General features: G+C 40.3%; 4 protein-coding genes across 6 annotated transcripts in view; 3 read left to right on the top strand and 1 right to left on the bottom strand.

The window, feature by feature from the left end:
• Positions 1 to 8799: 8799 nt before the first annotated feature.
• Positions 8800 to 15432, top strand: LOC117033325 (gastrokine-3-like). Its single transcript, XM_033125414.1, has 6 exons — positions 8800 to 8837; positions 10652 to 10705; positions 10881 to 11015; positions 12602 to 12709; positions 13697 to 13838; positions 15140 to 15432. The coding sequence occupies exons 1-6, from the start codon at positions 8805 to 8807 to the stop codon at positions 15232 to 15234; spliced, it is 567 nt and encodes a 188-aa protein (XP_032981305.1). The 5' UTR covers positions 8800 to 8804; the 3' UTR covers positions 15235 to 15432.
• Positions 15433 to 20848: 5416 nt separating this feature from the next.
• On the bottom strand, positions 20849 to 27556 carry GKN2 (gastrokine 2). The gene is made up of 6 exons (XM_033125597.1): positions 27502 to 27556; positions 25434 to 25487; positions 24859 to 24996; positions 22912 to 23022; positions 22106 to 22262; positions 20849 to 20983 (listed from the first exon to the last, which is right to left on the bottom strand). Exons 1-6 carry the CDS (start codon positions 27511 to 27513, stop codon positions 20901 to 20903), a joined length of 555 nt encoding a protein of 184 aa, XP_032981488.1. The 5' UTR covers positions 27514 to 27556; the 3' UTR covers positions 20849 to 20900.
• A 14261-nt stretch (positions 27557 to 41817) lies between these two features.
• On the top strand, positions 41818 to 47047 carry GKN1 (gastrokine 1). The gene is made up of 6 exons (XM_033125604.1): positions 41818 to 41855; positions 43837 to 43890; positions 43980 to 44117; positions 45055 to 45165; positions 46089 to 46236; positions 46953 to 47047. The coding sequence occupies exons 1-6, from the start codon at positions 41844 to 41846 to the stop codon at positions 47045 to 47047; spliced, it is 558 nt and encodes a 185-aa protein (XP_032981495.1). The 5' UTR covers positions 41818 to 41843.
• A 22672-nt stretch (positions 47048 to 69719) lies between these two features.
• ANTXR1 (ANTXR cell adhesion molecule 1) overlaps positions 69720 to 71881 on the top strand; it is a 217256-nt gene continuing 215094 nt past the window's right edge. The window contains exon 1 of one of the 3 annotated variants that reach the window (XM_033124998.1): positions 69720 to 70287. In XM_033124998.1, the coding sequence (XP_032980889.1) occupies positions 70136 to 70287 (152 nt within the window). In that variant the 5' untranslated portion in view covers positions 69720 to 70135. Of the gene's footprint in view, positions 70288 to 70568; positions 70588 to 71881 lie in introns of those variants that run through there. The other 2 variants (XM_033125000.1, XM_033124999.1) reach the window with 2 other exon arrangements.

The raw sequence follows: 71881 nt of genomic DNA, 5'->3' as shown, positions 1-71881 counted from the left end.
TAGATAACAAACATGTTTAGGTACTAAGTTTCTACCTCCTCCATAACTGGGAGTTTCTTGTCATCAAACACCAGCTCGGTCTAGCTCACCCCATACCTGGAGTACGGCCCTAACATCCAGTAGAAACTCAATGTATTGTTGGGAAAATGAGCAATTAGATAAATGAATGAATGGGTCCCATGTCGTGTTTCCTACTAGGCTCTTGGCTCTAAGAGGTTAGGGACCATGTCTCACTTGCTCACTTATGTCTCTTCCATATAATCGTAGTACCTGGTGCATTATAAGTATTCAAATATATTTGTTAAAATTAAATGAATTGAATCATTTTGAAAAGCAAGAAAAGAAAACTCAGTAAACAGAAGCAGATTATGTCATAAAAGATACAGGACAGGCTGTGTAGGACCTACAGATTCCAGCCGGAAGAGAGAGGAGACAAATTAAGGCCTGGTGGTAATCAATAGAATCTAGTCAAATGCCAGGTGCAAGTTTAGTGTAATCAGACATTACAATTTCCTATCTGTCTAAGACAGAGGAATGAACAGGAATCTGGCAGCACCAGAACAGGTAGGAACAGGTAGGGGCCATTCTTGGTGCAGGGAAAGATGCATCAATGCCAGAGGCAAGATAAATGAAGCCTGGCCCAAAGCCTAGGCTCAGGGTTTGGAACTGGGAATTGATGAACAAAAAAGCTAACCCTCTCTCCCACCGACTCCCCCAACCCTAAAACCACCCTAAGCCAAGTAGGTGGAATATCAATTAGGCTATCCTGCAGGAGAGGGAAAGCCAGCTCCACCCCAAGTGAGCCTGCACCTACTGAGAGGTGGGGGAGATCGAGGGTGGGGTGCCATAAGCAAGTGCTCATTCATTTTGCCTGGAAAGGTCTAACCCTGGAGAGATTTGGCAATGTTGTCTCATGAACCCTCTAGAATCTTGGCTTCTGGCTCCCACCCAACTCTTATATCTGCCCTTCTTAATAACACTTCCTTATGTCTGCTTCAAGACTGCTTACAGTCAGAACATATTATAAGTTCATACTAAGGTAAACATCTCACTTCCCACAGTTGACAGAAAGCTCTATGGGGGGAAAGACTCTTCTTATTCATCTTTGAGACCTTGCAGCACCCAGGACCTGTCCCATAGAAAGATGCTCAAGGAATGTTTGTTCAAGGAGTGAGTGAATAAATGAGTTCATGACATATAAAAGGACATACACTTTTACAGACAGTGTCAGCAAATTAACTCCTCATACATGCTCCACCCCAAAATAAAATTAATATGTTTCCAAAAGGGTTCTCTCACCATTCCTTGATTGATGAAAAGTAAGTAGATCTCAATAGAATTGGTTCCCACTGCTTATTGACTTGGTTTTCTGCAGCCGTCCAAGATGTCAGCCAAACTCCCAAACCCTCATTGTTTGGAGGCCAAGAGGGCGGTCAGTGAGTAGGGAAGACAGACGACAAAGCTGAGACCAAAACCCTAACTTTGGGTTTGGTGCTTTTTCCAATATTCTGTATTGTCTTCTGAAACGTTTAAGATAAAAATGCAAAAGGTATATAATAACAAGAGAATATTCTAGAGACTAAAGGGATAGAGATTTCTTTGAATAAAGTTGATCTTATATTCCTCTAACAGTTCTTTTTCAAGTAAATGCACATGACAACAGTGTAAATGCAAGGTTACAGTTATGATATGTGTATCATGAGGTCCATACTTCGTGCCCTCCCTCTCTCTCTCTCTCTCTCTCTCTCTCTCTCTCTCTCTCTCCCTCTCTCTCTCTCTCTCCATTCTCTTGAGTGGAAAGATCAAACCATGTAGAAGCCAAAGAGGAAAAATGCCACATCTTCAGAGAAGTTGTCTTCCTTTCCTCCCCTAAGAGATTATCAGTGGAAGGATAGAGGTCCAGTAATAGAAAGAAGAGGAAAGAGATTTTAGCAGTTCATTTTCCATCCTCTCATGTGTTAGAGCTGCATCTTGGGACATAAGCTGGGTGGTCTGGAGCTGGTGGGGCCTTATCCCTGGGATGCTTGAATCAGGAAAACTAAGAAGGACCACCAAAGTGAGGCCCAGAGGAGAATCAGAGGTGCTGGCTCCAACTGGCTGCTCCAGCAAGAGCGGTCCTTCTGCATTCTTTGGTTTGTTTTCCTACCGAGCTTAGCTCAAGGCTCCAGGTTGAAGAGGCTTGCAATTATATCTTTCAGGAATGAGTGACTTTGGCCTAGGAATCTGCGGGAAGATAAGCTATTATTGGACTGTTAGAGGCCCTGCGTTAAAGAGAAGGTGAATTCCTCAAAGGGGTAATGCAAAGCCTGGAAGGAGGATATGAGCCTCGTGGAAAGGGCCTGGGGCCAGCAGCCAGTGCACACAGGTCCCAATTCTGTCACTAACTTGCTGTATGACCACAGGCTAGACATTCTCTTTACTTCTCTGGGTCTCAGTTTCCACATCTATAAGATGGGTCAAACACTACTATCTCCAGCTCTAAAATGGTTTTACCGCCTAAAATCAACCTTTCTTACTAGTCTCTTCTTCTGAAGTTTTCCCAAGTTAGCTAAAGTAGGACATCAGAAAATAAATTAAAGGAGAAAAGTTAAATAAAAATTCTCTGTGGGAAAAAGAGGATCTTTGAGGCAATGGTCCTTAAACTCTTCGAGATAAGGCTCCTTTGAAAATTTGATGAAGGGTATGGCTCTTCTCCCTGTGCTGGCGGGGGAAGGGGGGAAACAAATCTTATTATGTACCCACAAATAAAGTTTTACATGACATTTCAGGAGGCTTAGTTTAGAACCATTCACATATCATGGGCTTAGATTAAAAACCCTTGCTTTAAGAAAAGCTCTATTATAAAAGTTAACTTTGTGAAAGACGATGTCAGCTGCCTATCAAGACAGGGCACACAGGATCCTGGTTGCCAATTACCTGGAATGAACTTCCTGAAGAGGTGGGAGCAATCGAGCAATTGCAAGTTGGGTAGACATAGAAATAAGTAGCTCAGGGTAGATATAAGATGCAGCAAGATAAGGTTTGCTAGAAGGTTGTAAATGCTTGGTAACTGTAGGCTTTGGGTGCCTGCGTTGGAATAAACATTTGGGTCCGGGATTCAGGGAGGACAAAAGAAAAGATGGAGAGAACATCCAGGGGAACTGACTTAGAAAGGGAAGAGTTAACAAGAGCAGAGCGGGGTGAGCGGCCACATCGGGTTTTCAGGATGTATGGAGAAACAGAGGAAACAAAGGGGGTGAGAGGAGAAAACCCGAAGGGCAGAGAAAGAGCAGAGTGGGTGCAGGCCTTGAACACAGCCATAGGAAACAAATGAGTATAAACCTGATTGAATATAGGAATATGAAACAAGTGGCACCTGGATGAAGTCCAGACACCCTGCGTGTTGGACTCTGGAAAGAACAACTAATTAAAAAGAAAACCAAACCAAACAAAGCAAGAATATCAGAAGGAGAGTCGGTTTGTGACCAAACTTACATGTTTTATATTTTTCATTTTCTTAGAGATTGAGAAGAAATACAAGTAAGGAGAACCTGAGCAAAGCTCCATGAGTTAAAGAGAAAAGAATACCTCACTTGTGATGTCCACTGAGTCCTGCAAAGTTGGAAAGATTAGTTCAATATCATCAGTACCATTACAGGGATAAATACAGAAGTCTGCATTACAGGACAGAACTAGAAAATAAAATAAGGTTGAGGAAGTTTCTGGTTTACAGCCTGTGGTAGGTACGTTATAGAGAAAATCAAAGAGTGTTTAGCAAACAGCAAGCAGGACAAGGGATCCCGGCAAAGCAGTCTTGCTCTTGCCAGAGGTTCCAGGATATAAGATAAAAGGCAAACACCTTTGCAGACTCCTGGCTTTCATTTTCCTTTTTCTTCACCCCCCCAACCTCAAATCCAAGGACAAAAATATTAACGTCTCTCTGCTAACCTTATAATTGCACTATAATTGGAGTTTATAAAGAGGGCCATTTTTCCTTGCTATGCATGCTATTCAGTTCAGATTTCAATCATCTTCCCTCACTCACATTATTATTAAATACTTGATTCTATGATTTGCCATGAAATTCAACAATTATTTACTGTGCACTCGCCATGTGCTAGACATTGCTAAGTAAGTACCCCCAGGAGATACAGAGATGGATAATATACCATCAGTGCAATCCGTTCGTTCATTTACTTAGCATATATATATAATTTTTTTTTGAGTACCTACTCTGTGTCAGGTACTGTTCTAAGTATGAGCTGTTAGAGCCACAGAAGAGAATGATACAGTCTCTAACCTCACGAAGTTTACAGTCTAGGGACATAAATGTGCGATTTCATGGCCTCATCAGACAACTATACAAGTAAATATAATACAGTGAAGAATGTAAATAGGAAAGAAAGTTACAAGCAAGGAACTATGACATTTTGAAAGAAGAAGAGATCAGAGTTGGCTGGGAGTGAAGGAAGCCTGGGGAGTGGGGCTCTGTTCCAATTGGCCTGAAAAATGGTTATGAGGAATGAGGAGGGTAAGGACTCTGCAGGATTGGAGTTAGGAAAGCAAGGGCTACAAATGGGGAAGAGTGGAGAGCCGGATTTGGTTAGCATCTCGGCATAGGTAGAAAGAAGGGAAAGACAAGGCTGCAAAGATTAGTCAGGGCCCAATCGTGGAAGTCCTCGGAAGACTTGTGAGAAGGGAGGTAGCAGGACTGCAAGAGTTCGTGGAATGGATTGGAAAATAGGAAAGAGAAATTAGGGCAAAAGGGAGGGGCTTTCCAAACTTTGTTTTGGCCAAAGCCCATTCCTTAAGGAGATTCCATGGTTCGAATACATTGATTATTCCTTTGTGCACGGGGCTGTTGGCCTTTGCAGGACTAAATGCAGATTTAAATATGTGGCTAAATAGTTTATTTAACGTGCATATCAGTATTTTAACAAGCATTCAAACACTATTATGATAATCATTTCTTTTAATAATAGGCTCATTTACATGAGTAAGGCAATCTCAACATTTTGTCATTACTCATCAGAGACCCCAACAAATTGAGGAGTGTACCCCAGAGCCTAATCTTTCAGGAGAATTGGGGGTGGGAGGTTGGAAGACTATGCTCCAGACAGCCACACCCCCTCTCTCGCCAGGTGCTAATGAGTGGGGAACTCAGAAGGAACTGAGTTTGTCCACCTCATGGTTTTCTGATTTCTTAGGTCCTGATATTTATTTGCTGTCTCTTTCTGACTCCAACCTCCATTTTGTTTGTATTCCTATCTAAGCGCCCCTTCTTTTCCCGATAGGTCCACGATTAAAAACACATTTGGGATCATCTCTGGTTCTGCCTCTATGACATAGCTGTCTTTAGTTTTGGTCCCCAAACTCCTTAAACCTGGACTTAGGGATAGGAGGAGTGGTGATTGGCTACCTGGGACTCGAATGATTCATTTCTGGCCTGTTTGCCTGGGGAGAGACTCCAAGAAAATTAGCAGCTCCCCATAGTTATCTGAAAAGCAAACAGCTATAGACTGGGACATGAAAGGAGAACACTTGTTTCTCAGGAAGACTTGCTCTGTTAATCTACAGCTTGCAGTTAATGAGCCCCAAAAGGCAGTGCATTGTTGGGGAAAATGCATATAGTTGGAGCCTTTGAAGTTCATAGACCGGATTCAGATTTTAACTCTGCACTGATAAACATGGTTACTGCAGAGCTAGAATTTGGCCTTGGTTAGTGAGAGTTAGTCTATGGACTGCATGTCCTATCTCTAAAATGAATTAACAATCGTTGCTTCTCCTAACTCACGGTTGGTAATAAGAAGGAAGCAAAGTCATAACAATGAAGGTGATAAGGTATCTTATTAATATACACAATTATATTTCCTTTTGATATACTACAACTCAACAATCCTTTTGTTTTCTCTCCTGGTGATTTCTACATTTTCATTACAGAATTCACCCTGGATTTTAAGATCCCTTCTGGTTGTAAATTCAATTGCTCTGCAAAGCTTCTCACAAACTCACTGGGCTTCAAAACAGAATGTTTAGCTTTTACTTCTTTCCCATTTCTACCACCTACTTAGAGACAAAGCTTGACATTTCATTAGTCCCTGAAAGTTATTCTTTTATTTTAACTTTATTGAGGAATACTTGACAAATATAACTATATATTTTCAATGTAACTATATTCAAAGTGTACATTGTGATGATTTGATATACAAAGACATTGTAGAATGATTACCAAGATCAAGATAATTAACACATCCATCACTTCACATAGTAAACATAGTTAACTCTTTTATGTGTGTGGTGAAAATACTTACTATTTACTATCAGCAACTTCAAAATATACCATACCGTATTACTAACGATAGTCACCGTGCTGTTCCCTGGATCCTCCAAACTTATTCTTACCACTGAAAATGTATACCCTTTGACCTACATCACCTGGAAACCATGATTCTATTCTCTGTTTCTACAAAATTGGCTTTTTTTTTTTTTCGATTCACATATAAGTGATACCAAACAGTACTTACTTACCTTTCTCTGTCTGGTTTATTTCACTTAATATAATGCCCTCCAGATTCATGCATGTTGTTGCAAATGTCAGGATTTCTTTCTTTTTTATGGCTAAATAATATTCTGTGTGTGTGTGTGTGTGTGTGTGTGTGTCTGTGTGTGTAATTATATCTTCTTATTGATTCATCTGTCAAATGACACTTGCATCCATGTCTCGACTAGTGTGAATAATGCTGCAATAAATATAGGTGCGCAGATATCTCTTCAAAGTACTGTTTGCAATTCCTTTGGCTATATCCCCAAGAACAGGATTTGTGGATCACACGGTAGTTCAATTTTTAATTTTTCGTGGAACCACCATACAATTTTTCATAGTGGTTGCACCAATTTACATTTCTACCAACAGTGCATGAGGGTTTCCTTTTCTCCACATCCTCCCTAACATTTGATGTCTCTTGTCTTTTTTACAATAGTCATCCTAATAGGTGTGAGGTGATATTTCATTGCGGTTTTAATTTGCATTCCCCTGATGATTAATTATGTTGAGCATGTTTTATTGACCTACTGGCCATTTGTATGTATTATTTGGAAAAATGTCTATTCTGGCCCTTTGCCCATTTTGATTGGATTATTTGCTTTTATGCTATTGAATTGTAGGAGTTCTTTATAGTTCTTTATATATTTTGAATAACAACAGAAGCATCATTTGCAAATTTTTCTCTCTTTCTGTAGGTTGCCTTTACAATTTATTGTTTCCTGTGTTATGCAGAAGCTCTTTAGTGTGATGTAGTCCCACTTATTTATTTTAGCTTTTTTGCCTGTGCTTCTGATGTCTTATCCAAGAAATCACTGCCAAGATCAAGGTCAAGGATCTTTCCCCCTATGTTTTCTTCTAGCGCTTTTACAGTTTCAGGTCTTACGTTTAAGTTTTTGATCCAAATAGCCAAAGCAATTCTGAGAAAGAAGAACAAAGCTAGAGGCATCACACTTGCTGATTTCAAACCATATTACAAAGCTATAGTACACACTATATTAAAAAATAGTATGAAACCTACATAAAAACAGGCACAACGGACATGTGGAACAGAATAGAGATCCCAAGCATAACCCACATAGACATAGACGCAGTCAACTAATTTTTGATGGGGGCGCCAAGACCCCACAATGGGAAAAGAATAGTTTCTTCAATAAATGGTACTGAGAAAATTGGATAACCACATGCAAAAGAATGAAAGTCATTCTTTTAATATTTATTCAGTCAATAGCTTTGAACATGTGTTCTGTGCATGGTTTTTTCAAAGTACTGACAGTGATGGAGATATGAGTGTGATATAGTCTGAACCTGGGTTCAAAGCCCATCTACTTCAGTTTCCCATTGCCAGCTTATATTAAGCACTGTACAGACTGAGCTGTCTGTCTTCCCTCGTTGACTATTTCAGTGTCTTATCTCATCCATATATTTCATCTTCTCTGAGGAAAAAAAAAAAATATCAGTTTGGGTCTGGTCATTTGGAATTTGCCCCAGATGGCTTACTACCAGTCAACAGCTTGAGAAAAAAATAAGATAAAGTATGAAAAGGCTTGAATTAGTGCTTGTCTCATCATAGGAAGGTGTTCTTATTGTCTCGGGAGTTCCAAGGCTGGTTAAATGGTCTTTTATGGGGGAAAAATACCCTGAAATGAAAGCAGCCAGGAGAGAGACAAACCACATAGTGAAAGCAAAATATCAGAATATCAGGAAATCAAGCAGAGGTGGATGTTTGAAGAGGTAAAACGAGGACAGCTTGGTGAGTGGGCAGAGGGCATTGAAGGGCAAACCATATGATTTGGAGTTTGGATGAAGAGCTAACCAGATTGCTTTTTAATCTAATCTTGTAATTCCAATCCGTCTCTTTTGGCTTCATAAGATTTTTCTCAACCCTCCGCTGTTGATAAAGAACTTTTCTGGAATTGAGAAGTAGAAACAGTGAACTCATTGATTTTGTGTCAGAACCATTTTGCGAGATCTACTTTTTGTAATTCTTACCTCAGTCATTAAGGTCATGGGCATGCCGGCCCACAAAGACTTGTTCATTTTCCATGTTTGCCTTGGAACCAGTAGAGGTATCACAGTAAAGGGAAAATATTTAGAAGTCGTTAAAGAAAAGTGATAACTGTGATTGCATAAACTTGCCTTTTTTCCCCCTTGAATGGTATCTGGATTATGGTTAACTACCCCAGAGTACTTTATTATGGCAACAGTTGAAAGGTTCAGGACTATATAAACCAGACTTAGAAAATAAATGAGACATGGAAAATTCTATTATGCATGTAGTTGCATGGGGTCTGAGAGAGAGAATATGAAACACCTTGTAAGTATATTTTCTGATTTCAAATGTAGATGATTACGTTTTCAGAGCCAAACTTACCAGGGAGCAGTTCTTTTTTCTTCCCCCTATGGACACTTCAAATTAAGCCCAAAGAGAATTTCCAAATATTACTTTGATGCATAACCTCTCTGTGGGCAAGACTTTCTGTTTTGTAACATCTGAATGATGGGTTTCTTAAAAGGTCAAGAATCTTTAAGGGTTGAGGAGCTATTCATATTTTAGGGTTTTTCTCTTCCCAGATTCATCTTATTTACAAGTTGTCAGTGAAGTAAAGTTTCAGATATAGTTAATATATGGCACCAACTCTCAAAATAGTTTAATAAAATATTATTGTTAGCTGCAGCTCAGGTATCTCCTTGATTAATCTGCATTTTGATTATTGTTCATAGAGCAACTGTTTTCCTTTAAAGGTGAATCCCACTTTTATGGTGTCATTGAATGTGGAATGCTGCATAGGATATTGTGGGAACGGAGGAGAGGGAGGTTGCCTGTCGGTTTCTGCTTATGTTGTAAGTGCACTTGAGCTGAGTGAACTGGATAATAAGCTACGGGGTATAGGGACAGTTTCACTGTCACACATTCTTATCCTAACCTGTTCCTGCCCCACTAATTCTCTTCCACTTACTCTCTGATGCCTGAAATTCCCTCAACAGGAAAGGCAGGCTACACTGAGTAACATGTAAGTAAACTCTATTTCCAAATAAGGTGTAAATAAGTGGCACATGGTCCTTTATTCTCAGGCAAGATGGGAGACTCTAGAGAAAAATAAACCGCGAGGATATCAGGTTCCAGAGGATACAGAGAGGGGTCCCCAGTAGTAGGGAAGAGAGAAGAAGGTGCAGAAAAGGGAGACTGAGAACTTGAATTATCACTTGTTTTACAACTTGGCTTAAGACGATCCTGCCCTATGTGCAGATCAAGGGGTTGATCAGGTTGCCTAATATCTAACCTACTTTGCTCTACTGATTAACAGTAGAAGTAGAGCAAAACAAAAGAAGTTCTTAAGCAAACGATAAAGCTTTGTCTTCTATGTAGGCAGCAAACCCCATACCAACCACACTGAATAGTCTCCTGATACATATTGGGGTCCCAGGGATACAAGAGACTGTGAAAGTTCTACGAGGTCAGACAATTAAGTTCATGAACTCATCCCAGAAAAAGTGCTACATACCTCGCTGTTGAATATCACTATGGTCACTTTCGAAGTACTCCCCTTGGGAAGCTGTGCACCGATGCCAGTGCCTAGTTCACGCTTCAAAGCAATTTTGGAACTCTTTTTCTGGAATGGCAAGCAGAGCTGTCATTGTATTACCCTTGCTGTCCTGAATGTCATCAAAATGTTTTCCTTTCAATATTTCCTTTATCTTCAGGTAAAGAAAGAAGTCATTGGGGGCCAGATCAGGTGAGTAGGGAGGATGTTCCAATACAGTTATTTGTTTACTGGCTAAAAACTCCCTCACAGACAGTGCCATGTGAGCTGGTGCATTGTCGTGATGCAAGAGTCATGAATTGTTGGCAAAAAGTTCAGATCGTCTAACTTTTTCACACAGTCTTTTCAGCACTTCCAAATAGTAACTTTGGTTAACTGTTTGTCCAGTCGGTACAAATTCATAATGAATAATCCCTCTGATATCAAAAAAGGTTAGCAACATTGTTGCAAAAGTTCAGGAACTTAATTGTCAGACCTCGGAGATCATCTTGAGAAGGCTCCAACCCCAGGGGTCCATGCGGTCCAGGCTCTGGGCTCATCTGAGTCTAAGGGAGCCAGGTTACACTGATACTTGTTTCCATTTCAGATTGTGTCCTCTATCCTTGTGGTCTTCTTCCTGACTCCACCTCTGGCCCTGATGGTGAGTGAGAGTGGAGGACATCCAACCTGTCTAGTCTTCCTTTATCAGAAGCATTTCCTAGGTGATAATCCAGGGTGACTTTCCTCTTGTGGGTGCCCCTTGAAACCTGCAAGAGATGGGCAAAGCAGGAGCTCTGGACTTCTAACTCTTCTCCTCGTTGGGTGGTTTTCTCCAGAACATCAGTGACAGCCATTCTCTGGATGGATCTGTTGGGACCCAGAGCATCCATGTCAATGCCTTCCGAGGTACAGTCAGCATCCGAGACAACAATGTTTTGAGTGAATGGGATGGAGCCTTGGACTACAAGAATGTAAGATGTGGGACACACTCATTACAATACCAAAGAAAGCCTTGTCTGCTCCAAAATTTAACCTTCTGTTTTCCCAGAGAGAAGAGGACACTGTCTACATTTGCCTTCTCTAGGGTTAGGCTCTCGATGGGAATACCTTTCTCTAGGTAAGGGATCAGCTTTCCTGCAGTTGTGAGCCAGTGACTGTAGGAGGAAGTTCTGGGGTCTGTAGGGATCCCACATTAGTGTGCTTTTCGGTGAGGTGGACTTCACCTGGCTCCGGAAGGTCTCTGAAATAAGAGAGCCATTTAAAGAACCCCTGTTTCTTATAACTGTTATATGCTATAGGAGTGATTTGGTCTTGAGCTCAGATTTTAACCAGTATATTTCCAAAAAAGAATGATTTATTTTTACTTTTAGAAATCTTGCCTCCACTTTTCCATATCCTTAGATAGTAAGACCTAGCAGAAAGACGCAGAACTGGGGAGTGGCAACCCATGTCCTTTGCCTGACTCATTGATAGAAAAGCTATAGAGCGAGACATCACTCAACCTTTCTGTGCCTCAGTTTCCTCATCTGAAAAATAGCATCAATAGCTACCTTTCCTATGTGAAATGACTCTGAGAGGATTAAATGAAATAAAAGCCCAAACTACTCACTCTGGTCCAGACCCTCTGCCATCCAGCCCCTGTGGGTTGGAAGCCCCTCTGCCCACCTCCACACTGACCATCTCAGCACAGATACCTCAAACACAGGTTTTGTCTCTGCTGCCATTTGTTCCTCTCCTCCTTGCTTCCCCGAACACCTTCTCCCTCACTCTTCACCTAACCCACTCCTGACTTTCTCAAGGAGACATTGCCTGAATCATCCTAGAGGTCATGTAGTCTCGTAGTTTCCATCTCTGTTTTAAGCCACAGAAACTTTTCTTCAAACAAAATATTTCATAAATTCCACTACACAGAACAGAAGTCAGAACTGCTCTGGCTGGAGGAGGGAGACACAGGTGGTGTCCTCGGGCTAAGGCAGACGCTTCTGGAGAACCGCTACTCTGATCCAAAGCTGAAGGGGCCATATGATAGGCCCAGAGCCACGCAGAGGGGTGGTCAGTGGCAGACCCAGGCCTAGAATCAGGGTCTAGAGGGCATGACCCAAGGCTCCTAATCACCCTGTATATTCTGAGAGCTTTCTGTAACTTGCAAGATGCTTTTACAAGAAGTGAGTATCTCGTCTCATCAGGTCTTCCTCATGACAGCACTGTGGGGGAGGGTCTATTATTTATTCTTTACAGATGGGCAAGCTGTTAAGTGCCAGAGCAGGACCTTCATGTCAGCTTTGTTACTGGGACTGCCTCTAATCCCACTAGGCCATTGGTGGTGCACAGAGCGCCCTGGGGAATTGTCCCCATGCCTGCAGCAGTGGGCAGTGCCACAAGGCCCTTGGGAGTAGCATGGCTCTGTGTGCACCGCCAGTCCTGCTCCTAGCCCTTCACTCTGGCACCCAAGCCTGCCCTCCCCCGGGATGCTCTACATCACAGTCTAAAGAACAGCTATGTGCCCCCCTAACATTGTGACTGACTGAATGACATGGTTCCACTGTGTTTCTTTAAGGCCCTCTTGGTGGCTAAGCTGTTTAGCAAGATGGCTTGTATCTTGGCCAAAATGGACCAAGCTGCCTTCCCAACTTTGGATGACATTATCAAGGCCCTGGACCACCAGGTAAGTGAGACCAGCTCCCCGTGGTTCCCTCCTAGTCTGGTGTTTTCCAAGCTCTGCGTCCTAGTCTCCTAGGATGGTGCTCTTCACACCAGGAGAACTCAGTTCCTGCTTGTCCCTAATGCCTGTGAAGTCCCGCTGTCACGCAAAGGACCCCAAGGCCATTTAAGTCAAATAATAATTGGATCAATGAAAATTTTATGTAATGACACAATTTTTGTATATTCCAAAGGAGTGTGAGCTACACATGTTAGTGACTATAAATTGTTGAATATAAATATTGAGTGAACTAGTAGAGTATCCGCTTTTTCATGGCTTCTCTCCTCCCTGCTCACATACCAAACACATATGGACATATTATCTTTAGTTAAAAATAAGCCCAAGACTGCTGAAATGCAATTCCCCTCAGCCTCTTAAATGACAAGGGTAGTCAAATAAATGAAAAATCAGCAGGAAGTCCTTGGCAAGTCGTTGAAATTTGCTGTCATTTGCTTATGTAACCTGCCCAGGAGATTTGGACATTTATATCTGTGGCAGGAAGGTCACTGGTTCTGGGAAAAAATGCACTTCAGATCAAATTAAAAAAAAAAAACACAACTATTAATTTTTTTCAAGAGAAGTAGAAAGTATTGCAGTCATCTGAGTTATAACAACGAAAAAATATAAATGCAACAAATAATTCTAAAACTATTCTATATTATCATTAGATATGAGAAAAGTACTGGAGGCTGGAAGAGTTAAGACATTAAGAGAGGTTCAAGGAATAGACCATCTCAGACAGATGCTTAAACACATTTTTCTGGAGTAATGTCGTCACCTTGTGGCCAGATAGGATATTACATCTAGAGACGAACCACAAGGGCAAGTTTGGGTTCACAGCTATTTTTGTAAATTAAATAGCCCACGTGCACTGGAATAATTTCTCCTCTTCCTCCTTGCTGTACCACCTTTATAAGCTGTCTCACCGTTTTGAAATGCCACCTCTTCCAGGCCTTAGAGCGTTATCCGTCCACTCGCGGCCTGACCTACACTGTTTTACCCAGCCGAGTCAAGAACTTAGCCCAGTATGGAATGCCCATCCAGGACATGTGCCGAGAGGTCCCCACCTACTTTGCCCAGCAGCAAAAAGAAGGTGTGTGAATAGCTTAACTAGAAATCCAAGGCCAGGGGTGCGACAAAAGTATGATTTTTACGTCACTGGCAAATTCTAAGGACAGTTTTCGGGTCTATTCCATTTCTTTGTTACTGGGTATCAAAACAATGTGGCCTGGGATATATTTCCCCAGGTGGCAGAGAATTCCTGACACCAGGACTCATTGAGAATAGAAAGCAGAGTTAACTTAGCTTTACCAGAATGTTGAGGACAGTCATCTCCTTTGAAAGTTGCTGGACCCCCTCACCTGACCCCAAGCTTCGTCACCCTCTGCCCAAGCAGCCCAACAATGCCTGGTGTCCCACCATTAGAGGCCCATGGCTCTGCGGTTCTCAGTCCTCCTGTTTCTCACGCTGCCCAGAAGTTGGAAAGCAGGACCCTAGTAGTTGTACACCACACTCGGAAGGAACATGTCAGTGGCTGGCACCCCTGCTGGGGACATGGTGGGGCTCAGTGGTGACCTGTTTGGACAACTCCCAGATAAGATTCCAGAATCTGCCTGTTATTCCAGATATAGTCAGTAACCTCTTCTGATTAGGCTGTTGCCAGTCACTTACATCTTAGTATTAATACAAATTAACCTAATGGACAAGGCTTCTTCATAACAGGAGGATCCAGCAGGAAAACAGGGAGAACTTGAGGGGCTGGGAATTAAAGAGGATGATTAACCGTCTGTAAAAGAAATGGAAAGAGGGGTGGCCAGATGGCTCGATTGGTTAGAGCGTGAGCTCTGAGCAACAGGGTTGCCATTCGATTCCCAAATGGGCCAGTGAGCTGCGCCCTCACAACTAGTAGACTGAAGACAATGAGCTGCCGCTGAGCTTCTGGAGGGGCAGCCGGATGGCTCATTTGGTTAGAGTGTGAGCTCTCAACAAGGTTGCCGGTTCAATTCCCTCCATGGGATGGTGGGCTGTGCTGCTGCAACTAAAGATTGAAAATGGCAACTGGACTTGGAGCTGAGCTGCGCCCTCCACAACTAGATTGAAGGACGACTTGGAGCTGATGGGCCCTGGAGAAACACACTGTTCCCTAATATTCCCCAATAAAATTTATAAAACAAACAAGCAAAAAGAAATGAAAAGGGTAGAAAGAGGAGATGTAAGGCCAATTATTTCAGTATAGGGGAGAGCTCCCATTTTAGTCCCCAGTCTCTTGCCTGTAGAGCTCTCCTGAGCACCACATCCGATTTAGGCTCAAGTCATAATATATCCTCTGTATTTTGGGGTCTTAAAGTGAGTAAGTAATCTTTTTTTGTGAAATGCTTCTCTTTCTTCTTAAAGGTACTGCACTGGCAGTTGACCCTGACTCCTGTTTTGAAATCCAGCTTCTGTCCTTTATGGGGCTCTCCATCTGTGGTGAGATTCCTGGACTGTGAACCTCCCGGTTGGCCCCGTGCAGGACAGACCCATCTAGACCGGACTACTGGCCTGAAACCAGCATGCAGGGGCCCAACACCCAACCCCTGTATTGATAGAAAGCTCCTCATTTCTACCTTCTACCTTTCAACGCAAGATCCCACTCCGTGATCTTTAAAATTGGGCACAATTTCTCCTTCTGGGTGAAAATAATAAAGTTTCTTGTCTCACTGGTCTAGCAGATGGTGGTCTAGCCCTTCCTGTCTGTGCTGTCCTATTTGGAATTACTGGCATTCCCATCCACGTGCAGTCCACAAAATCACACACCTGCATGGGGTGAAGGAGGAGGTGTCTCTCCTGGAACATCTCATTTCTAAGGGCCTCTCATTGGGGTATCCCTTGAGAAGTTTGGCAATAAATAAATAAATAGATAGATAGATAAATAAATAAATAAATAAATAAATAAATAAATAAATAAATAAATAAAAGACACTAGCCACAGCACAGACAAGCTGTCAGCCTGAGGACACATCTCTGTCTCCTGCAAATTGGTTCCGAGATTCTACGGAAGCCTTTTCAATGTGGTGGCCCAGCCTTCACCATGAAAATCCCTGAAAGGGATCCAAGTGAAATTAGACCTCCCAGACCTCCCTTTGGAACTGGTCTCAACCCCTTAGTGGTAACTCCCAGGCATTTCTCTCTGCTACAAATGAATAAGGGGCCTGGCCTCGTAGCACTGGTTCTTGAACTGTCCATTCATCTAGCTGGGAGGGACAGAGACAGGGGCCTACACCACACCGACCATCCCTGGGTCCCCTTACCTTAGAACCAAGAACAAACAGAGGAGCACATATTGGAGATACAGACACAGGTGTCCACAGAAGGTGGTGTTAACATTTGGAGCACTTTAAAGAGGGTGGGACTGGGTCGGGGTGGGACTGGGAGGAGCTGAGTGCTGAATAGTGCACGTGCGTGGAGTGGGAGGAGTCGGGTTACTCCGTGCCAATTTGCAGGCGACAGAGCTGAGCACCAGCTCTGTAGGGTCATGACCTGGTGTGGCTGCCTCAGTGATGAATAGAAGGGAAAGTGCATGGGAAAGGCCCAAGATAAACCTCGAACTGGGCTTAAACAGGGTATGGTGGGCAGGCCAGAGGCTCAGAACCTATGAGGTGGTCACAGAGGGCTTGTCAAAGACAAGGAAAATAGAGATAGGTGCATAAACACCTTTAGAGTGGAAATATCAGATGTGACAGGTCAAGGCTTGGTCCATGAGAGGCCCTGAGAGGACCACGAAGCAGGGTCTGGCCCCAGGGCCTGGTCCAGTGAGTCCCCAGAGTTAAGTTACTATGGCTGTCCATCCACCCCAACCTGTATATACCTTGTCCCTGACACTCAGCCTCCATCTTTGCCCCGGGTGCCTGAGTCCCTGTTACAGCTGCCTGGAGCTCCGTGATGGTGTGAGAGCTGATACCTACTGACTGCTCTTATGCCAGTCTCCCCCCATGCCCACCCTAGACGTCCGAGCTCCTGAATTTCCCATCACCTCCAGGCTCCACCTGACTATTATCACATCCCTGTTACTTCCCACAGACTTTGAGACCCCTACACACCCACCACGTTTGTCTCCATCTGTTACCAGCCCCGCAGGTGCTCTGCCAGCTAGACTGGGCTCATCCCAGAGACTCTGGGTTCAAGGTCTGCTCCCCGCCTATGCTTCATCACTCCTGACTGTCATTGACTGGGCCGTAATAGCTGTCCTGAGACACAGCAAGGGCTGTCCTCTCGACCTTCCAGGGCCTGTCCAGGAAGATTTTGGTCCTTCAGATTACCAGTTCAATCTTTATCTTATAAACAATCTTCCATACAAGCACCAAGATGTAGGTCTTTTAGGAGTTGGGACTGGGAAGACAAAATTCAAAAATTCTGTAGACTGAGTGGCTTCTAAACAACAAATATTTATTTCTCACAGTCCTGGAGGCTAGAAGTCCAGTATCAAGCCCCCAGCAGATTCCATGTCTGGTGAGAGCTCCCCTCCTGGTTCATAGATGCCCATCTTCTCACCGTGTCCTCATATGGTGGAAAGGACCAGAAAACTCACTGGGGCCTTTCTAAGAGGGCACTTATGCCATCACATTGGGGGTGAATTTTGGGGGTACACAAATATTCAGTCTATAGCACTACCTTACTGACGACCATTGTCAATGTTTATCCACAGAGCTTATCTACTCCATCCAGCACACACACCCCCCAATAAAAAAAAGTTGACTGTATTTGAATCTCAAACCAGTGCCCCCGATCCTGCCCCAAACATATTCCATGTTTATCAGGGCTACCAGCTTTCTGTTTCAAATATGATCACACTACCATGAATAACAGACTGTCTTCCACCCGTGCTTGAAGAACTCAAGCTTCTTCCTGGGTCCATTGTACTAATTTTTAAGTCTTCTTGGGAGTACCTGAGAAGTGACTAAGAATTAGCCCACTGATTCCAAGGAGGGAAATCTTCTATTTTCTTTTCTTTTTCTCCTCTCTTGGGGCAGCTGCTGTCATGGACCTCTGCTGGTATCTCCAATGCTGCCTCTTAGAAATGAGAGACGAGGACTGGGAACCCATAGCTGAGCGGCCTCCACTAGCTGCTGCCCCTCTGCCGAGGGTGGGCCCTGGTCACACATTGCCATCACTGCCACTGACTGGGGAGCCTCAGGAGGTTAGACAAGCAAGACCCTTTGGACGCAGCAGGAATAGCAAGAGTTTGTCTGCCCCCACGTTTTGGTGTCAGTCCTTCACATTGCTGCAACATATGCCCTGGTTTCTTAGAGAAACTGCAGTAAAAAAAAAAAAAAAGGCTTTTATCTTCTGTTCCTTCTGTTGCTTCTACTCACAGTCCCCACTCCACACCCTCAGGATTCAAGCATGAGCCCCCTGGGAACTGAACTGGGGTCAACTCTGAGCCCGAGATGTCACCATGTGCTTGGCATTGCTCCTTCCATCCAGGAATTGTTGGGTTAGGACCATGTCCCAGGTCTCCTTAAGCTTTGCCCTTATCCTTCTGCAAACAGGCACTCAGAGGGATCACCAGAAGTCCTTTGTTATGTCTACATCCCAGATGGGACTCATGCAGAAATCCCCCTCCAAGAAATCTCTGAGATGCCAGCAAAAATTTCACCCTTGTCCAAGAGGCCCTTTTCAGAGAGAGGAGATCCAAGACAGAGTTCCAGTTCCCTGGCCTCCATGTTCAGAGAATGGCATTCCATCAACAGACTTCCCCTTAGGGGGAAAATCTTGCTCCCTTCCCTAATCCCTTCCACCCTGGATGGTGGTGTTCTGAAGTCTCCCCATCACTCCTGCTTCCCTGGAGCCTCAGGGAAGAACTGAATGCCCCAAGCCTCTGTCTGTGGGGATGGCTGGGCTGGCTCACCAGCCAGCTGAGGACAGTAGCTGCCCATAGTTTATTGTCTGGCTCCCTGCCCACTCCATGCTCCCACTTTCCCAAGGGATCAGGAATTGGGCCCTTTATCCTGCCTGAAATGTGCTGCTTCCCTTCATCCTGATGCTGCTTGGGGTGGAGACACTGTTACCACAGTTTAACGTGTATCTGAGCAGTGATTTTTGCAAAGACTTTCATTGGCCTGTGTCAGTTTTGGCAATGCTTTTTACCCAGGCAGCTCTCCTCCTCACACAGGCAGCCCCCCAGCCCTCCTCCTCACCCAGGCAGCTCTCCTCCTCACCCAGGCAGCCCCCCAGCCCTCCTCTTCACCCAGGCAGCTCTCCTCCTCACCCAGGCAGCCCCCCAGCCCTCCTCCTCACACAGGAAATGCCCTCAGCATCCTCCTTGAGCAGAGTTGTTGCTGTCCATGGCTCCACATTCCCCCACAGTACGCAGCCCTCTGGCCTGGCCCCAGGTCCTACGTGCAGCTGGAGCATGAGACTTTCAGTGCTGCAGGGGGCTACTGACAGCAACTGCTAACTCGGGTGTTCCTAAGACTACCGCATGTCCCTGGCACACTCCACAAGCTGCTCTTAACAGGTATTCAGTATGACACCAGCACTGAGCAGCGTTGACTGACTTAAAGAAAGCAGAGTCAGGAAGAAGCAGAACTCAAAGTTCTGTTTTTAAAACGGGAATGACATTATAAAAATTCATGAGGATAACACATCTCTGAGCGATAGATTCCAAAGGAAGTTGCCAATTATAACACCCTTTTCCCTGTCCCAGCCCCTCACCTCCCCCAGTCCTGGCTACAGGAGTAAGAATGTGCCCCAAGTGATTCAAATAGGGTCCTTTCTAGAGATTTTTAAATTAAAACTAATTTGCAAGTAGAACTGCCTCTCCATTGACGACACTGAGAAGATGGTGTTGGTTCTGTCATCCTGGGGAAAGCCAGTGTAAGATACTGAGGCTGACACGGAGAGAGAAGGTGGGTTGAGACAGAAAAAAGAGAGTCTGGCCACCTTCAAGCACCGAATTCTAGCCACCCCAGACCAGAATATCCCTATCCTTCTATGATAGGGATGAGACAATAGATTCCACCTCCTCCAGCTTCAGTTAATTAGATTTGAATTCCATCACTTGCAAACACCAAGGTACCAGCTAGTACACCATTCATCTGGCACTTTATTATGTACCTTTTTACTGTTATTACAAATGTTTTCATGTAAATGTCTCACTTCCCTAACAAGAAAACAACTTTCTTGACTATGGTTGTTCTGCTTGGGCTCTTCCTCCAGCGTATCTATCCCAGGGCTGAGCTGTGGCTTTAAATATATTCAGAAATAGTTATTGTGAAGCAGATGTGCATCGTTGGGAATAGGAGCAGTCATGAGAGAGAGAAGGTATTGTTAACGTGTTCCTCTTTGCTCTGAACTTGCATCCAGCTGACTATCCACATGAGAACCACCCATATGATCTGCAAATATGACTACTCCGTGCAGTTTATGTGAAAGATTAGAAATTGATTTCCTTTTGTATATTGACTTGCCATTCCTGGATAGGTTCTCACTCCTGTTAAGATGTTCAGGAAGGTACCTCTTTTTCTAGGTGATAGGTAGTGTTCTTCCCTCCCTCTTTCCTCACTCTGGGACAAAATATATCATGAGAGTGTCTATTAAGATTGAGTCTACTGCTTTGATGAGCTAAAAGGAATGTGAATGGCCTTCCATGCTGGGTGCTTTGTCAGAAGGGATAGTTTCCTTCACCTGAGCAGAAGTTGTTTGATAAGGGTATCACACACACACACACACACACACACATACACACACACACTAGGTGGAGGTCAGTGCCACCTGAGCCCCTATTCCACCCAGGCAGCACAGGTATGTTGGACAGACAGATGGCAGCTGGTCTAGTGAGCAGATGCGAAGATGGGGGCTTGTACCCAACTGGCCAGCCTTATGTGACCCAGCTATATTATCTGGGAATTGACACACTTTATGGGCTTTACTTGAAATCCTGGCAATTACTTTCCTTCTATAGGTTGACATAAACATCATTTGGCATCCTTTTGTTATTTACAAAAAAACAAACAAACCCAAAAACAAAAAAACACCCAGATATCTGTAAATACATTATTTATGTTTTACTACTGAATCTCAGAACCAGTTGGGGCATTGGGAAAGAATTGAATTTGGCTGCTGAGTAGAAACAAAAGAATATATCTTTGAAAAAATGAAACCAGTGGGCTGATGCCTAAACGTGAATGTCTGCACAGATGGAAATCCCAAAGATGCCCAGGAGCCCAGCCTTCGCACAGCCTCCAGCACCGACTGTATCTGAAAAGGGGGAACATTTTTGAAGAAAAAGCATTAAGAAATATATTATTAGAATGCAGCAGACCAATGCATTTTTGTAAATGTCTTGACTAGGATTTTAGCTATACTTGTATTGCAAAGAATAATGATAGCTTAAATAAACCGACAATTCCTGGAAGTACCTTCTGACTCAATCCCATTGATGCTATGACATTCTGAGTTGATGCCAGGCCTATGTGTCTTTACTTACAAGCACTAATGACCTTACAAAAAGAAAATGTCTTAGCCAAAAATTGTTTCTGGGCAGTAGAAATGTATTAAATGCCATTTTTCCCTTCTTTATCTACCTTCCATTACTCTGAATTTTTGCTATTGTTGTTGTTGTGTTCAACATCAGGGGCCCAGCCTGTCTGTCACTCTGACCTGTCTGCCGTATTTAGAAACTTTGTGTAAAAATATGAGAAAATGACTTCAGCAGCGTATATTACCTGGATGAATCAGGGCTTTGATTCTCTCTCTCTGTCAAGTGCACTTTGCCTGCTCTTTTCTTGGACAAACTCTATCCTAGATTCTGAGACTATTTCTTTCTTTCTTTTTTTTTTAACATTTTGGAGGAATAATTGACAAATATATTTGTGTATATTTAAAGGGTACAACATGATAATTACGTATATGTATATATATATAGTTACCAAGATCAAGATAACACAACCATCACCTCACATAGTTAATTAGCATAGGTAACTCTTTTTGCGTGTGTGGTCAGAATGCTTAAGATGGACCCTCAGCAACCTACAAGTATACAATATCATATCATTAACTAGTCACCGTGCTGTATATTAACGATTCCAATCGTTTTTCCTTGACACCCAGGAATCCTGTTTTATTCCATCTTGTGTTAACTGGTCAATTTCTCCACTAGATTATGTGTTCCTTGGGGGCAGAGTTTTATTCATTCCTGTACTCCTCCTCCCAAACATTTAGCACAATTTCTACTCATTGTCGGTATTTAATTCCCAAAGTCAACCAAACTGAGTCATGTTTCACATTTATTTGTGTTTCACACAACACCTAGCACTGTCAGGCAGGCACCCTGGAGCTTTCAGAAAATATTTGGTGAAGGAATGATTTATTGGTACTCACGTGTGTTTTCAACCACTTCACCCTTATATAAGGGGATATGCTTGCAGAGCTGCTCAATGGGTGACCCAAACAGGAACCATTTCACATCTGTAAGCAAAGACTGCAGTGGGTTGTACTTGACCCAGGTGTATTTGTTGGAGAACATGGTGTTCAAAGCCTAGATCAGTATAACAAGAGTGGGATTAGGTAAAATAAGTTGACGTAATCTGGGATATTTTGTTCTAAATTGTGATTTCTTCTCTTTCAGATTATTAAATAGAAGGCAGTCAAGGATCTCAAGACATCACCTTTTTCTGACCACTTGGTCTTCAGAGAAGCCTCATTATTACCATTATTTTGTTTCTGGTGACAATGAAACCCAAGAGAGGGTGAATCCTATGCCAAAGGTGGCACAGATGGGAAATTACAGAGGGAGAATTAAACCCCAGACTTTTAGCCTCATGCAGTGTTTGTTTATTCTCACTGTACCATATTATTTCTTAGTACCTTGTGTTATTGAATATTATAACTCCATTCATTTTCCTGCCAATCACTATTTCTTAGAGACCTGCTCTGAGCACAGAGGCTGTTTAGCTCTTTCTACAGAGACAGTGGAATTTATCATAAGTTATTGCATTTGGGGCTTTATGGTGGCCATCAAGCTAATGGATGTACTCCTGCATCAAAAACAATAAATGTGCAAACACTTTAATAATGGGAAAGCAATAAGGTATAATATTATGATCCCTTACTCTCTTCATTTCTCCATAGGCACCAGTATTTCTTGGCTCAAGAACAGGGAATATTTAAGGGTACTCCAGAATTACCTTCCTTTCGTAGATGTACCGTTCAAGTTGGTCCAGAGCAGGGATGGCTTGATGGTTCATCTTCAGGATGTAGCAGGCTCTTCGGGAAAGTATCCTGGTTGCGATGTAACCCTGAGGCAACAAGAGCACAGTTACTACCTCTCCCAATTCCCTGGGTTTTGAACTTGGTGAGGATGACATATGAGCCTTGAGAAGCCTTCAACACGCACAGTGAGTACGTGTGACTCTTTTCCAATCTGCAATCAGTTCTATCCATTTGGTTTCTTCTATATAGTGTTTTTACTTTTCACTTCTCATCACTATCTCTGAAATTGTGAAAACCCATGATTTGTGACCTACTATTCCCGTTATGGAAACAGGGTCTGCAATTTGTGGTTTGAAAGATTGAGAAGCAGTAGTTCTCTCTCTTTCTATTGATTTTGTCCAGCCTCTTCCTCCATTCAGAGTAATTACAATATTCTTTAGAACTGCACTTTCCAATATGTTAGTGATTAGCCACTTGCAGCTATTCAAATTTTAATTCAAACTAAATCAAATTTAAAATGTACTTCCTCTGTCACACATTTCAAGTGCTCCATAGCCACAAGTGGCTAGCTGCTTCTGTATTGGAAAATGCAGATATAGAACGTTTCAACAACTGCCGAAAGTTCTGTTGGACAGCGATGCTTTAGAAACTCTCCTTAACGTACCAACACCCACCCTCACCCTCCACACATACATGCTTCATCTATTCCTCCCTCCTTTTCTATCTTGTCCACCTCAAACCCAAGCTGACTCAATAGGGATGGGTTGAAGGAAGGTGGGATTGGAAGAGCAATGGAGGGTGAGGACCTTGGAGCCAGAAGGAAACTAAGGCCATTTAATTTTCATCTAGAGTGGAATTTCCTCTACAGAATTCCAAATAACTATATAGCCTATTAGACTATATATAACATAAACCTTGTACTTCCTATTTTTCATTTCTCATAAATTGCCAGTTCCTAAAATTCAGAAATAGACGGAGGCCAAGACTAATGAGAGTGGAAGAGGCTGAAACCAAATCATCAGCACTTTATTTTTGTAAGGACACTTTTGGGATTTCCCTGGCATCTGCTTAAAAACAATTTCACAACAAGTTCCTTTTAAACCATATCTTTCAAAGATTCTATAATTTCAGATGTGTCCTGGAACTACCAACGCTATGGGGAGGAAGTGTGTGAGAAGGTTTCTACAAGAAAAAAAAAAGAAAAGCATGTTCAGACAACCAGGGAGATAGACGACAACCCATTTATATCCACAGTACATAGCTCTGTCTCTAGGTAAAAGCAGGTCCCTAATTACTGTCCATGGAACAAATGGAAAACAGACAAATCAGTAGATAAAAGAAAGAATAAGTTTTCTGAGCAGGTTTCTGAGACTTGTTAATAACAGTAACTAAAACTTGGAAATAGCTAGATGTTTTTAATGAACATACTTCCCTTCATACAGAAGAAGTATGATTTATTGCATATCCTACAGATACAGGTAAATGTGTATAATCTGGATTTCTGCTATTTTGCGATTGTTTCATGATTGGTTTTCTTTCTGCGTAATTGTTTTTTATTAGAAGCTCTAATTCATTCATTTATTCATTTGACAAATATTTTTGAGAGTCTGTGTGCCAGACGTTGCTTTGAGCCTGCAGTGAAACAATATTATCATGCTCCAATTTCCACTGGAAGAGGTCAAGTAAACGTGTATGCTTGAGAGGTCAAGTAAAGGTGTATGTTTCCATATTTTTTTTTCTTAGAAATGATTTTGTTTATTTTTTAGTCAATAGCTTGATTATTTAAAGGGAAAAGCAGAAGTAAGGAAATTCTAATAGAATTGCAAGGATAGATTTTGGAATACAAATATGTACTAAATGACTACCCCTCTGCTCTTCAGAAACCCAGTCTTGAAGAATATAGAAATCCCCTTGCTGCTTACATGTTTATAGTCAAAAACCGTGGTAGAGGAACACGATCCTGCATGGATGTTAACAGTGGCGGTATTTTTTTCGTTGTCAATTGCAATTGTCTCCTGAACGTTGCCACCATTGTTGTTTGGACTGATGATGTTATAAACCTAGATTGACGACAAAGACATAATGATTTTTTCATAAATCACATGCATTTGAAAGGATCCCTCCCAGCAAAACAAAGCCTTCCACTTGCTATGAACAAGAAATTGAAGCCTGAAACCTCTCCACTGGGATCTAAGCACACGCTAAAATAAGGTTTACTATAAGGTTTACTCTTCCTCATGGTTTACTATATATTTAGGGGAAAAGCAATGATATCACAGGAGAAATGAGACTGACCACATATTTTCAAGCAATAGGTTACATTTTTAAGGTATTGCAGTTGGAAATAATCAATCTCATTGTTTCCATGGTTGGTTATTTCTAGAATTCTATCTCAAATAGGTCACATGGATTCTCTACTGTCCTTCAAATTATCTTCTATCTTCCTTTTCCTCTCCCCACATCGCCAAACTATAAAGTCCATAATGAATCAACTCACCTGATATCCATGAGATTGTGTTCCAAAGATGGCCAGAACCACCAGAAATCCCACCTGAAAAACAGACCATTCACTTCCATTCTCCATCGAGTAATCATTGACGGTAGAGATATGAGGGGACACTGGACAGGACAAGCATAAATACCTCAGAAAAACGCACACCTAGAGCTACTGGTGAGTGGTCATGGACGGTCAATAGTCCATTTCCAAAATATAAAACACACACATTCACTTACTCATGCTATTTGGCAGACACATGTTCTACCTTTGTCACCCAATTCTCAGCTCTTCCCAATATCAAAACCTCATACATAGCATGTGTTCTTATGCCAGAAAGAACTTGGGGCAGGTGAACAGTGAGAAAGAACTGATTTTACTAGGGGAATACCCTGGTGTGATTCACACTTTAGATTACAAGAGGTCAATGGGAGTCCTCTGGTAAAAAAAAATATATATTAATAAATAATAATTCCTTGAGACTAAGACGGTAAAAAAGATTGAAAATTGATTCTTGGGCAATAGACAACAATGGATTTCTAAGGGAAACTATGAAAATAAGATACATCAGGGCATGATTAACTTTCCACGCTGACACCCAGGAAAACCTCCATGTTCTCCTACAACCCATGCTTTACTGACACCATCAGACAAGTGTTTGGCCAGCAGCTGTGAGACTGACCCTGAGTCAGCCCTGACATTTTGCTGTGGTTGTGTAAAAGTCTGATCCAACGTGCTGATGCCGGCTTTGTGCTGTCTCTTCTGAATACCACAGTGTACTACGCTGTCATTGAAAAGTGCTGATGGAGAGGGTCTGCAGGAAGGCAGACAGCTTAAAGAACTGTCAGTGGGACATTTGTAGTTCCTTTTCCCGATCGCCCATAACACTTCTCGCCTGGTGACGGCGTGGAGTGTCTAACAAAACCTGTATGCAGATAGCCACCCTGCCTACTTGCACAGGGACGCATCATCTCTAACTCCAGGCCAGCTCTCGTAACCTTTGACACACCTATGTATTCTATTTTATGGGTCTAATACAGAGATTTTTAAAGGTGGGGGGTGAAGGACTGACCACCTTAGTGGTACGATTAGAGAAAGCTCAGGAAGTGTCCCCTGCGGCCTAATAACCACCGGCCCGACACTGTGATAAATACACCATGGTTATAGGTTTGTGTTTCAGGGGCAGGTCTCCTCTTAGAAAATCAAGAGACTACTGGGAGAGGGAACTCTTTAAGCTGACAGTCTTGAACATCTTATGGCTGTTCAAGACTGCTTTCTCCCTCAGCAGCTAAATGAGAATGAGGAAGAGAGACTGGAGAAGGAGTTCCACTCTGCATCTGAGCCTAGTCCACTGCCCATGGAGCACTGCAGTGTGGAACTATGGGAAACTGGGATTGGGGCTAGGGTCGGCTGGGGGAGTGGGAGGGTCATGGCAAGGATGTTTTAGCATGATGGCTCCTGCAAGTGGGGCCGAACATGAGTACATTTCAAGCCTAAATCCCACATTTACTGGCTCGGGGAAATCTTTCCTCTGTGCCTCCGTTTCTTCATCTGTGGAATAAGGTAAATGCTACTCATTAGAGAGTTATTGAAATGAATAGATGAAATTATTCATGTAAAGTGTTTATCATAGGGCTTAGTATGCACTTGGGAAATAACTACTGCTATTATTATTATTATTATTATTATTATTATTATTATTATTATTATCATTAGTGATACTATTTTTAAATTACCACTTCCTTTAGATACTACATGCAGAAAATGCCTACATTCCCTCCAAAACTCATAATAGCAATTATTATTTAAAATCCTCCAAATTAAAATTCTCTAGATAGTTCCAAATTTTTTTCTTTGTGTTTTCTCGGAAACACCACAAAGAAATAAAAATGGACAAATTAATATGCAACATAATATTCAACACTATTCCTACCAAGGACATCATTAACTGCATTACAGAAGCTTAGAGGTATGCCCAGTGTTTGTCTAAGAACCTTGAAATACAGAGAATATTGGATGTGAACATTCTATGCACGCACAAGAATATAAAGAAGCATAAACAAATACTCACAAGGATTCTCATTTTGTCTGAAGGGAAGAAGGTGCTGGAGCAAGTGAGACTGCCTGCTGCAGCTTCTGCCCTTTATATGGGCTTTATATGGGCTTTAGGTGTGGAAATCTCTTTTCAGACCAGTCCCTTTGGAAAAGGTGGTGTCGTATCACTGACACACCCCAGCAAACTCCTTTATCAGCACTGGGACCCAACCATATATCCTGATATCAATGAAGTTCATTAGTCACTAAGGAAAATTCACCCCTTGGTCACTGTTTAAATATTCCCCGCTTATCTGCCCTATGTTGCACTTGAGAGTTCGATTTCCACCCTTTAAAAACATCGCAAGATGCTTGTTTTACACAAACATCTTATAGACATATGAGGACGTACTCCTAATATCTGCCCTGATGGTAAAGTTCTCCCTTAAGTCCTGAGTTGGGCCCTCCCTCACTCAGTATCTTTTCATCCCGGCCCTGCTTGTAGAATTCTTCCACCCAAGGAATGGACATGGGAGTCGAGGCAAGAACTGTGGCTGGGGGGTCTCGTTGGAAAACAGCCTTGAGACTTTATTTCTCCTCTCCTTTAGGTTTGGTGCCAATTTCCAGAGATTCATGAGGAACAAGGCTCAGAGATTTCTCTGCCCAATTACCAGGCTTAATCAAATTTTTACATTAGGTGTTGTCCAAAACACTGTGAAAACTATGATTTATGTATCTCTAGTTATCTTGAGGTGCATTGAGAAATTCTCAGGTTAAAAAAATAGAGAAAATAAAGTTTAATTTGTATAATTTTTTTATAATGCCGTAATTAAAAAAGGCTAACTAGTGTTAGAATGGAATCATGAACTCCGAAGGTGGAGAAATACGAAAACAAAACCAAAATTACAAAATTGTCAAATATTGAGAATCACTACAGTAAGCAAAAAAAAAAAAAAAAAGCATAAATGATGTCCTTGATCTACAACTACAACACCTTCCTAACTAGAAGGTTTTTTTTGTTGTTGTTGTTATTGTTGTTTTTAATGTGGCTTTTAAAAAGCAGACATTTGGGCGATTTGGGGGTTGCTTACTTCACTGGAATTCTGCTACTCGGGTTGTTCAGCTGGGGTGGATGCAAAATGTGCTGTTTTTAAAAATCTTCCTGAGATAGCAGCAGCAAGGAGAATTTCAGTTTTGCAGTACACCTGCAAATTTTACCCATATCTGGCTCCAAAGTCCCCAGAAAGCAAGCCAGTTCCCACACCTATAGACATGAGGACAGACAAATGTTTCCGCCCTCCTTCCTACTTTGTCTCCCACCTGTCGCCAGGAGTTCTGAGTCTATAGTTTTGATAATGATAATAGTTAGCATTAATGGGGAACTTGATATGTTTTAGCACTTTCTAAGCTCTTTGCATATGTTGATTCATTTGAGTCTCATAACAGCCCTATAGAGTACCTTCTATACATGTCCCATTTTACAGATAGGAAAACTAAGGTACAGAGAAGTTAAGGAACTGCTCAGCATTACACAGCTTCTAAGAGCAGGAGGGCATTTGAGCCCAATCTGACTCCACAGTCCAGACTCTTAACTACTAGTACTATATGACCTCTCTGATTAGTTACTGGGTTAGTGTAACTTCTTGCCTTACTGAGATGGGGGCATTAGTAAGGAGGCTTCTGCTTCCAGAATGTTTCCTGACCAAAAGATTGACTTGGAAAAAATCATGCCTACCCAAAACCCACCCTCTCCCAATGTGAAAACTTTTAAATAGGGAGAATGAGACACTGTTTGTAAAAGATGTTCTAAGTGAAATTCATGGCTAAGCCACCCAGCTCCCCACTGAGGGGGTGAAATCACTGACATGGAAGGGCCTCGTGTTGGCGGTGTCCACACCTTGGACACCGATGCAGTATGTCTGAGAAGGGGCACAGACAGGTGGACTTTTAAAGCTCTGTGGGTGGTTCTGATTGGAAGAGCTGTTTCAAAACCTGTTCAAACCCTTCATGAGAAAACTAAGACAGATTACAACACAAAGCCAAGATCATATATGTAGTTCTCTAACTACATATATGATAAGATAAGACTTTTGCTTGCTATTCTAGTGTCCAAACTAAATAGCAAATTCACTTGGGTTAAAAAAGTTTAAAGCCATTTTACATGTTACCTTTTTTATTATGAGACCGAAACCTTCTCCTCTCTCCCTTTCTCTGTCTCTCTCTGTCTCTGTCTCTGTCTCTCTCTCTGTCTCTCTCTCTCTCTCTCACACACACACACACACACACACACAATTTACTTCTGCAACTCTTCTTTTTTTATTTTGCAAGCATTTACATTACATCTGGATATACCATAATATATCAGACTCAACATGTCTAAAATACAAGTTGTTGCATTCTTCTCCCCAAAGCAGCTCTTGTTTTGGACATTGTTGTTTCTGTTGACAATTTCTCCAGGGCTTCAGGCTCACCTTGAAGTCATCCTTGATTCTTCTGCCATTTTTCCTCTGTAATGCTTCTCCCTTTTCAATCCATCAGTGCAGCAGTCTTTCTTTTCAATCCATCAGTGCAGCAGTCTTTCTTTTCAATCCATCAGTACAGCAGTCTTTCTTTTCAATCTATCGGTGTATACTGCATTCCTTGTCCTCATTATCCCACACTGTCCCTGTTACAATGACTTCAATTAGTCAGAAAAATTGACACCAGCTGTTTCTCACTCACGTAAAGTCCAACACAGATGACATCATGATGAGTGGCTCTTCTCCAAGTGATGACTTACAGATTCCAGCTTCTTCCTTATGTAGCTTCCCCATCTTCAATATGTAGCTTCATGGTTATTTTGACATTATCAGCCTGACAGATGGGAGTTTAAATCAACAGCATGAGAAGACACATCTGTTTTTAACTTCTTCAGACTGAAAATAACCACATGTGTTCATTATCCATTAGTAAGGACCAGTCACATGGCCATATCTAGACGTGAGGGAAATGAAGTGTAGCTCTATGCCAAGAAGAGGAAATCTGTCTTTGCTAAAAGACCAACATTGTTTTCCTGCTTCCCGGCGGCCCATTGTTTCACCCTCACCATCACTATTAATTCACGGCCTGAAAGCACCACTTTGCTTATTTTGCTCTTATGCTCAAAAACTGTTAAATTCTCCCTCAATTCTTGGACAAAGTTGAAGACTCTTATTTTAGCTTTTAACTCATTCTATCATCTTCTTCCAAACTAACCTCCCCAAGTGGTATTAGTGAGGAAATAGTCTAAATGAAGGAAAGGAGATGTGATCATGGAGGAGATTCGTGTATTCAGTTGCCACAAAAGAAACTCAGATCATTCAACTATATTTTTATTGTTCTTTCCCTTCATATCTTAGATGCCCCACTTTTTATTGTGTTATTTTCCTTTCATACTACCTTTATCCATTTTTTTCTTTCTTCTTCCTCTACTCCTCTTCTTCTCTCCTTTATTTCCCTTCTTTCTTCTCTTCTTAGTGATTTCCTACCTTATGAAAATCACTGGAAGAATATTCTGAAAGGGATAGAAGGGATATTCTGAAACTCTCTCTCAGAAAGTTTGCTCTCTATCATAAAGCACAAATAACTATTAAAATATAGTAAATGTAAAGTATCAGAGGAGAGGCAAAAGTAGAATGGTGATCCAAAGTACAAATTATATTGGCCATATCTATAAATGGCAAGCAAAAACATGTTTATATTCTTCATTGTTTTCTACATTGTGTAATAATCACTCTTTTCCTTTAATAACCCTAAAGTCTTTCCTTAATGACCCTAAATTCACATGCTAAGGCCATAACTTATACCCTTCTCTATACCCCCACTCTCCCAAAGTTCCCCTTTAATATGGTGCAGTCAGCCTATGAATTCATTTCCATGTCATTTTTTGCCATACCTAAGAAAGAGCTCAGAACTGCTGTTAGGGGGGAAAGATTCAATCTATTGATAATAAATGGCCCTGGGATGAGGGTATAGTTATTTGGGCAAGTTACTGTAGCTCCAACCATCAGAAAAATCCATTCCAATTTTTAAAAATACATGTAAACAGTGTACATGATGTAAAAGAAGTAAATAAGAAAAACACCAGGAGAAAATACAAGTTAACTTTGATTTGATTTTGGCAATGTACAAAATTTTCTAAGTCTAAAAGCATTCGAATAAATTGCAAGAGGAAAGATACATAAACCTAACTGCATAAAATGTAAAAGATAATTGTTTTTTTAAAAAAGCAAAATTTAAAGCCAAATTTAAAACTCAGGAAAATACTTTTAATGCATATGCGAGATAAAGAGTAACGTTTCCTACTTTTATTTTAGCATTCTTTATTTTTATTGTTAATAAACTGTCAAGTGATTATTGAAAATTTCCAAAGGGTAATATGTTCAACTTACAAAAAGTTTTTACAAATCTACAGGAAAATAACAAACACATATAAGTTTTTAAATGGGCAAAGGACCTGGTTAGAGGAAAAAGCAGTAATAGAAGATGGTGAAGAGTCGAAGCTCCAGAAATATCCATCTGGATTTGAATTCCAATTTCTCTAATTTCTCATGTGTACCTCAAAATCCTCTTATGGAAAGAAAGGATAACAAAGTGCTCCCTCAAAGCATTTTTGTGAACATTGATGGGCTCATATACATAAAATACAACAGCCACTGTCACAGAGAAAGCTCTCAAAAAAAGTTACCTAATATTATTTTTATGTATTATAAATACAACATTTCAATCTCATAAATTATTATAGAATTGCAAATTCAATCAGCATTATTCAATTAAATTTAAATAAAACTAAGATATCAGGAAAGCCCATAATTATTTGAACATTTTTAAAAAGCGACTTCTAAATAAGCAATGGGTTAAAAGGGAAGTTACAAAAAATTGGAAAATATTTTTAATTGAATAGCATTAAAAATATAACGTATCAAAATGTGTGGGATGAAGCTTAAGCAGTGCTTAGAGAGAAATCTGTAGCATTAAACACTCATATTAGAAAAAAGAAAGGTCTCAAATAAATGATCTAAGTATTCACCTTAAGAAACCTGAAAACAAGTAATACAAAATTAAACCTAAAGTAAGCACAAAGCAAGAAATAATAAAGAGCAAAATCAACGAAATTGGATATAGAAAAACAAGAAAAAAAATCAGTGAAAAGCGCCAATGGTTTTCAATGATCAATCAAATGGTTCAAGGAAAAAATGACATGAATTATTAATATCACCAATAAAAAGAGGATGTCACTACTGATTTTACACCCATTAGAAGGATAGTAAGGAATTATTACAACTTTGGGTTCAAAAATTCAACAACCTGAATGAAATGGACAAAATTCTTGACAAAGATGAACTATCAAAGTCCACTCAAAAAGAAATAAATACCTTGAGCAGCCCTTTGTCAATGAAACAAACTGAATTTGTAGTTTAAAATTTTACCAAAGAAAATTCCAGGCCCAGATGGCTTCATGGGCAAATTTCTACCCAACATTTAAGGAAGAACTAATACTACACAAATTCTACCAGAAAATAAGAGGGAAGCTAACACTTCCCAGCTCATCCTATGAGGCCAATATTACCGATCCCAAAACTAACAAAGATATTATGAGAAAAGGAACTATAGCCAAATATCCCTCACAAACATAGATTAAAACACCTTCAAAAATATTAGCATATTGAATAAAATAATATATAAAAATAATACTACATCATGACCAAGTGAAATTTTTCCTGGAAATTTAAGATTCATTTAACATTTGAAAATCAATCAATATCATTCAACATATTTAATGCAAAAATAAAAAGCCAAATGATCATCTTGCTAGAAAAGCATTTGGCAACATATACTCATGATAACATCTCTTACCAAAACAGGAATAAAAAGGCATTTCTTCATTTTGACAAAATCGAAGGCTATAAAAAACCTTCAGCTAACATCGTAAGTAAAAATTCATGAAAGAAAAATTAATAGATTGGACTTTAATAAAGTTAACATTTTCTGCTGTTCCAAAGACACTGGTAAGAACATGAAAATAAAAGCCACAAAGTGGGAGAAAATATTTGCAAAAAATGTATTTGATAAAGAACTTATATCTAAAATACATAAAGAAATTTCAAATTAATAATAAGAAAACATACATTTCAATTTTTAAAATGGGCAAAATATTTGAAAAAATGGTTTACTAACAAAGATATACAGATAGCAAATAGGTATATAAAAAGATGCTCAGCCCCATTGACACTTAGGGAAATGCAAATTAAAACCACTGCACACATATTAGAATGGCTAAAAATAACAAAGAACAAACTACAAAACTGAAATTCCAAGTGTTGTCAAAGATGTGGAGCAACTGGAACAACTGCTGGAGGAAATTCAAGGTACTACAACCACTTTGGAAAACAATTTGGCAATTTCTCATACAGTTCATTGTAATTATCATATGACCCAGAAATTCCACTCCTAGGTTTTCACCCAAGGGAAATAAAAATGCAAGTATACATTAGAACCTGTGCATGAATATTTATTTATAAGGCTTTATTGTAATCACCAAAAACAAGAAACAAACGCAAATGCCTTTCAATGGTGACTGAATAGATAAGCTGTGGTACATTTATGTAATGAAATACTTACTACATAGCAAGAAGAAAGGACCGACCCCCTGAAACACAGCTCAGGTGAATCTCAAATCCATTACACTGAGTAAAAGCAGCCCAAATCAAAACACTACCTACTGTATGATTGCATTTACATAACATTTTGGAAATATAACACTAAAAGGATAGGAAACAGATGAGTGGTTAGTAGGGGCTGGAGGTGAGGGGCAGAGTTGCCTATAAAGGGGTACAGAGGCATTTTAGGGGGTGGATGGCGATGTTCGTGGACTTCACTGGTAGATTTATGACTGCATACATGTGTTCTATTTCCTATGAATTGCTTTTCTGATAAAACAAAATGTTAGATTATTTTCTAAAGGAAGTATTTAAAAGGTACAATTTATAGGCTCTGGTGACCAATTGTCTAAAGGAGGAGCAAGGGGTGAGGAATCAGAGGTGACGATAACTGAGGTGCCTCTCTTGATTAACTAGCTGTTAAAAATGCCACTGAACTACATAGAAGTTACAGAAAAACAGCATGTTTGGGGACTAATGAAAATGGCTTGGTTTGGAGTCGATTCGATTTTGAAACGTGATTATTAAATACGTCTAATATATGCAGTTGTAAACCAAAGTCTGAAGCTTGGTGGGGTTTGATCTGTTTTTCCATCATGTAGGGGTGTCTCAAGGGTTCAGAATAGAGGAGGTCTTCCAGGAAGAATGAGCAGGTCATGAAAGAAGAGGATCAAGGTGAGAATCCAACACCAACATTGAAGGGACAGATGGAAGAAGAGAGGCAACCAATTGTTCAGGTGGTAGAAGGAGCATTTGAAGTAAAACTGGGTGTCACAGAAGTTAAGGAAGGAGAGAATTTCAAAAATGAGAGACTATCAAGTTCCAAAAGTACATAGTCAAATCATCGGAGGACTGGAAAGATACCAGCATATAAGAGAGTGTAGGGTTAGGCTCCTTGCCTTGCTCACTTTGAGTCCCAGCACTATCAGTTATCCTTCGGATATGAAGCCAAACTGCAGTGGGTTGAGCTATGACTGAGAAGTGAAAAAATGGAATCCAAAAACCTACATGATGTTTTTGAGAGATGTAAAAGGAAGGGGAGTTATAAGCTCTCTGTATGAAGAAGGTAGAGTTAAGGGAAGGTTTTTATCTTTGTTTTGGGTTTGTTTGTTTTTCTAACGTTGGGGAGATTTGCCCATACAAGCCAAAAAGAAGTAAGAAACCAACAGGAACCTACTGAGGTTTGAGAAAGAAACAGCCATTTGATGGAGGAAGGTGACCATCAAAGACGGAGACTTTGGTCCTGGAATCTGTTAAGAGCACATTCCTCCGAGATGAGAGGGAATGAAGAATGGTGAAGATAGAGATGGGGAGATGGAGGATGACAGTTCAAGAAGCCTGATACCTTCTATTTGCTCGAGTAGTAGGCAGTTACGTTAAGGGTAGGGCTGACATGGAAAACTTGGGTAGACTGGCAAACATTTGCTTTGAAAGGAAAAAAGGAGAACGTCACTACAGACCAGGAAAGCTCAATTCTATTGATAGTATGAAAGGTCCAAAGAGAAGGATTTTTGACTTGAAATTCTTTTCTTGTTCACCTCCCATTCAAAAAGAAAGAAGAAATCATTTGACCTCTTCTAAATTTGGGGAAAGTGACCAAAATAGTAAAATCTATTTTGTACCTGAATTTCGATTGAGAACATCTTTGATCGAGTCCTAAGAATATGAGTTCTGTCACAAGACTCATAGCCTAATAGATACACAAGATGTCCATCGCACACCACCCGTATGGACCTTCAATCGATTTTAAGGTGAGTCATGAAACTCTAAACAATAAATGGTATCTACATTTCTTAAATATACATACTTGTTTGGATACCTCCTTTTATACATGCCTTATATTATGAAGCGACCAAAATAAATTTAAAGGTGTGTCAATTACAAACCAAAATCAAGTGATTGCTTTACAGAAACACCCATGGCCAATAACTAAAATATTAATTTACTGGGAGGAGTTCAAGGGTGTTGGAACATACAGGTGTGAGAAAGAGAAGAGAGTCTCATACATGCAAGGATACACCTGAGCACAAAGGCCTGGGAGAAAGGGAGGTTTCCTGTGGCTATTGGTGAGGATTCAATCCATATAATATTTCAAGCTCAGTGTGTAGCAAATTGTAGATTCTTGGTAAGTGAAGTAATCCTGACTCAATTTTTCTCTATCTAACCGTGATTAATCAAGATATTTTGGAATTATAAAGGTGAACCTGAGAGTGTTAAGAATGTTATAAGCTGGTCTTCTCACAGCCACTGAACCCCAATTTACACCTACCTGGCTCTGCCATTCCACTAGGCGGAAGTGGCCTGACCCTTTATCCCTACGTGTCTCTGCCCAGGCTGTCCCGTAGGGCACAACTAAAGGTCCGTTTTCTGCATCAATGCAAAATGAAAATATAGCACCCCTTGTTCATAGAGCAGATAAAAAGCTTTTTCTTTCCTCCATAGTTTCTTTCTCTCAACTTATGATGGTGTTTTTGATATGCTATCTAATGTCTCATTCCATTGGGTATGCGGATACTTGCAAGGTAAGCGCAAATCCTCAAAAGCACCCGGGGCCCCACCCTGTGACTCAGAGTGTCTGGCCTTGACTTTCCTGCACCTGCACCCAGGCCCCACCAGTGGAAGCAGAGGGTGGGTGGTCAAGAGCCCATCTAGGGAGATGGGGAGAGGCAGAAGGTGGGACCACACATGAGCCAACGATCCAAGTCCCTAGGGCATGCTCCATTGTCCCACCAGACTTCACTTACAAAATACAAATTCAAAAATAGAATTGTTAAGAAGGTCAAGATAGCAACTGCAAAGCATTAAACTTGTCACGTATGGGGCTCTCTTCTGCGAGTGAGCCCCTTGGGGCTACACTGGTCACATGTCCATGAAGCCAGCCCTGTCTCTCATATAGATTTCAGGATCTTGGAGTATGAGCACTGTTTGTTTTACGTGTGACTCCTATACTCCTTGTGCTTAACGGGGGCGTTGCATTTGCTGGAGCATGGTGACTTGCTGTTAGCTGATTATTTTTCAATATGAGAAAATGAGCAAAGGGTTGTAGGCCTGGTGACCCATTGCTGAGAAGCAAATGAAAAAAACTTTCCTGGCCTGCATAAGGGGAGTTGGTTCTTTATCCAAACCCAGTCAGACCTTTGAAGGAAAAGTGCACACCCCAGAGTAAGTCCCAATAGATACTTTTTATTAGGCATTTCTGAGAACTAGAGGCTGGGGGGTATGAGTAGAAAGAAAGCATGATTGAAGAAATCTGGAAGCTCAAAATTCCCTGAGGTATCTCTGAGGATCCAATTTCCTCATCAGAGTATGTGTTCTTCCAGAAGTGAAAAGAGTACACAAATGTCTATATTTTCTGTCTGGGATGTAGTAAAGGAAATAGTTCGGATCAGCCACCACGCAGAAAATTCAGTGATTCACAAAATTGTGCTTCATTGTTCAGTGGCTCAGGGCAAGTCCTCTGGCCTCTTCTGCCAGGGAAGCCAGAGAGACACTACAGTGAGGGGGCCACTGGGTTCTCACCCAGTGAGACCTGGGCTCCAGGTGTGGCCCTCACAGCTGTGGTACTTTTGTCCTTATCATTTGGGATCCAATTTTCATCTTCCAAGGACCAGTTTTGTCCTTTCCAGGCCTGACTGTTATGGTTGAAGAAACATACCATAAGTCTGAGTACTTTTATACCGTTTTCTCTAAACTGCTTCAATTCGAACACTGAACCAGGAATAGGTGTTATTATTTCTGAATTAGCTATGAGATAATCCTAAGGCAGGACGTTACTATCGCTTTGTGATTTCTATCCCTTGTTTGGGCATATCTTCTCCAAATCTTTTGCAGAATGGAAGGACTTAACCAGGTTTGATTGTTCAACATGCTCTTTATCTCTACTTTCATATATTTTATATAAAATGAAGTCATCACTCAGGAGATTCAAGATTTTTCCCGTTTCTGAGATATAATGTATCATTGGTTGCCTCTGGGGTGGGGGGATCCAAAAGGTTTGGCAAGTGCATCTGGACAGACATACAAGCAGCAACAGAAAGGCAGTGTTATATATATTTTGGAAGGCAATGGTCCCAGAGGAGATAACAAAAAGAGAGGTCTCTGTGATGTCATAGGAAAAAACTTCCTCCACTCTTCTGTAATTTAAAAAGAATTTCTCTCCTATACAAAAACGACTATGTAATATGCATAGATTTTCTGGAATTAGAAGCTTTCTAGAAATAATTATTAAAATGTTAATTTACATGTCCCTATTGCTATTTCTTTAGATGTGTCATTCTTGGCCACAAATATATGTGGAAGATTTGATACAAGTACACCACTGCCACAAGCCCTGGGAGCTGTAGCCACAGGAACCATAACTAGAGTCTTAGCTGCAGGCAGTAATCCGAGAACGTGGGAAGGCAGACGTCTCTCCCAAGGTGATGAAGTGTGTTCAGATCTCACAATGAGCCACCTGACTTGGAACAGTTACAAGGATCTTCAAAATGGTATATAAGATGCTCAGAAAAATAAAATAAAATAAAATAAAAAAGCCAAAGCAATTGAGACAAAATCTCTGCCCGAAGGAGCTTCCACAAGAAAATACATTATAGTGTGAAGTCAAATGAGCTAAAGCCCAGCTGAGTCCTCAATATCAGAAAATAGGGCAAGAATTAAAGGGAAGACAAGATTACTAAGGGCTTCATAGGAGTTAATGGCTGCAAGGTCAGCCCGTTAACAAGTCTATACAGGAGAGGGAATCTTGAATACTTAATGTTGAATACTTAATACTTAAATACTTGAATATTTAATGACAAAAAGGTGCCCTGGAAGTTAACCTTCCCTTCCACTCAGAGAAAAGTCTGATTTCTGTGGGAAAGCTTTAAGGGCCCTCCGATCTAGTAAGAGCATGCTATAGATGGACCGTATCCCCTGTTTATTCCATACAAAGGAGTTCCCACCTAACTCGACATGACAGGGTATGGGGTAAAGTGAGGCCTAGGGTGTGTACTGTGAGATAACATGATAGGGGCTTGGTGTTTGGCATGACCCCGCCTCAATCTCTGTGGACAGGGTGGGCCCTATTTACTCATGGGCTGGTTTGCCCCACACTAACCCTAGGTCCTTAGGGCCACACAATTTCCTGGGACTCCCTTGATGTGTCACCATAGTCAATGTAGGGAAGCACCTCTCCAGCTGGCTCCAAACCTCAGAAATGAATATCATGAATTTTTTATTTTCTCGCTTGAACATCTCCTTTACGCAATTCCAATTTTTTAATGGGCTTATTGAGCATCGTATATGTGCCAGCATATTCTAGATTCTATTGAGGTGACAAAACAAAACAAAAAGACCAGGAACGTGTTCTGTCTTTCTCCTATGGGAGGACAAGAAACACATAAAACAGCTCTCAGGATGAGAAGGAGCAAGAGGCTACCTCGTGTTTCCTTAAGACTTTTGACCTTGGATGAGAGACAAGGATTGAAGTTGACCATCCACCCTACCCCCACCTACTCCCACACACTCACAAACACACATTCACACATACTACACCAAGCACAGGGGAAGAGGGTCTTCTCGGTTTTGGAGCCACTGAAATAATATTGTACAAAGGAGGAATTTCTTCTCTTTGACCCATAGAAAACCTAAGGTCTAGAGGACAAAAAAGATTCGCTGAAAGAAGGAAGCAGAACAGAATCTACGTGTAAGTCTCCTGGCTTCTAGTTCCAATCAGTAGCTCCCCAAATGGATTTTCAAATCCAGGGTGCATCCTCAGAGGCAGCACGACTGTCGTTTCCCTAAGGAAGGTGTCCCCCAGGGATGTTAATAGGTGTTAGAAAAAATAAATTAATAGGAGAAAAAGGAAAAACAATCAAGGTCTATGGTCACTTACGTTTAGGAGATTCTGGATGAAACATGACATACAAGATCTGACAATTAAGTTTGCGAACTCATCCTAGAAAAAGTGCTGTGTACCTCATTGCTGAATATCACTATGGTCACCTTCGAAGTACTCCCCTTGGGGAGCCTAGCACCAAAGCCAGCACGTAGTCTACTTTTCAAAGCAATTTTGGAACTCTTTTTCTGGAATGGCATCAGAACTGTCATCATATTACCCTTGATGTCCTGAATGTCATCAAAATATTTTCCTTTCAACATTTCCTTTATCTTTGGGTAAAGAAAAACGTCATTGGATGCCAGATCAAGTGAGTGGGGAGGGTGAACAATACAGTTATTTGCTTACTGGCTAAAAACTCCCTCACAGACAGTGCCGTGTGAGCTGGTGTATTGTCGTGATGCAAGAGCCATGAATTGTTGGCGAAAAGTTCAGGTCATCTAACTTTTTCATGAAGCCTTTTTAGCACTTCCAAGTAGTAAACTTGATTAACTATTTGTTTAGTTGGTACAAATTCATAATGAATAATCCTTCTGATATCAAAAAAGGTTAGCAACATCGTTGCAACAAGTTCGCGAAGTTAATTGTCCAAACTTGTAGATTTCTGCCCTACAGATTTCTTAGTATATTTGATATGTGAATGTCAATTGTCAATCTCCAAGAGAGAGATTATTGGATCCTGAACTGTATCTCTCTGTTTATTTGTCATGGAGCATCTTCCAGACCAGCATTTCACAGGCTCACTATAGAAAATGTCAACCTCAAGTACTTGGTAAGGTATGACATGAGAAAAGTAGAGCAGGCACCTCACCCATGTATTAAAATGACTACCCGTGGCTGGGTATAAAGGCACTGTGTTGTCCACTCTTTGATTCTGCAGCGATGTGACAGTCCCTGAAGCAGAGGGAGACCTCTTCACACATCTGCTTCCCACCCCTGGCAGAGAGTGACAAGTACAGATAGGGAGCCTTTGGGAACGTTACAATAAAGGAAACTGGATGAAGTTTATCTCATAGGCTGCCAGTGAAAGAGTCTAAGCATGACAGAGTCATGCACTGAAATGCAAGACCGGTGACTAAAGGGATCAATTCTGTAACTATTGTAAAAGTCTAGGTGAGAGGAGCTATTGCCAAGGCCAAAGATGAGAGGCATTTCTGAGATGAAATCACAAGGGTTAGTAACTAACTGGATGTGGTGGTAAGAACAATGAGCCAAAGACAGCCCTTAGGTTGTCTAACAGGATGTGTGGTACTATCATGGAGAGAGCTCAGAACTGCAGAAAAGAGGATGGGTTTGGTGGGAGTAGCTAATAGAACACGTTTAGCCTAAGAGAAACCATCACAATGGGCTCAGGTAAAGGTAAGAAGAGGAAGTCATGCCCACATTCTTACAGGAGCTGCTATCTGGAAGGCCCAGTGTGCCCAAGGTTTCTCATCTGTGATCTTGTTTGATTTTAGGGATTATTCCTTTTCTGAATCTGAGTAATATCAAGATATAAAATACCCACACCCACACTTCATTTGGACCAAAAGTTATCATAAATCATATTGAGTTTGTTGTGATTATCTTCAGCTTCAACAAATGATGAGTCAGATTAACTCCATGTCAAAGTGTCTTGCTAACCAGGCAGATATTACAATGTGCCAAGAATGGTACATTGGATTATGACACAGATATTGAAAATGAAGGAAGTTATCTTTGGAGTCTTTGACTCCACCTGGTCACACCTAGTTTGAGTAATTCCATGTCAAGTACAAATATGAGAAGGCTTCTTGCCTGAGTCCATGCCTGCCTTCTTCTCCATTCCATCACTTTCGTGACGCCAACATGAAGCTCACAGTGAGTAGACTTTTCCTTTTGAATTTATTACCATATATTAGGAGACTGTTAACATTCTGAGCTAAGGGAATCTGCTTCTTACAACAATATTGCCGTAATGAAAATTTTTGTTTAAAAAAATCTTTTTTTTTCATGGAATTGTGACATTTATAAACATCTCTATAGAGAAAGATAGTTATACTTGGATTAAACAGTTGTGTCAGCCTCTTATACCATGCTATCTTAAATGAAATTACTTTCCAGATCTTCTGATTTAAGTCTGGGCAAAGAGCAAGCAGTCCCTAAGCCCTAGAAAATGCCTGATTTTTCTCTCCTCACATTCTTGAATTCCTCTTTTACCCAACTCCTGAGTATGTTCAGGCAAGATAAAAAGCATATCATCAAAAGACATGAGTGAGAAACTTACTGTCACATTCTCTGCTGTCAAATGGACCTCCAAATAAGAACAATTTGGCTTGGACCCTGTACGTAGTCATTTATTTATGTAAATATCTAAAGCATGAAGCTAGTGTAGCATCTCACCTGTGGTTCCAGATAAAAGGCTGAGAATATAACAGGTGGACCACAAAATTCTGCAAAAATAACTGGTGGTAACATGTGTCTCTTATAACAGCATGCACAGGGGTTGCAATCAGGTAAGTATTTTCGTGTTTCAATATGCTAAATACTGAAATATATTACGGCAGACTCTGCTTCATAATGGAGTTGCTAGTGTAAAATCATTATCTAGAAATAAGTTCTAATAGCAACAATTTAGAAAAAAAGAGGTCAGACGTGGATGTCTCCTAGTTCTGCCTTGAACAAGAGGTACAACCTTGGCCAATGCAAACTTAGTCAAGTCACTTAAGTGACTTTTGAAACTCAATTTCCTCATCTGTGAAAGGACCGAATTGTACTAGTAGTTCTCTAAAATGTCTTTTACCTCTTGACTCTTTTTTTTTTTTTGGGAGACTAATGTTTACTTCCTCCTTTAGCTATCAGGAGAAAAATTAAACAAATAAAAGAAAATTACCTTGAATCACCAATGCAGTTCTTAAACCATTTTGTCCCCAGCAAAGGAAATGAGAATAGGTGCTCAGAATCAGGAACCCTGCATAAAGCTCGGTGATAAGCAATGTCATGTACCTGGTGACAAATGACTAAATCAGGCACTGGGACAGTTATTGTCTTCCCTTCTGCTAACCACACTTGAGAGCCAGACACTCTATCCTTGGCCTGTCAGCACCAGTATCTAATCTGCTTACTTATCTGTTGCTTTTTAAAAAGTTAAAAAATTTAAAAAAATTGAAGACTACTTCTGCCTTGTGGAGGTCTAGGAAGGAAGGAAAGCATTCAGATCAATCCTTTTATCTGAAAATCATTCCTGTTTGATTTCCAGATCAAATAGGAAAATTAACTTAAATCATTTTCAGATGCGATCTTTAGAACTTATCACCATTTTTCATATCATGTATGCTATTCATTTTCAACTTTATTTTTTCAATATACTAACATTTCGTTAGTTTTTTCATAAGACCCACATTAAAAATTCTAAAACTACCAGTGGTGCCAAAAAAACGTACACAAGTGGACACTTTGGTCAGCGTTGCTCAAGCAGTAGTTTGCCGTAATCAGAAGCATCTGGACTCTGATGGTAACCACTTTGAGCACCTCTTGTAATTGCAGAAGTCAAACATGACTTATATATTGGTATATATTGAGTATCACAATTTTAATAGTTTTCCTTTTTAAAAATGTGCTTACATTTTTTGGCACCTTCTGTATATATCATAAAAAACATAATTACTATAAGTAATTAACCTACAATTCTACATTATCATTAAAACTGTCTATGGTTAAAAAAGTACAAGGTCAAAGAAGAACAGACGGGCCACTCAACAGAGTGGTAAAATTAGTAAATATTTTCCATAAGCTTGGATAGGGAAAGAAAGGACACTGTTTTGCCATGTAACAGGAGACCGATGTCTCTGTGTGATTTCAGATTGTCTTTGCCGGACTTCTTGGCGTCTTCCTGACTCCTGCCTTTGCCCAATATGTAAGTCTCACTTTTTCAAATTGTGTTACCAAACTGTATTGCCCAAGAAATGTGGTATTAAAGCATTATCAATTTTTGATAAACCTCAGAATATCAACATCGGTGACAGCAACAACAGCGGTGGAAGTGGGCTGCAGACAGTGAGCGTCAATAACGAGCACAACGTGGCCAATGTAGACAACAACAACGGCTGGGACTCCTGGCACACGCTCTGGGATTACAATACTGTGGGTAGCCGCCATGATTTCTATTCTTTACAAAGACGACGTTTCTTTTGGCACACACAAAACGTGTCTGCTCACCACCAAAATAATAAAATTCTAACAGCACAGAAGCATCGAGTTATAAGTAAAAGTGCTATTTTGCTCACCCAGTTTCACCCCCTCTCTGTAACTGCTATTAATAAGTGTCCCACCATCAGTTAAAATTCAAACCAGCGAACAGTCATTAGGACCCACTACGTTTAAGGGGTCATGGGGCTAGACGACAAATATGAATACCCTTTGGCTTTGCCTGCAGACCCCCTCCATAATGATGAAAGACCTTCACTACATCACCGCTGCCAAAACATAACCTATCTCATTCTATCTTCAATTTCCTTCTAAAGCATCACAAATTGACATTTCACCTATAATTCAAAAGGACCAAAGCAAGTGTAAATGATGATGTTAATTGGTAAGGGAAGCAAAAAACCACTTCGCTCTGGTTAGAAGACCCAACTCTGCAATTACCAGCTCCATAGTTAACAAATTTTGTACTCTTAAAAAGCCAAATCTTTATTGTTTCAGTTTTATCATCTCATCAATTAGAAAACGAATTCCTGTCTTACCTTCCTCCTTGAAATGTTGTAAAGCTCAATGGAGATGAAAATATGATAGTATTTTAAAATTTATTTTAGCAAAATAGACATGTAGAGTGTCTCCTACCATGCGAGAACACGAAGATAAAGCAACAAGTCAGACTCTAAGTCTCTGCCCTCGGAGGTTTATCCTTACAAATGGTAGCAATAAATATGATTGCAAAACAGGGCCAGATCCTGTACTCTTACCCCAGTTCTTAATGATCTCAGAGTTCCAGTTCCCTCTGCTGGTGAAACTGATTTCTGATAAGGAATCAGTTCTCCTTGGAGAACATACTCCTCACTATATACCGCCTTCCTGACAGGGCTTTGCTGCAATCAGACTCTTTAACAAGAAGGCATGCATTGTGCACAAAATGAACAAAGATGCCACGCCCTCTCTTCAAGCCTTGGATACAATGGTCAAGGAAAAGAAGGTAAAAATAAGAGTCTTTCTGTTCTTGTTTGGGGGAGGTCTTATGATCTCCAGTAGAAAAGGAGATCCCAGCCCTTTCCTCTTCACCCCAGTACGTTGTAGTGTGCACCACAAAAAGGGAAGAAGAATTGGTAAGTGCCCGAGAAGTAGCTGCCACCACACTCAAATGCTATGGCTCACATCTGCCCCTACAGAGGCTCTCAGAGTATCTAGCCCTTCCTGTGAGAGGAACAAAGCTCTGCTCATGACATGAAGAACCGTTGGCACTTCTCCAAGGACATCTTTCTGCAGGAGTTGTATTAGGACTATTAGATTTAGCAAATAAAAATAAAGGATACCCAGTTAAGTTTGAATTTCAGATAAGCAATGGATAAGGTTTAGCATAAGTATATCCTATGCAATATTTAGGACATATTTACATTAAAAAATGATTTGTTGTTTATCTGAAATTCAAATTTAACTGGGCATCCTGTATTTTATCTGGCAACTCCAGTTGCGGTAGGTGAAGAAAAGGGATCCATTATTCTTTAAAACGTTTGCCTACGTTCATATCCTATAATTGATAAATGGGTACCTCTCTTGAGAAGGTAGAAAAAAATAAACTGCATTCTCAGAAGCTGGTCATCATATAGCTCAATCCCAGAAATTTAAGATGACCAAACTAGGCCCAAGCTTCAGAATAAATTTATCCTCAGACTTCTGTTTTTATGAGACGCTGAGGTTTCAAACCAGCTAAATCCCTTGAGACACTTAGAAAATTTGAGATATACATGGTTGTAATTGGTTCTTCTTCATTTTGGTTATGGAAAAATTATAGCCACGCAATACTGCCTGTTGATCTTGTATTCAACCCTCAATTCAACAAACCACTGGGCTTAGCATTCATTTTTTCTCTTCCTTTTCCTCTGTCCTCTCCATATTCAGCTTCAGGATAAAGGACCAGGGGGACCCCCTCCCAAGGGCCTGATGTACTCAATCAATCCTGACAAAGTCAACAACCTGGATGAGTTTGGAAAATCCATCGCTAGCATGTGCAGGCGGGTTCCAACATACATGGCTGAAGAGGTTCGAGGTGAGTGGTCCACCTACTGTGCACTCCAAGTTAGTGCTGGTGGAATTGTCAGACTATTCTCGAGTGTGTCCACAAAGGACACTAACTACTCAGAGATGGTAATCAAGGCTAAGACTCATGGAGCACTTGCTCCATGCTATGCGCTGTTCCACATGATTTATGTGTGTGAACCGCTTGCTCCTGACAGCAATCTTATGTAATAGGTTCTATTACTGTTCTCACACTATGGATGAGGAAACTGAGACACAGAGAGAGGTCACAAAACTTTGCCCAGATCAATCCTCAGCATTTTGGCTGTGGATTCTGTGCTCTTAAGCATTCTGAAATACTGCTTTTCAAGGATGAATCTAGAGTACATTCAAAACATTGAATGTCTCTATTTCTTTGAATGAAGAAATACATGAGCCACTAAATGAAAGGACAATGCCAACAGAATTTGTTGACTTTTAATAGCTCAAACAATTACTTAAATTCTGGACATTCAAAGAATAACTTACACAAAAACGAAGTATCGACCTAGGAACCTAACCTAACAGCAACTTTTCAGATCTTTGAATCAATTGATTTAATCATCATAGCTACCTAACTAGATCTTAAAATTGTTGCAGAGCTAGTTTGGAAAATGTGTGACACCCCTTTCCCCAATGTCTGTCCCCTCCCCCCAAAAAAAGAGTTCTTGAAAAGACATTGATATTGTTTTGTTCTTTTTTTATCAGGAGCAAGCCTGTTGTTCTACTCAGGAAAGTGCTTCAATGTTAATATACTCTGGATTTTGAATGCTTCCTTCTGTGGAGAAACAGAGGAAAACTGAACAAAAAAAGTTGCTGTGGAATACCAGTTGCTGTAGAATATCAGAATATTCTATGCAGAAAAATATGGGTTCTACTGGTTTTTATCATGTCATTCTGAAATGTTTTCTCCTAGTTATGTTTGGTTTCTTTAAATTTCAATAAACCGATTTAGCACTGAATTTAGTTTAACCTAAAATTCCTTATACTTCCATTGGGAATGCACAGGATCAAAAGAGCAATGTGGTTGTAGCAAGTTGTCGAAGTGCATTAAACCCAACTCTTAGCCTCTACGCAGGACCTGTCCCTTATAAAGAACTCCTTCAGATGCAGCAGATGCTACTCACCACAGCTCTGGGAATGGTGCCAAGACCATCTGACTGCTCTGAAGACTGCTGTATAGTTGATATGCACTGTAACACTTCAGATCAGCTAGGGCCAAAATCCACTCAAAGTAGTTTAGGTCAGAAAAGGAGGGGTGGTTATTGCGAGGATGTTAGAATATCTACAATAATCTTAGGGCAAGAAAAGCAACTGGTATCAAAGAAACTGGAGCCAGAAACTATATTGACACCAAGACCCAAGTCTCCTTGTCACTCCCTGAAGCCATGTGTTAGCTTATCTATGCTTCTCTCTAAATTCTGCTTTCCTCTTCTTTCCATCTTGCAGATAGCTTTTTCTGTACTCATGACAGAAGATGGCTGAACCAAAATGTTAGCCTCATCTCCCGTGTTTACACTTCTTTCCAGCTTAAGAAGTAATGTCTAAGACTTTTGAATCCCAATTCTAATTTTCCTTCACCCTGTTTGGTTCAAAAGTTCATGACCTTCGTTTTTTGAAGGCCATGGAAGTGAAGTAACATGGTACACTGACAGCACCGAGGTCTCCCCTGAAGGAAAAAGATCTCAGAGAAAATAGAGATTTCAAATGTTATGTATTACAATATAAAACTACAATTCATTTCTAAAAATTGCTCTCACACATTTTTTTAAATCCTTGATGCCATAAAAGGATATCTAAAGTATTTTCATGTCTTCAGGTGGGATAGCCTTAAATAACCCTACCAAACAAGACTAAAGACATTAATTCCCACCATTTGAAAAAAAAAAAAAAACACCAATATTTGCCATCTTAATTGGAAGGAAATTATAATAATTTTCTTTAGCTTGAGACAATTTCATTGCTGTTCACATGAAGTGTACTACCAATGTAATAGAATTTCCAAAATATCCTGAAGTCATGAGATGTGGAAGCCTGTCAAAGACTCATCAAAGATCAAAAAATCTTAGATACTGCCCAACTCCGAGTAAAAAAAATAAATAAAACTCATAAACTGGATACAATGTCATGTGGATGACTTTTGGGAACTGGTGAATCCCATGTTTCATAGAAGTATTGCCTAGTCACTGTTTTAGGATAAGCAATTAAATTCTCTAGGAAGATATACAAATTCTAGATGATATATACCTATCAAAATATATGAAGGAAAAACTAAAAATTTCAGAGAATTTAACAATCTTGCTATACTAAAGATGTTTAACATATATTGTTTTCTAACTTATAGACAAAACATTTAAGGATATAAAAAATGTTAATACAATTAACAAGCTTATTTTAATGAACATATATAGAACACTACAGAATACATATTCTTCTTAAGCATATATGGAACATTTACAAATATTGATCATATATTGAGGGATAAATCAGATCTCAAAAAGTTTAAAATAATTAGTATCATAAAGAACACATTTTTCTGACTTCAGTTTAAGATAGAACTATCCTCTGAATAAAACAAGATAGTTCCATTTGTTTTGAAATTAGGCAGCATACTTCTAAATAACACATAAGCCAAGGAAAAAATCATGACAAATAGAGTGTATTTTGAACTGTGCAATAATGAAAGCATTTCATATCAAAATCTTGTGAGTAGCAGCTATAACAATTTAGTCTTAAAAGTTCATTTTATAAAAGAAGAAAGGCTAGAAATTGAATCAAACACACAACTTTAAAAGTGAGGGAAAAGCACAAAATACCCAAAGTAAATAGGAGGAAAGAAATAATATTGACAATATCAGAAGTTAATAACATGGAAAACAAATATACAATAGTAAGACTCAACAATGTCAAAAATTGGTTCTTTGAAAAGGCATAAAATTAACAAACTTACAGTAAAATTGACCAGAAATTTAAAAAAATATAAATCACAAGTAATGCTAGGAATGAAAAAAAAAATGTTAAGCTACAGATGCCACAGATATTAAGATGTTAATAAAGTGATATTGTAAACAATTTTATATCAATAAATTTGAAAGCTTAGGTACATTGAATGTCTAAAAAACAAACTCACCAAAGCACACTCAAGAAAAAACATAAAGCCTTAATAATTTTATAACTAGTGAAGGAATTAGTTCAGAAGTTTAAAATCTTTACGTAAGAAAATTCTAGGCCAAAATGGTATTTACACTGAGATTCAATAAACAATGAAAATACAGATTATTCTAATTGTATAAAGCTATTCAAGTGTATAAGGGAGAAAAAAGGAATACTCTCCAAGCCATTTCATGAGAATATTATTAAGCTGATTGCAAAACTTGACAGGGATTGTATGAAACAAAAGTACACGGCAATCTCAGTCATGAAGATAGATGTAAAATGTCTTAACAAAATGATAGAAGTCAACTGAGCAAAATGTAGAAGATAATACAGTATGACTGTGTTAGATTTTTTTCTAGCAATACCCATTGGTTTGATATTAGGACATTAATAATGTCATTTGGCACATTAAAAGATCCAAAGACAACAATCTGATGATGTATCTCAATAGCAGCAAACTTACACAATAAAATTGAATATTCATTCATGATAAATAAGTAATTCTTAGAAACTTTGGAATTAAAAGAAACTTCATTAAATCATATTTTAAAATCTACTGTAAGCATCATGTAAAATAATGAAAGCAACGTTGTTAAGACAAGAAACAGCTTCTAGAAATATTGTACTGACAGTTAGTAAAGCAAGAAAAAGAAATAGTAAACATAAATAAAGACAAGAAAGAAAGAGAGAAGGAAGGAGAGAGGGAGGGAAGAAGCAAAGAAGAAAGAAAGGAAAGAAGGAAGGAAGGAAGGAAGGAAGGAAAGAAGGAAGGAAGAAAGATTATTATGCTCAGATGACATGGTTTTCTGTGAAAAACACATGCCTCTATAGATAAGTTATGGGAGTCAGAATATCTAAATGGTTCATGCGTACAAAAATAACTATCAAATAATAATTGCATTTCTGTACATCCTCAGCAAACATATAGAAACTTTAATTGCTTAAATAACATTTATAATAGCAGCAAAAGATATGACATACCTAAGAAAGATTAGTTAATTTATTTAACAATATTTCTTAAATACCTGCTCTATGCATAGCACTATTGCACACACTTGAAATACATCAGCTAATAAAAATGCAAAGGTCTTTGCCTAACGTAGCTAGCATTTTAGTTAGAGGAGGCAGAAACAAATGATAAACATAATTAATACACAAACAGATACATAAATAAACAGTAGGATATTTGGTAGGATAGTATTATGTACTATTATTTAGTATGATAGAAAATTATAAATACTAAGGGGAAAATGTAGAGCACAGTAAGGGGAATCAAGAATGCCAAGCAGGAAGACGCAGCTTGCAAATTTTAATAGGTATTTAGGTTAGGCATCATTGGGAAGGTGACATTTGAACAAAGACTGAAAGAGATAAAGTAGTTCTCCATGCCCACATTTCTGGCAGAAAAACATTATGGGCCAAAGAAATACCAGTGCTAAGGCCTAAGGCAGAAGTGTGCCTGGCATATGAAAAGTGCAGCAAGGAGGTCAGTGTGGCTGAAGCAGAATGAGCAAAACAGAGAGCAAAAAGATGAGGGCAAAGAGGTAAGAGAAACCAGATCATGAAGAGACTTGCAGGCAATTGGCAGAACTTTGGGTAGGATTCTGAGTAAAATAGGAAGAAATCGCAGGAATTTGAGGCAAGATAGAAGGGGGTCTTATTAAGTAATAAATTAAACAAAAGATATGCTAGACTTCTATGGAAACTTTATTGAGAGACATTAAGATAGACTAAATAAATACAGATAAACCATGGTGATGAATTAGAAGATTCAATAGTATAAGAATGTCAGCTCGACCTCAATCTGTAGATTTAATGCAATTAAAAATAAATTCCCACAGATCATGTGTGTGTATACGCGTATGGGCTACATAACAAGTTCAATTTAGATTATACATGGAAGATTAAGTGGCCAGTGGAGAGACAATTCCTCACAGATCGTTTGTTTCTATACATGTTGTGAGGAGAGGCAATGACCTGCCTTTTGTTCCCTACGATTTTTACAACGATGTTTGCATAGCAAACAGCCTTGGGAGATAGACATATTGTCTCTTTTTAGAACAAAAAGCAGGCATATGGACTGTCTATTATATAAATTTGAATTCTCTAAGCTCAGGGTCCTCTCTGTAAAGCAACCCACTGTGTGTGCAAGCATCCAGCTGGGTCCATAATGCATTACCCTTGGAACATGTGGGCAAAGGGCACTGACACCAACATGCTCACACTCACACTATTTGTTGTGCCACTAGTGATAATGTCATTTGTCTCTTACCCAGGAGTCTCATTCATGAAATTATGGTACACTAAATTTTTAGATTTCAAGTAAGGCAAAAATCTCAAACTCTTCCTGAAAGGGCCAAGTTACTGATGTAGAACAACAAAATGAGTGAATATGACCCATCAAAATTATTAAGAAGACATAGTAATTAAGACAATATGATATGAGTACTGGGATATGCAAATACATCAATGGAACAAAATAGAAAGCACACAAATAGATCCATACATCTATAGACGACTAAAATAGATGTAGTTTGCATTGTAGGTCTATGGGAAAAAGATGAACTTTTAAACAACTGGTGTTAAAATAATTAGGTAGCCATATGGAATAAAAAGAAATGAGAAAGTGACACCAGACCCCCACTTGACATGTATTAAAAAATTAATTCCAAGGATATTGAAAACAAATATGAAAAGAAAAATTAAAAGCCTTAGAAGATACAACTTTATGATTAGTGAGAGATGTATATAAAGTTTAAGTTTATATAAAGTTTATATAGTTATAAAATGTATTGATAAATTTCTCTACATTAAAAATAAGAATGTCTGAAGAGACCAAAAATAGAATAAAAAGACAAGCCATAAACTAGCAGAGATATTTACAACACATAAACTATATAAAGGATTAGTATAAAAATTATATAAAGAACTCCTACATATCAATAAGAAAAAGATAAATAACTAATAGAAAAATGGACATGAATAGGTTTCATGAATGGTGAATCTAGATAAGAAGATATCTTAACTTCCTTAGTAATAAGGAAAATGTAAGTTAAATCATGAGATATCGATTCATATCTATCTGACTGGCAATGAAAAAGTCTAATATCAGGTGTTAGAGAGGGTGTTGAGTAACAAAAACAAGCCAGGGCAAGCATGAATTGATACAACTTCTTTGGAAAACAATTAAGCATTGTTTAATAAGCTGAAGATGTGACTATCTGTGACCCAACCATTCTACTCTTAAGTATACTAGGGGTGCCAAAAGAATGTATAAAAGTGGACACTTTGGTCAATGTTGCTCAAGCAGTAGTTTGCCATAATCAGAAGTGTCTGGACGCTGATGGTAACCACTTTGAGCACCTCTTGTAATTGCAGAAGTCAAACGTGACTTGTATTCATCTTTTGTTATCGGTATATATTGAGTATTACAATTTTAATACAAGATTCCTTTCTTAAAATGTGTATACATTTTTTTGGCACCCTCTGTATATCCTAGAGAAATTCTTGAACATGGGCATCCAGAAATATGTACAAGAATGTTCATTGCAGCAGTGTTTGGAACAGCAAAAAACTAGAAACAGTCTAAGTATTTGCCAACAGTAGAATAGATGAATAATAAATCATGATGTTTATTTAGTATAATACTAAACATCATCAAAAAACCCCATAAATTAATCACAGTGACGCACAACACAGATGACTCTCTGAAAAAATAAGCTTGAGTCCAAAAAGCAAAATATATTGTGTTTATATGAAGCCCCAAAACAGGCAAAACAACATACATATTTTAAAAACACATGCATATGTGATAAAACTTGACTAAACGCAAGGGAATGATAACACAAAATTTTGCATAATTGTGTACCCCTGAGAGGGAAAGAAGGGTTCATGGAGGGACAAATGGAAGATTTCCACGGTAGTGGTAATGCTTTCTCTCTTTCTCAAACTAGATTGAGGAATGGGGAGTTCACGGGTGTGTGTTGTATCATTATTCTTTATGCTTTACATATGTTATTAAATAGCCTTTTGTACTTAATATTTAATTATAATTTTTAAGTCAAAAGTACAGGAAGATAATGTTATGAAAACAATAAGAGGGTAGACCTGAGTGGATGGAAAGAAACTGCTGTTTTATTTCAATATAAGGCAGAGATCTCTCATCTCTTGCTCAGCTCTGAGGCTGGTGGTTCCAAACGTTCGTTCAGCCTTTGACCCCTGTCCCCAAAAGAGGGGCGTAAGTGAAAATGAGTTCATTCAACACCAGGATGCCAAGAGGTCTGCAGAGAGAAGCTGCTGTTCCTCAGCCTGTGCCAGGGCTGAGCCCTGCTCTCCACAGGACTCTAAATCACTGCTTGGAGGCCTGCTGTGCAGTTTCCCATTTTCAGTTTTGTTTGGATTTATGGATAACCTGAGTAACAATCCAAACTACGGCTCGCCCTAGCACCTCTGCTCACCCGAAGTCAGGAGGAGATGCAGGAATCACAGAACTGGCAGACAGAGTCATTAGAAGTTTTAGTGATTTCATAACCCCAAGAGGCACCAGAGATGAGCAGATAATATCCTGTTGTAAGTCTGACTCTAAGAGAGAAACATTAACAGAAAATATTTTAGATAAGTCCCTGCCCATGATTAGAGTATCTTTCTGGTCTCCCAACTGCACTTATGACGTAACTAAATAGTTTAAACCAAACTTTCAGTAGTTGAATCCTTCCAGAACATTCACTAACAAATTTTAAACTAAAATCAATTTTTCCAAGGAACTTTCATATCAATAGGTACATATACGTATTAACTGAGTTTTACACTTCCCGAATATTCAAAAGTTGATAATAACCAATCAAGAATATCAGGAAGTACACCAAATTTAAGCATAAGAAGAAGTATGCCAAACCTTACATTTAAATCCCTTCTACCCAGGTATTCAAATTAGACTGGGTCTGTTTTAACCATCTTCTTCCCTAGTATTATCTTGGTCTACAAGATTCAAACCAGACAACAAATCTATAGCTCAGTTTCCTCAACAATATCACATCCCATTTGCAACTCTATATTTACGCTATTCATTCATTCATTCACCCATTCATTTTTTAACAAGTATTATTGAGCCCTTCCTATATGACGGACTTTTCTAGGAACTGGAGATAAAGCAGGAAAAATATGCAATTAAAGTGTCTGTCTTCATGAAGTTTACATTCCAGTGGTGGAGAAAAACAATAAATAAACAAATAAATACACACTATGAATAATGATGGTAACTGTTAAGAAAGGAACAGAATAACATGAAGGAAGAAGGAAAACCATCAATGGAAAGTTGAGGTGAGAAACGAGTTGTATTTTTTATTAGATAGGCTGGTGTGTAATAAAGAATATTGCTCGCCTCTGTCCCAGGTTGCTGGGAGGTAGTCTCTAAACCCTTGTAATTTCCCAAGTAATAGGAACATCTTTGTTATTCACAGTGATCCCCTCAGAGCACACCTGATAGTTTATGCTAATGAGATGATTCATAGTGGACCCCTAGACTTTTTATGTGAAGGAGATGACTTAGGATGGGGACTGGTCGTGCCAGAAAGACATACCATGTGAGGATATCAGCCTGACCTCAGGGGAGGTAAGGAGGCTGGAGATTGAGTCACATGACCAATGATTCAATCAATCATGCCTACCTAATAATGCCCCCAAAAAAGCTAAAGACACCAAAGCTTGGGTGAACTTTCCTAGTTGGCAATACTCTACGTCAATGTGCCAAGAGGATCACAATCCTGACTCTACAGAGGAGAGGACAAAGGAAGCTGCATGACTGGGTCCCTCCCAAACCTAACCCTACGCATCTCTTTGACTCGTTCTGATTTGTATCCCATTACTATAATAAACTATAATCATAAGTATAGTGCTTTCCTGAGTTCTGAGTCATACTAATGAAATTTTGAACCTAAGAGGGTAGTGAGAACCCCTGAATTTATAGCCAGCTGGTCAGAAATGAGAGTGGTCTGGAGACTCCCAGACTTGCAGCTGGTATCTGAAGTGAAGGCAGTCCTATGGAGATAATAACGTTTACAAATTTGATAACCTAGGCAATGATCAATTTTTTAAAAAACATTCCAGATATATTTAAAAGGAATGCGTGTCATCTCCAGGATTCAAAGTAGAATGTAAAGTTACAGAGGAGGAACTAATTCCTTGCCCTTGAGTGGGGGTTGACTCAGTGACTTGTTTCTCACAAATAGAGCACGGAAAGGGAAAAATAATAACTTTGCAGTGGGGGAACCTGACAGACAGCACCTTAACTAAGGGATCAAGGCAAACATCGGCAGTACTAAGTCATGTTGATATCACGTACCCTCTGATACGATGTGCCCTCATCTCTCTGGCATTCTTCCCCCAAGTCTATCACCCCAACATAATCATGAGAAAACATCAGGTAAACTCAAACTAATGGGAATTTTACAAATTATCTGATAGTACCCTCCCAAAGGGGCAAAGCCCTTGTATTAGTTTCTCGAAGCTGCTACAACAAATTGCCACAAACCCAGTGGCTTAAAATAGCAGATATTTATACTCTCATAATTTGGGAAGCCAGAAGTCCAAAATTAGTGTCAGCAGGGTTCCACTCCTTACAAAGGCTGTGGGAAGAATCCTTCTTTGCTTCTTCCAGCCTCTGGTGGCTCCTGATATTCCTCTGCTTGTGGCAGCATCACTCCAGTCTCTGCCTCTGTTTTCATATGACCTTCTTCCTAATATGTCTCTCTGTCTCAAATCTTCCTCTTCTTTCTCTTATCAGGACACTGGTCATTGGCTTTAGGGCCCACCCTAAATCCAAGATCATCCTATCCTGGGATCCTTAACTTACTGACGTCTGCAAAGACCCTATTTCCAAAATAAGGTCACACTTGTGGGCCCAGGGGTTAGAGCTTGGACACATCTTTTGGAAAGACCCAATTCAACTTTCTAGGAGGCGACTGAGAAACTGTCACAGATTGGAGAAGACTAAGGAGATATGATGACTAAATGCAATGTGGTCTCCTGGATTGTATCCTGGAGCAGAAAGGCAGACATTGAAGAAAAAACTGGTAAAATCCGAATAAAATCTATATGTTAGTAATAATATTGTTGACAATGTTAGTTCTTTTATTTTTTCTATTTCTTTTTTTTTTAATTAAAATGTATTGGGATGACAATACTTAGTAAAATTACATAAGTTTCAAGTGTACAATTCTGTAATACATCTATATATCACATTGTGTGTTCAGCACCCAGAATCAGTTTTCCTTCCATCACCATATATTTGATCCCGTTTACCCTCTTCTACCACCCGCCACCTCCAGTAAACTATTGTCTGTGTCTATGAGTTTATGTTTCTTTATTCGTTTGTCTTGTTCCTTTGTTGCTTTCAGTTTCATAGCCCACATATCGGTGAAATCATATTGTTCTCAATTTTTTCTGTGTGACTTATTTTGCTTAGTATAATAATCTCAAGATCCATCCATATTTTCGGAAGTGGTACTATTTCATCTTTTTTTATGGCAGAGTATTTTTAGTTCTTAATATTATTTAACATTATCTTTTTAATATTGTCTTAACATTGATTTCACAGTTTCAATCATTGTGCCATAATTATGTAAGATGATCATTCATATGAGAGGAAGTGAGTTAAAGGCCACATAAGAACTCTCTGTATTATCTTCACAACTCCTCTATAAGTCTAAAATTATTTCAAAATAAATATATGAGTCCAGTGCTTTTTCCCTCATACATTTACTCACATAATATCATTCACTGAGAGAACAAGCATAGGATATAAAAGAGGGAGCTATAATCTGTGTAAATATTAAAAGCTAAGTCTTAAATGAATGTCAAGTCCTCTGTTTGTTTTCATTGTGAAGAATATCAAATGTTAGAGCTTTAGGGTACAGGGTCCCAGTCCCTATCCACCCTTGTCACATGTGTGCGCGTGCACACACACATGCACACACACACATGCAGAGTTCATCTCTATGAGACCAATGCTCTCTCAGGGCCTTTGGAGTCTTTTTGCAAAGCACACAAGGCAGCCAAATCAACAATGCTGTCTTTCATGCTTGAGCTCTATAGATGGATACTGCCTCCTTAGTTGTTCATCTCTTCAGTGGAAATAGCTCAAAAAACAGTGAAACTCAGCACAGCAACCCCCCACCCCCTCCTAACTTACACACACACCCCAAGATCAAAATTCTCAGCAATCTCTAAGAAAATAATACAGGGAGGAGACTTTCCACTTAAATCCCTAGAAACTAGACCCCTCCAACTCCCCACCCTATGTCCATCAGGACTGTGTTGGAGCTTGCTCAGACCTGCCTTAACACATCGCATATAGTACCAGTGTAGCAGACAGTGTGAGCTGCTGGATTAAGCAGAGCTCAATTCAGAAACTGGTCTTTAGGTAAGTTAATTGACTGCTCAGGCTCCAGAAAAAAAAAAACATGGAGCTAATAATGCTTACTGTCTTAGTCAATTATTATGAACAACTACAAAATCCCAGTAGCGTTCACAAGCAAGCATTTATTTTTCACCCATCTATGGTCAGCTGGCTGGGAATTGGCTGACCTCAGGCTGGGCTTGCCTGAACATCTCTGCTTCACATTATGAATCCAGCTGGCTCTGGTCTGCTCCACATGCCTCATTCTGGCTTCCAGGTGGAAGACACAGCATCACCCTGGGAGAAACTTTACTCATGGCAAGAGAAACATGCCAACCAAACAAGCACACGGCAAACCCCTGTTTTCATCACGTCTACTATTATCCCATGAACCAAAGTAAGTCATATGGCCAAGCCAAAAGTCAAGGTACAGGAAAGTAATCCCCTTGTGTACTTCTCATGTAAGAAGCACTGGAACATTACATGACAAAGAGCATGGACCCAGAGAAGAGTGAAGAATTGGAGCCAAAAAATCAATCTGCCCCACTACTGCATAGGTTTCTTAAAAAAATTCAATGTAATAATGTATGCAAAAGATTTCAGGTAGAGTAAGCATTTAATAATCATTTGTTTCATTCTATTACATACATTCTAGGCCCACCACCACTGTCATTCTCTGGTTGAAGTCTATTCAGGCTATGACAGACTCCTGAAATATGGCCTCCATCAATTCCTTACCTAACTATTAGGGATGCTTTTCCTGCATCAAAAAGCAGAATCTAATTCTCTCCTTGCAGATCTAAGCTTGCCTGACGTGTCTTCCCCTGACCAATACAGAGAAGCAGAAGTGACCTTCTGAGACTTCTAAGAGTCAGACGTAAGACTTGCTGTCCCAGTCGCCAAGCTATAAGAAGCCCAAGCCACACAGAGAGAACACAGACATGTTACAATTAAACACCCGACCTGAGCTCCCAGCTGCCAGCCAGTATCAGCTGCCAGCCATATCGAACATCCAACCCAGTTGATCTTTTGGATGACGGAAGTCCAGCTCATATCTTGCTGCAACCATGTGGGAGACCCCAAATGAGCGGTGCCCAGCTGAGCCCCAGTCAACCCACAGAACCATGAGCAATAATAAATTAATGTTTGAAGTCATTACATTTGGGGATGGTTTATTTTGTAGCACTAGATGACCAGAATACTAACCAATGCTATTATCTCCTCTGACCACTGAGGCCACGCAGGACCTTGGTGGACGAGGACCTGCCACTCCACAATCTTCCCTTTACCCCCAAACTCATCACAGCCCACTCTTGGTGCTGGTCCTGCCTCCCCTTCTAGCACTGTCGAAGCCCTTGGACGAATGTTTTAGCATCAACTCATCTCCCTCTTCAGCCTATTTTACTTCAAAGATGGGGAGGGTGTCCATAGTGTGAGGAGTCAACAGAATTAGTTTAGCAGCAACTTGGAGAGAAGTGGACACACAAGTTTAAGTTCTCCCTGGGGCTGAAAGGGGATGGCTGTTCAGAGTTCTGCACACAGGTACATTTCCCCATCTTACCCCCTTCAGGGAGACTCAGCCTCAGATGGACTGAAATGACCCTAGGCTTCCGACTAGTAGACAAACTTTGCCTTTGACCCCAAACATATTTAACGCCATATTCAAGAGGCACTCTGAGAATCTGACTCTCCAGAACTCTGCACTGAGCTGTGCTATTTCACAAGCTCTGAGGAGCACAGGCCTCTGGGTAGACAGCTGGACAGGGCCTGACGGTGCTGGCAAGGCCCCAGTGGGTCTGGCAGCATCTCACCTCCCCTTGAACCCTCACCCTTCAGAGCATGGGGGATGTCCACAGGAACCCATCAACATTCCTGGAAACGAAATGCAATTACAGCCCTTTTCTTCAAGTGATTCTTCCCTTTTTGCTGACTTGGTACATCTGCTCTGCAGAAGTAAATTTGCAGTGAAGAACACAGCACCCCTGGGTTTGAATTCAGCCCTTTTGCAAGTCTAAAAAAGACATCTCATCATCCACTCACCTAAATATAATACAGTCATTATTTAAAACATGTAGGTAAGTTGCAAAGTGATGATACAAAAACCAGTGTGCTGGCAGTAGAATAAAGAAATGTCAAAGTTAAGTACTTTGTTATGCCAAGCACTATGTTATGAATGGAATCCGGGAAATCTAGTTCCCGGGAACTCTTGCAGTAGAAGAAAATTACACAAAAAGGATTATTATGTTTACACTTAGTCTTTCCAAACTTCTTCAACTCCTCATATTCCCACTTACAGACTCGTCAACATACCTCCCACTGTCTCAAAGGGTCCCATGGTGGAAAGAGCTTAGGCAAATACTGTAAGTATAGGCCTGCTTTCCAGCTCTATTGCTTTCAGGAACACAGATTTTTACTTTTCTTTTTTCAATTACTATTGATGTACAATATTATATTAGCTTCAGGTGTACAAAACAATACAGAGATTAGACATTTATATACTCCACAAAGTGATAACCCCCAATAAGTACCCATCTGACACTGTACATTTTTCAATTATAGTTGACATTCAGTATTATTTCATATTAGTTTCAGGTGTACAGCATAGTGGTTAGACATTTATTTATATAATTTATGAAGTGATACCCCAGGTAAGTCTAGTACCAACCTGACATTAATACATAGTTTTTACAAGATTATTGATTGTATCCCCCATATTGTACTTTATAGTTCCATGACTATGTTGTATCTACCAATTTGTACTTCTTAATCCCTTCACTTTCTCACCCAGCTCCCCAGTGTCCCTCCCATCTAGTAACCATCAATTTGTTCTCTATATCTATAGGTCTGCTTCTGTTTTGTTTGTTCATTTATTATGTTCTTTATATTACACAGTGAGATCATATGGTGTTTGTCTTTCTCAGTCTGACTTATTTCACTTAGCATAATACCCTCTAGGTCCATGCATGTTGTCACAAATGGTAAGATTGCATTCTTTTTTGTGACTGAGTAACCTTCCATTATATATATGTACCACCTCTCCTTTATCCAATCAACTATTGATAAACACTTAGGTAGCTTCCACCTCTTGGCTATTGTAAATAGTGCTGTAGTGAACATAGGGGTGCATCTATCTTTTCAAATTAGCCTTTCGGATTTCTTTGGATAAATATCCAGAAATGCAATAGCTGGGTCAAAAGGTAGTTCTATTTTTAATTTTTGGAGGAACCTCCACACTGTTTTTCATAGTGGCTGCATCAATTTTCAGTCCCACTAATAGCAGGCACATAGATTTTTTAAGAAAGTTATTTGACCTCTCTGAACCTTAGGTGTTCTCATTCATGAAATGAGGAACATGGTATCAAAATCCTAGGGGCTGTATTGAATGAAATCCAGCATACATGACACCTCGTAGAATTCCTGTCATATAGTAGTTCAGTTCCTTGGTCCATGCTAAACTCTCCCTCTGTGCTCTGAATCCCACCTTTTTGCCTCTTCTTGCCAATGCCATTACCTCTCTCCTTCCCTCCCTCCATCTCTCACCTCCTAACCTAAAAACAAAAAATCACAGGAACAAGCAAACACAAAAACCTTCAATTCAACCTTGCCTGTTTCTTTCCCACCATCAACTCCCCTACTCCAGCTATTACCCCCTTCACAGCTTGGGTTAACTTTTTACACTAATTGCATCCACTATCTCTCCTTCAATTTACTCTTTTTGTTTCTAACATATTTGACTTGCAAAACTTACTTTTGAGCTCTTATCTACATGAATCTTTTTCATAGTTGCCATCAGACCCAACACACGTTCTGAATTTTTCATGTAATAATGCACAATGAACACAGTTTCTCGTGTTTTAGAGTCTTTATGTGTTTCATTTTTAATGGTCATATACCATTTTGTTAATGATCTAAAACTTTTTAAATCATTCTCCTAATGTTATTTTATATTTCAGTTTTATGCTTGAATTAAAATTATGTGTATGTTGATGTGTGTATGTATATGTCTACATACATGTTAAAATAAACAGAACACAGAGTAATTTATAAATATTGAAGACAACACTAAAAATCATATATAGGTATATATATTGTGTATACACATGATATATAAGATTTACATGCATTTATATTTATATATGTAAATACATGTAAATTTATATATGTAAATATATTTATATATGTAAATCATACATATGATTTTTGGTGTTGCCCTCAATGTTTATAAATTACACTGTGCTCTGCTTGTTTTTCCACCTTTTCTATTTTTTGAACTTTATTTTAAAAATATCTCCATTTATGTATATCTAGTCCACATGATTGTTACTTTTAAAGACACCATGGCATTCCATTGTGCTAATAGTCCAATATAATGGAACAAACTTTACAGAATTCCTTAGCAGAATCTTTAGCAAAATCTGAAACCTCTCATTTAAAAAAATATTGTAAATTTTTACTCAAAATAATAAAAGCACATAGTTTAAAAATTAAGTTGTCTAAAGGCCCTCTAACAAAATCCCTTTCCTGCCCTACCATTCTCCGTAGCTCCCAGTCCCCACCCCTTTCAACTAGTTTAGCTAATTCTTATGGCTTTTCCACATTGCCAGGTTTCTAAATGATATGCATACACCGACGTATTTTGATTCATCAGCCTCAGACATTACCCATTGACTTTCTATTTTCGAGGGGAGATTTAGCTCTTCTGTGTCAACACATCAAGGTAGCTATCAATGTCTCTTCCCGACACCTTCAGTCTCCTTCTATCTGGACTGGCTGCACTCTAAGCCATCACATGCCCATTATCCTGGGGCATCACTTTGTTGTCATCTGAAGAATTCTCTTTGCCTTTATCCTGAGCCGGTGCATTAGTGAGGGTTATCCAGGAAAATAGAAGCAATAAAATGTACAGAAAGAGAGAGATTTAAGGAATTGGTTCATGCAGTTGTGAAGGTTGGCAAGTCCAGAAATCTGCAGAGCAGGACCGGAGACCCAGGGAAGGGTTGGCATTGCAGTCTTGAGTCCCAGGGTGGTCTGCAAACAGAATTCCTTCTTCTGGGGACCTTAATCTTTTCTCTTAAGACCTTTAACAACTTGAATGAGGCCTACCCACATTATGGAAGGTAATCTGCTTTAGTCAAAGATTATCAATCTGGTGTTTGACCTAACAGTTGAACACTGTACTCCAGCCAAGTTGACACATAGAATTAACCATCACAGTTGAGTTCCTTTTTTCCTTGGTAATAAATTTAGAAGAACCACTTTCAGAGTGTTTGATTTTTCTACCACCAGTGACGCAAATCTATTACTGCCGTACTATTGTCATTCACATGATTAACTTGGAGAAATGCAAAGATGAAGATTCTAGCTCATCCAGGAACTACTGAGAGTTGATGGTTTCTTAGGATGCATGCAAAAAACAAATACAAAACATGCTTTCAGGCTATCAATAATCTGCTGACAGCAATGATTTTTCTGCTAGCTTAGAATGCTAGATCACTAAACTCTAAAGAAATGTCTGAGAAAATGGTTATATTCAGTGATGCTTCTTTCTGGTACTGGTTATTTGAGATCTAATGATCCATTAAAAAGAATATTATTTTTTAGACTTATTAACTCATTCATTCACTCAAAAATAGTTTTTGGATTTCTACTATAGGGTAGACCCTGTGTTTACACTGAAAATACAAAGATGAATACAACATAACCTCACAAAGTTTAGTTGGGAGACACAAATGCATAAGCAGGTATTGGGACAACAGTGTGGTTAACTTACCTTCTAGAGGAAACTCAACATGTTTCCTCCACCCCACCATGCTAATTCCAAGGAGAAGTAGATCTGACATAGTTGAATTCTCAGTGATATGCTGTTGGATTACAACTCTTTGGGACACCTTCTCTCCCAGGTTGTGAATGAATTAAGACATGAAAAATGTCTCATCCTCTTATTAATGAGATACTCCTTCCCTAAGAAGATCCAGAGGTGAACAGGAAGGAGCCCCTGGAAAAGAGAACAAGACAGGGCTACTTAAGCTGCCTCTAGTCTTGATGAAAGGAATCCCCAGGACACTTGTCCCTACTCACAAACCATCATGGATCACCAGGGCACAGGAGGGTTTGGGAGTGGAGCTGTGGCTAGTATCAAGGCATGCATTGACCTAATGAGCTTGCCTCTGAGTCCTGACTCCGTAGGGAACTGCTTGGGCAGCTGTCAGAGCTGGGTTAGCTTTCTGCCATAGGTTTTCAGGCTCCATTGAGCAGGTGTCCAATATGATGTCTAAGAAGAAAACTCATCCTGGAACCTCAAATATAAAAGCATTTGTCTTTACTGTGGTCAGAGTAACACTGGGGAAGTCGTATGTCATCTATTATGAGGAGGCCTCTATGTCCCCTGGGACAGAATTGATTCCTGAAGCTAGAACGGACTCTTCTTAAGATAGGCAGAGCTCAAGGCAAGGGTGGTGCTACTACACAGGCTTTGTTCTTCTGCCCATCATATTTCCATCAAAGGTTGGGGATTGACTTGCTCTGAAATCTTTATCATAGTCATACATCTAGGCACTTAAAGTGTGGGTTTAATCCAAAGAAAATAGTGGGATTAATAAATAAACACATAAAGAAGACTAAGGGTCCATACAGAATTCATTGGGTTGAAATGGAGAAAAGAAAGCCAATGGAATTATTACAAATTAAAGAGCCAAAAAGGAAGAAATAAAGATACATGCCCAGAATACTGTCCTCTAGAAATCAGATTGGCTCAGAGGCACAGGAGAAACCTCAGGTGATAGACAAGAGGGCTTTAGAATTTGGTATCTATAAACAGAAACTATAAAACTAAAGTGTGGAGGGAGTTCATCACCAATTTAGTAAGTAATGGATGACCTTAAAATACAATTCCTTTTTATGCCATTGGTTCAGAAACTGTGGGAAAGAGGGGCAAAAAAGGAAAGAAAAGATCTTGGTCTTGAATATGCTTAAATATGCCAGGGTTAAGCAGAACTGGGCAGAAAAGGGCTGAATTGATATTGTATTTAGCTTTGTGTTGGTCTTGAGTTGCCTGATATAGTCTTCCATTGGACGTTTGTAAACTCCGGATATGTCAGTTCCCTGGACTGTACTGGTTCATTTCATCCCTTGTTTAGATTTTGAGTTGGATTGGCCTGGTCTCTGTTTTAGAGAGACTTTGTTCTCAAGACTTTGAATCCTTATAAGGATCTGGGATGGGTCTTTTAGGATATGCTGGTGTGAATTATAGATTATCTTGTCTGAGTCCTTGCAGGAAGGTGCTTTCATGAGGCTTGCTGTGGTAGGCTTTGAGCTTTGGCTAGACTCTAGCTGAATTGGGCTAAAAGGGGACTGGTGATTAAACTTCATGCTAGGTTGGGTTTGGCTTAGGATGGACTGGAATGGTCTGTGGATTTAGCTGAGCTGTGCTGTGAACAGAATCTCTCTCTGGGCTGACATTTACTGATATCTGAAATTGCCTCATTTTTTCCTGGGCTCTGGATTGATCAGAGTTGGATTGGGGCTGTGTTAAGTGAGTCTCATCTCTGCTTTTGGGTGGCTGGGAACAGGGATTTAGGGTGGAAATTGAATCAAGGAATGACCGCATTCTTTTTAAAGCTAGACTGTACTGAGCTCTGGATAGGGTTATTAATGGGACGTTGGGATGTTACTAGTGGGTTTGGCAAGGCTTTGATTGTTTCTGGGCTAAAGTTGTGAATGACCTGGCCTATGGGATGCCATCAAGGTATCTTTCTCTAGACCATGATCTTGCCTCTGGGCTTAAAGTTATCACCAGTACCTTTGCTTTTCCTATGATCAAAAGCCATTATTTTCCTGATTCAGATTCTTTAGAAACTTTGTTCTTCCAGATAATCAATTGCTTCTGAGAATGCCCCTATGACTTCTAGTGAATGCTGGTTCTATGGAAGACAAGCATGTAGGAAAGCTCATAACAATGAAAAAGAGACTATTTATACTAAATGATGTGTTGCCTTTGGGGTGCCACCAAAGCTAAGGATCAGGGGGACCTCCAAGAACATGGTAAACACTGGACCTATTTGATGGACACAAAATTTGGTGGACAGTGTCAGATCTGTTCATATTGTGAACAAATATTTCTAAGAAAAAAATTTCTCAAGTTTTCCTAGATAGTCTCTGTTATCTGGAGCATTTTCCCAAACCTTTGCCAGAACTCAGACAAATGGGGCTTTAGCGTCCAATGAGATTCTTGGAAGAATAGATGGCAGTATTATCAGGAGAGCAAACTTTGTTTTTGACAGGTTGACAAAAGGGATTCAGTCACATGTGTTGGAGAGTGGGGAGCAAGTAAGGAAGAGTGAGTCACTGGTGAGCAGGCAGGTCATATTTAACAATTTCTATCTCAAAAAAAAAGGAAGTCTGGCAAATTCAGGTGGAAGAGTAACTAGAATGCAGCACTAAGGCCTAAAGATGATCATTCTAGTAAGATAAATTCTCCAATCTTTTGGAAGGCAGAGAACTTGCAATTCCTGGTATCCTTAAATATCTTGGTATCCCTTCTTGCAGCATATAAAACATTTAAACTTTCCCAAGTTACCCCCTGACCCTCTCTCTTCTTACAAGAGAACCTTCCCCTTCCCAGTAACCCAATGCAATCTAACATCCCCCTGTACTACTCCACTGTCATACTCCTTGGTGACACAATGACACTTGTGTCAAATCAGTGGGGCTTTCTCAGGGCTTATCCTCTTGACTTCCACAGCATGTGGCACTGTTGACTGCTTTTTCCTCCAAGAAGCTCTTCCCTGCCTTGACTTCCAGGTTACTATTCAAACACTTCCACATGCTTGCTTAATTTGCCTTTGTGCTTATTGAACCCTAGAAATATCTATCCATAGCCCCAACATCACCATCTATATTGTTTTTCCACTGGCTTGAGTTTGAAAGGCAGAGGAGTTTCTTCCAAAACTCATATATCTATCTCTATGGATCTTGGGAAGGCCAATCAATCTCTTCCAGAACACCGGGGTCCTTGGAAGGGATTAGGAGCTCAGACACCTTCAGCACAATCAGGGCATTGAGGGGTCCCTTGAGAAGATGGTGACGTTTGTATAAGGGGATCTTGATACTTGGATATCTCTGAGCTGTAACATCAATCTGGGAAATACTAGCAGGAATGCACTGAAGACTCTTTCCAAGTCCTCCTCCAACCTCAAGTGACTAATACTCCTCTCCATTTTTCCTACATGCACTAATTATAAGGCTGCTACATCCCATCAACCAAAGAAAAATGTTTCCAATTCAGAGAACCTGATAATATCTCCTCTTGCAAATGAGCCAACTGATGAGCCACCATGTTGGGATCACTGCAGGGGCTTTCTTTATCCCTGTTATAGACTCTGGATATCTTTGTTCTACTTCAAACTTCCCTCAGAATGATCATGTCTCTGTTGCTCAATGTCAAGTTCACTGCATGGGTGTATTTGGAAGACACCTCCACATAGTGAGTGAGGCTGGTACAAAACCCTTTAGTTAGAAGAGGTGCCTGAAATGGATTTCTCTGGGCTAAAGGGAGAAGACGGTAGATCCAATTTAAGATTTAGAGATGATCATCTTGTATTAATAGACCTCTTGCTAGAATATTGGAAGAAGGTGGGGGCAGTTGGGCCATTCAAGTGTCTGAATCCTGCTAATTATCCCTCTGTCCTCTAAGCATCATCTTTGTCCCAGGGGAGCCTCTTCCACTCTCTCCCCTCCCCCACAACTTTGTTGCATATTAAATTTCCTTCCCTCTCTGGGAGCTTTACCTTCACCTATCTTTAATAATAGTGTCTAACTTTGAAGAGTTAGGACACTGCTGATTCCCTTCCACATTAACTTCTTAGGCAGTTTTTTCTGCAAAGCTCTGAGACATTCCTTTGTCACCCAAACTTTAAAGGACCTAAGAGGCCATGAGGCTAAGAGAAGGCATTCTTAATATCTCCCTGACTCCTCTTGTCCCCCAATTCCCTTTCCACATTCAAGCTCTTTCCTATTCCTTGCCAATCCTGTTACTCACCAATGTTCTCTCCACTACATTTTCCTATCTCATATTCCTTCCCATTTCTAATCAATTCCCCCTGCTTTTCCAGCTTTCATGAACCCATTTAATTTCTATAGATCTTTCCACCTTCTTTCTCATCAGAGAGCTGCAATGGGACCAGGATGGGTTTCCAACCCTTTGGGGAGGGAGAAGGTATGGAAAAGGAAGGCTTGGACAGGTTAGAGTATTTTAATCTCCCCCAATCATTTTTTTCTTGAGAGCAGTAATTCCCAAAGTATGGCTGTCAATGGGTATTATTTGAAAAAAAGTTTCATAGTCAAGTAGGTCTGAGAAATACAGTGAGACATTTTTTTTCCTTAAAATTTCTCAAAGCTTTAGGCTTACAATAGGCATTTACGAGTTATTGATTATTACACAATAAATTACATCCAAAATTAGAGGATTAAAACACTAATAAACGTTCACTATCTCATAATTTATATGGGTCAGGAAGCTGGGAATGGCTTAGCTGAGTGTTTCCGGCTTGCGGTTTCTTGTGAGGTTGCAGTCAAAATGTTGGCCAGGGCTGCAGTCATCTGAAGGTTTGACTGGGGCTGGAGAATCCATTTCCAAGATGGGGCACTCACATGGCTGGCAAATTCACGCTGGCTGTAAGCAGGGGATCTCAGTTTCTTGTCATACAGACTTTCTCCACAGGGCTGCTTTTGTAACCACATGACAGTGGGCTCCCCAGAGCAAGTGATCCAAGAAAGCAAGGAGGAAACCACAATATTTTTCAAGACCTAACCTCAGAAGTCACACACCATCATTTCTGCTATGTATGATAAACTACACACAGGTCAGCTTTATTCAGTGTAGGTGGGGCGGGTGTGCATGAATACTAGAAGATAAGAAACACTGAGGGTCATTTTGGAGGAAGGCTAGTGCAGTGCGTTGTGAATCTCCAAAACTTATTTGACAACAAAGTTATTTTTTAGTGGATCATTACAGGACAGCAGGATTCCATGGTACACATGATGGGGCAAACACTACCAAGGGTGGTCACATAGGGGAGTGAGGGTCTTAGAGGCTCACAAGTGGAGGGGAAGATGTGTGTCTGGAGAACTAAAGCTGGAAAATGGAGCATGAGTTGCACTGAGGACTCCGGAGGTGGAAGACATACGAAGTTAAAGCTGAGTTCCTGCCTGGAACTGGGGCTCAGAGGCTGCTCTAAAGAGGATCTCTCACTTTAGAAAGGCAACCACAAGACTTCCCTGAAAGTTCCCAAATGTTTGAAAGGTCCATATTCTTGTAAGCTGTTTACTTCCTCTGCCTTACATCAAAGATAGGGTGAAAAAAGCCAAAGTTCACAGGCTGAAAAGAAGAACTATTACAGAATCTCTAAAATCTGGAGATGGAGATAATCTGGAATGCTCGGGCTTTCTATGCCAGGAGGGAGCAAGCTCCTTTGTGGGAGTGTTCATGCTGTTCTCTGCCACATGGCTGGACCCCAACAGTCTCTTTTATGATCTGCGCTAGTAGTACAGAAAAATCTCTTGGATGATTCAGATCACAAAGGCCCCGTTCTTCTCTGCTTCATTTGCACAACGGCTTGTTTGCAAAGATCCCAGCCTGGGTAGCAGCCACCGTGATTGCAGGAAATAAGTTCTCATCAAATGTTGACAGTAAACTTATCAACAGACGTAAGATAGGAGAGGAAAGAACAGGGATAAAAAGGCTAGAGAGTGAGAGAGAAATGGGGATGGGGAAGAAGTAATGGGGCAGGGAAGGGGGGGAGGAAAAGTGCGTGAGAAAAAGGAGGAAGGAAACCTGCATTGCCACGCTCCCACGAAGAGCGCTTTCACCGTCTTCGACCACAAGGTGGCATCCTTCGAACTTTCTCCCCCATCAAAATAAGAAAGGGGGTAGAGAGGAGTGAGAGAAGGCAAAGCACTCCCCCAACCAAGAACAATTTGAAAACCCACCCCATAATATTTAAAATCTGGGACAAAGAACCGTCTGGACGGAACTGCTTCAATTGCAAAACCTCAGCGCAGCCTCGGGAGAGGCCGGCTGGCCCGAGTCAGGAGCAGCTCCTTTAAAAAAACGGAGTACAGTATTGGGATTCTTGAAACCTGAAACCTAGAAACAGATCGAAGCGGAAACCAGAAGGAAAACCTTGAACTCCTCCAGACAATTGCTTCCGGGGAGTTTCAGAAGAACGAGGGGGAATAAAGGGCCCGAGAGGAGGGCCCCTCGGATGGCGCGTCCCTGAGGGTCCTGGCGAGTTCGAGGAGCGTGGGAAGTAGAGGACCTTACCCTCTCCCTGGGCTGCAGGTCATGGCCACCGTGGAGCAGAAAGCCCTTGGCATTGGCTTCAAGTGTCTCTCTTTGGCCACTTTTGTGCTCATCTGCGCCGGGCATGGGGGACGCAGGGAGGAAGGGGGTCCAGCCTGCTACGGGGGATTTGACCTGTACTTCATTTTGGACAAGTAAGTGCCTGAGTTGTTCTGCCCTAGGCTGAGCTGATGATGCTTTCTTCCCGGGCTGGGCTTGTTGGCAGGGGCGCTTTGGGACAGGCACGCCTGTCCAGGGACCAAGAGGGACCGCGGGAGGTGGCCGCGGGCCCCAGCGCTGCGCCTTTGTCAGGGGAGCGCGCCTCCCATCCTTCTCCTCCTCAGCCCGAGCCCGCAGGGGAGGCGTCGCTCCTTGATCGGGGGACAAACTTCTCTTCTGCCTTGCTTTCTGGGACCAAGGAGCGTGTCTGGGAGTGTGAAGATGCTGTTGATCTAGTACGTTTCTGTGAATCCTTCTCATTTGCTGTAGAAACCTTGGTGAGAAAGGCTTCCTTAGCAGAGGTAGAACTTCTGAGGTTTAGAGGTAGGCACGTCTAAAGTAAGACGCATAGACTGTTGAAAGTCAATCGGCTCCTTTTAAGAAACGCTCCTACTTAATGCATTACCTTTGTTCCTAATAATATACTGTGTGCTGACCCGGCAGTTAGTGGAAGTACAGTACAGGCGGATTTCTCAACCTTGGCACTATTGAGTGTCAGGCTGGGGAATTCTTTGTTGTAGGGCCACCCTGTGCATTTGTAGGGTGTTTAGCATTATCCCAGGTCTCTACCCACCAGCTCCAGTGGGGATGCCAGGACCACCCCTCCTACCTGTCCCCCCTTTCCCCGCCCCGAGTCCCGCAGTGGTGACAACCAAAAATATCTCCAGACGTTGCCAAAAGTCCCCTGCAGGTCAAAAGTCCCTGTTCTTGAGAACCCTTGATGTAAGAGAATTCAAGTTCCTGGAGATTTGGCTGGTGGGCTACCAGGGAGGTGCAGGAGCCCTGGTTTCCTTACGAAAATGGATAGCGGTTAGGCTTCGGGTTGTGCTCAAGGGAGAGCTGAACTCTGGCCCATGAAACGCTTCCCAAATCCCCTTAGATTTGCCAAGCCGCAGCCATTTAAGGAATCTCCACGCTATCTACTAAAAACCAGCTTCAACAATAAAAAGTCCCTCAGAGAAGATCCATACTCTTTAAAACTGTGTGAGCTCCCCAGCGCCAGGAGAGGCGCTTGCTGTTACTGTGGTGGGGAGATGAATTTCACAGACTGGAAAGTATTTGGGAGTTGGAAAAAGAGTCCTGCAAAATAAACTGGCCAGCTAGAAACCAAATGTGCTTTGCAGTTGCCCCTGGAGTTTGAGTTTTTTCCGTAAAGGCTGTTTTGAACTCCAGATTCTTTGGATGAAAAGTGAGATCTCTTTTTTGCAGATTTATGAGAAGGTGGATACTGAAAATATACTCCAATGCTGAGAAATGGAATTTCTTTTGTTACTTCTAGTGCTTGGGAGCACCAGCTCACAGATGAGATTTGTGTCTGAAAATAGTCAGGGATGCCCATTATTGTGCATTTAAAAGAAAAAGGGGGGGGGGGAAAGCCAGTTCAAAAAAACATACGGGAAAACTTGAAAAAATGGACAGAATCACCATATCCCTGAATGGAATGACTCTATACTATAGAGATCATCAATTCTCCCCAAATCAATTTATAAACTGAATTCAACTTTTCAATAAAAGTTCTGTAAGAATTTG

Source organism: Rhinolophus ferrumequinum, chromosome 13 (genome assembly GCF_004115265.2).
Source record: "Rhinolophus ferrumequinum isolate MPI-CBG mRhiFer1 chromosome 13, mRhiFer1_v1.p, whole genome shotgun sequence".
Taxonomy (NCBI): Eukaryota; Metazoa; Chordata; class Mammalia; order Chiroptera; family Rhinolophidae; genus Rhinolophus; species Rhinolophus ferrumequinum.
This window is presented reverse-complemented; position numbering and strand designations above follow the sequence as displayed.

What these genes read in the sequence shown, in the direction of transcription:
- LOC117033325 (XM_033125414.1), top strand. Translation starts at nt 8,805, where the DNA reads ATGGGGTCTGAGAGAGAGAATATGAAACACCTT. An exon ending in GAGAGAATATGAAACACCTT is followed by an intron (nt 8,838 to 10,651) that starts GTAAGTATATTT and finishes TTTCCATTTCAG; the next exon opens with ATTGTGTCCTCTATCCTTGT. An exon ending in GAGCCTTGGACTACAAGAAT is followed by an intron (nt 11,016 to 12,601) that starts GTAAGATGTGGG and finishes TGTTTCTTTAAG; the next exon opens with GCCCTCTTGGTGGCTAAGCT.
- GKN2 (XM_033125597.1), bottom strand. An exon ending in CACAATCTCATGGATATCAG is followed by an intron (nt 24,997 to 25,433) that starts GTGAGTTGATTC and finishes TCGTCAATCTAG; the next exon opens with GTTTATAACATCATCAGTCC. An exon ending in CGGTTTTTGACTATAAACAT is followed by an intron (nt 23,023 to 24,858) that starts GTAAGCAGCAAG and finishes TTGTTGCCTCAG; the next exon opens with GGTTACATCGCAACCAGGAT.
- GKN1 (XM_033125604.1), top strand. An exon ending in CTCCTGCCTTTGCCCAATAT is followed by an intron (nt 43,891 to 43,979) that starts GTAAGTCTCACT and finishes GATAAACCTCAG; the next exon opens with AATATCAACATCGGTGACAG. An exon ending in CATGGCTGAAGAGGTTCGAG is followed by an intron (nt 46,237 to 46,952) that starts GTGAGTGGTCCA and finishes TTTTTTTATCAG; the next exon opens with GAGCAAGCCTGTTGTTCTAC.